The sequence below is a fragment of the Salarias fasciatus genome, chromosome 12 (assembly GCF_902148845.1).
Source record: "Salarias fasciatus chromosome 12, fSalaFa1.1, whole genome shotgun sequence".
Lineage (NCBI taxonomy): Eukaryota > Metazoa > Chordata > Actinopteri > Blenniiformes > Blenniidae > Salarias > Salarias fasciatus.
Genome location: NC_043756.1, coordinates 27,981,288 through 28,041,449, shown reverse-complemented (window position 1 = coordinate 28,041,449; position 60,162 = coordinate 27,981,288). Strand labels below are relative to the sequence as shown.

The window sequence follows — 60,162 nt, the reverse complement described above, 5'->3', positions numbered from 1 at the left end:
TGATGCCTATGCTACAGAGAGTTAATGCTGTTGGTTATTTGTTAGGACTCCCTTTTCATTGCAAATGTAAGGTTTTCTTAAAAAACAACAACAACAAAATGTTGTATCATGCTGCATAATAGTAGAAGGTGTATTCAGTGTGACTGGACAGTCTGCCTTCTCTCATAAATTGTTGTGTGCTTTTATTGTCCGTTTTATATCTGTTGACCTTTGAGTCGTCATATCATGGATTTTTCAGATGTGGGACTAATACAGCTTGATGTTATGTTAAAATAAACAAGACTGCATGACGATTGTATGTATAGATCTATCTAATGTAGAACTGTAGAGTGTCTGGAGCTGATCCGAGAACAGGCACCGGTCCATCACGGAGGAGAACCAGAGATGAAAAACCACATACATTCACAGCCATGGTCACCGTCGAGCAGGTGTGTCAAACACACAGTTCAGGCGACACATTCAGCCCAAACTCATCTTTTAATTTAAAAGTTTTGAAAACATTTTTCATTTTGGTGAAATGTCAAAAAACACTGCTGCATTCCACATGTTTTTACAAACTCACCCTGAGTTGTGTTGTACGAAGAAAAAAAAAAATCAGTTTTCTTGGAAATTTCAACATCTCTATCTGTCAACATCTTTATTTTCTAATTGACTTTTTGTTAATCGTAGACAGAAGGTTTTGGTATTCAGCCATTAACTTGATTCTTCTTCAATTCACTGATCACTCAGCATGGTTCAACATTACCTGAAAAGCCCAGTCAAGCCAAAAACAAGAGTAAATACTGCTGTTATCTGCCACACATGGAAACCAGGAAACTCTGTCTCCTGCCTGGATGCCTTTAGAAAGGCAGCTCAATTATCATACTCTCGTATCACAAAAGCCACATTTTGGAGAGATCTAGATGATACTTAAAGTTTAAACTGATTAAAAAACATCTGACCAATATGTTTTCATTCATGCTTTTTGCTCAGCTTCCTCTTGAAGAGATAGATCTCTCCACACCCAGAAGTGGTGGATTACAGAAGAGGAAGGAAAACCGCGGTGGCGTGATTCATGCTGATGATGACACACTCACCGCAGGCGTTAAGTAACCGTACAATCAGGGCACCTCACTGTAAGTCTAACTGATGACTGTGATCCTGGAACAACAGGGCGCATCAGGTGACTAGAAACCCTCAGTGCAGGAAAGAGCGCTACCGCAGGTCCTTCATCCCCACCGCTGCTAGACTGTACAACTCCACTGTGTAGAGTATGTGCAGTGACCCTGGACATTATGATATCCTGCAATCTTTGTTACTTTATAACCTCCCATAAACAACCACGGACACTTTATTGCACCACTCATTCTGCTGCACTGAAAACATATTTGTATGTCTTATAGTTCTTGTTATATTTTAAGATTTATGTTGTACATAAAGTTAGATATTTTCTTTTTTAGATTTCTATTATTGTTCTTATTAAGATTTGCACTATTATTTATTCTTATTCTTTATTTGCACCTTTCTTCACTTTTTGCACCGCCCTGTGTTCCACCAGCCTCTGTGACTAAATTTCTCTGTGGTGAGATAAATAAAGTCTATTCCATTCTATTTTATGGTAAAGTAGTAAATATATTGTGTTTTTTGGATTTTACAAAATACTAAAGACTCCCTCTAATTGTGTAAACTCCAGTGACGGAGTGTGACGTACACTCATGTATTATTATATATCAGTGCTGGAGGACTGTTATTAAAAAGTGACAATGGAAAAAACCCAAACTCTGACGTGACTTTTTTCATTCACACCTTTTGAGCTTGGACTGAATGTCTTTGTTATTCTGGTGAAAAGTGGAACTAGTGCTATGAAGAAACTGAAAGATGACAACATGACCACTCGTCTGAGCTTTTCAATGACTGAGCTGGCTGGTGGCCTTTGGCCTTCACTGAACCTGTGTGTCACAGACACAGAGCTGCTGTCCTGCAGACTCAGATCGCTTGGTAATCTTATCTCATATAACATCACATCCCTCTGTCCATGTGAGGAAGAATTCAGCATCCACACCACTCAAATTAACGTCTTTTGAAAGAAAACCAAGTATATTTATGTGTGTATTAGCGTTGGATGGTATCTAACACTGGGATCTCCTTTCATTGTTGTCCTGACGACAGCTAAACATATGTAGTCAGATTCCTACTGTAACTTCTAACAACTGTGATTGTGACGTTGCTGCTCAAGAAAGAAGCCAAGGATCATTAGAGTGACTTTATTTTGGAAATCAAATTACATTTAAAACATAATATGAATTTTTTATGAATTTAAAACATAATGCCTGCGGCAGTAAATTAAAGAGAGAGAAGAAAAAAAAGATCCAGCAAGCAATTAATCAAATAATCTGGTCACATTTTTACGCTTGTTTAACAGCATATTGATACAGTACCATCATGCATGCAAATACAATAAAAAGAAATGATTCCATTAAACAATCCAAGCGAGGAGAAATCCTGAGTGTGCATGGTGTTTGTCTAAGTGCTTCTATTCCTCTTTTAAATCTTTTGCACTTACACTCTAATCAGGACATGTCCCAACATGTCCCAACATGTCCCAACATGGAAACCCTTTTGCATTCTGGACACAGATCCTGTGAGACTGAGCTGTCTTCATTACGATCATGGAAACAGGACTACAGCATCTTATCCGGTCACATGTCCATAATGAAGCTTCACTGCGAGGTGAAAGTAGCTCAACACTGTCAGGAGGACGCTAAGAAGCTTCACTGCAGTGGCAGTGTGTGAGTGTGGGAAGGCTTTAACTGTCCACACTGTCAGTAACTGCACACACACCCGTCTTATCGAACTCAGCGCTGGCTGAGACATTAGGTAAATACAAACCACTTATTCCTATTATAGACGTGATCTGGTGAAGGACAGATCTCCTGGTAGGTTTCAGATAATGTTTAAGTTGGATGAGAAAAATCTCGAAAGGGTGCCAAACCAAACCCTGATATTTAAATATTGTGAAGAATGAAACCCTAGTCATTTATAGGCAAGCTTCTGTGTCTTGAACTGGAAAATGAAGCTCAGAGCAGTGGCATGATCAGTGGAGCCGAGAGGCTGCTGTGGAGACGCAGAGAGATCAGACAGTCAGTCAGCATCGGTTCTCTGTTCAATCTACAACAGAATTTAAAGTCATTCTTTTAACCTATGAGGCCCTGAAAAAAACAGCCTCATACATTACTTAAAGGGTTGTTAGTTCCATATTATTCAGGACAACGCGTGGTTCTCAGAGTGCTGGTCTGCTGGAGGTTCCTAGGTTCTCTAAAAGCTGAACAGGAGGCAGAGCCTTCAGCTATCAGGCTCCTGTGGAACCAGCTCGGGAGGCTGACAGTCTCTGCTTTAAATACTTTTGTATTGAGTAAAGCTTTCATTTGTTATAGCTGCTAACTGCAGGAAACGACCCTGTTCTGCCAACAACTTTACATTTCTGTCCTTTTTGTTTGGAGGCAATCTGTAGAGCCTCCATAGAAAAGAGGCTGGAAGGGACTGATATCTGGAGCGTCTATTCATGGGCTTTATGAATGGAATTCACTTCACTCAAATTGCTTTCCCCCAATATTTAGCACTTCAAATCGTACTTATACAGACCACGTTTTCTTTAGAACACTGACCCTGCATGCTCTCGGAGGTCTCCACACTAACCCCGTCTGCTTTGGCTCTCACTGCACACGCACTGAAAACATGATGCCTTCTGTCCCAAACAGAAGCGAAGCTTGCTAACTGCACCACTGCTACGGCCTCGTTGGATTTCTCTGCCCCTTCGACCTTTTCTTTAGGAGTCTGAGATAAAGCTGGATGAAGCAGAGCAAACATGGCGGAGACCGGAGACCACTGATTCCATTAGTCAAGTCTCGTCTGACAGCTGAAGATTCAGCAGTGCGTGCGTCCTCTTCACGAGCGCTAACCGTGACAAGGAAACCCTAAAGAATCTAAAGTATCTTCATGGAGTTGATTCCACTCAGTTAGGTTGGGTTTCCCACCTGATTACTGAGGAGATTCATCGGTGAGCTCTGCCCCGAAGAACACCTCGTGCTCACTGCTGGTGATCAGACTTGGGAAGGTGGAGTTGACGTGAAGCCGGCTGTTCGGGGTCAGTTTCAAAAACTTGGATCCGAAGAGGGATTTGGTCAGGTAGGTCCTGCAGGTCACCGTGTCGAACATGGACAGGACCACTCTGTCTTGGCGGTAGGTGTCGCTGAACACGATCACCTCGACTTTGAAGAGCAGCTCGTTGCCAGCACACTCGGGCTGGCGCCAGGTGACCTGCAGGAAGACTCGGTAGATCCCCTTCTTGGGCACCACCAGCTCCCAATTGGAGCAGTTGAAACCTCCTCTGCAGAAGGCGTCGCCTTTTTCGTTCTCCCAGTTTAGACGATTCCCGTGAATACTCCTCTTGACAGGAGCTAGGAAGAAGCACAAGAGTGAGAGCAGGAACGCTCGTGGTGCGCCGTCATTCAGACATGTTCAAAACAGCAGACATAAAAAAACAAAAGGGTTTCATTATAGACAAGTCATTAAATGTACAGTGAAAGAATGGCAGGTGCCACCCTGTGTGTGTGTGTGTGTGTGTGTGTGTGTGTGTGTGTGTGTGTGTGTGTGTGTACCTGTCAACAAGGCACTGGGCTTCTTCCCCACATTGTCACCTTCAAGTTTGGACATTTCTGGTTTGCCGCCGATGTCTGCAACACAGACCGGAAAACATGAGTGTTTGCAGACTATCGACCGCTTTGAGGAAACATCACCGAGGAAGAAATTTACCCAGTGAAGTGCTGTCCAGCTGCTTCTTCACCTGCGAGGAAACACACGGAGCTGGTTATTCGTCTCCTCTCCGCATGGAGCAAGTACATTTACTGAAGGATTTGAACAGACTCTTCCTATTTATGAATAAGTGTTACGCCATGTACATTTTTTTCTGCGCCTTGTGTTGTTTGAGTGTGTATTTACATCTCATTCCATCAGTTGTACATTTCAGTTTTTTTTAATGAGCTTTGTTTTTACATTCTTTCTGACATGTTCCTCCTGCTCCTGGACGGGTTTTCTTCACACACTCTGTTCTCCGGCATTAATCATCCAGTGAATGTATAAACATCTGTGACTCTAACATGTCACTGACACACACACACACACACTCGGATATACAGTCTTTAACTCGAGGTCGAGCTTTACTTTTACTTTCAGATTCCACTTTTTTCCCTAAAACTGGATTAAAAAAAAACTTTTTATGTAATATTTTCAGATATATGTACACTCATTTCAGCATTGAGCTTTTGTTACAAATAACTTAAATAAGATATGAATTAATGTAGTTTTCTGAAAAAAAAAAAAGATTTCTTCGTGCTGAATTACAAGTAGTGTGACTAAAGATACTCAAGTAAAAGTATGACGCATTTTTCACTGAAGCTACTCAGGCATCAGTTACTTCTAACTGTAAATTACATAAACAAATAAAAGGATCATAACTTCTGTCACACCACCTGGGAGGGACTCAATTACAAGTAACAGTACAGCTAAAAATACTTCAGTTAAAGTACTTTTTGTTAAAATCACACAAAGTCATGGCTGCTTTTTGACTGTGTTGGAGTGGGGGTCTGTGACCTTCATGACCAAAGGGACCACTGATGAGATATTTCTACCAAATCAAATTTACCCAGAGCCACAAAACACGTCCAACCTTGAATACGAGGCTTCCCAAGTTTCACATGTACAGTGGTTTTGAAACAAGTACAAAAACTGTTTTTAAGAGGCTCTTATAACAACTCAGGATGGCAAACATTTCAATATGGTTCCTGTTTTTGCACATTTTTTTTTAAATCAGCTTCATCCTTCTTTTTCAGTATTTTTTTCACATTTAGAATAGGAAAACTTCATTATTTCTTCCAGCAGCGATCCAAACAGCATAGATACAAAGTTGAACATCAAATAAGGGAGGATAAAAATTAAATATCAAAGTGTACAGTACTGTGACAAATGCAGAACTGAAAAGATTAAATCAACAAAAACCCAGCAAACGCTGTTAACAGGGAGATTCGGAAGTCTTATGGCCACAGGAAGGAAGGACGTTTAGCCACTTTAATTATTTCATTTCTTTTCCAAAATATTTTTAAGCTTTTCAGTTTAATAAATTCTAGTCATTTTAGCATATGTTCCCATTGTTGTGTAGTTGAAATTAAAACTAATAAAATGTTTCTATGGTATCATTTACTGAAAGCTTCAGGGAGACACAAAAGAAGAGTCTCTGAGCCTCACGGGCCCCAGAGCCCATTGTATAATCGAATATATTGAATATAATCGATTCCAAGTACTTTAAGAAAAAAAAAAATAATTGCAAAAAATACAAAGATATGGAGTACTTTTTTAAAAGTTACTTTTTGACACTTTCATTGCAATTCTTTTCATCAATTAATGATCAACTGTGGATTTTCTCTGGTCAGTCAAGAAAGTTAATAGTTACAAAAGTACAGTTACGTTTTAATTGCGTGGAAAAAAACCAGATAACAGTGCACTGAGTAAAAAGCAGTTAAATGCCAGCACGGCTGTAAAAACATGGAACGTGAAAAGACTAGTTTAGTGGCGGCAGCGGAGGATCACGGGTGCAGCCGGAGAGGATAGAGAAGAAAGTGAAAAAGGGAGTTTGGATGCAGTGATTGCGCCTTGCTGGCGGCATACTTCAAAGGCCCCGCGGTGACGCAGCGCGCGCTGGAATCCCGCAGCGAAACTTTGACCTGCGGTCACGCGCGCGTTGCTGTGCAGAATCGCGAAGCCGCTCGGGAAGCGGGAGAAAGTGGCAGATTAATGTGGAGGGACCGAAAGCGTTGACCCGCTTTGACAAGGCGTTGATGTCTTTTGGGGAATTTTCAATTCGAGCCGAATTCCTCGCGAGGCGCGCGTCGGAGGACCGAGCCGAGCCGGTGTCATGGCACCCACCTGCTGATCCTCTGTCCGCGCGCATCGTCCCTGCAGTCCCACCATGAAGAGTAAAGCCAGGGACCCGGCCGTCAGCAGCAGCAGGCCGACCACGAGCAGCTGAGCCATCCGCAGCAGGCGCGTCTCTCTCCGCCGGGGAGCCACCGCGTGCTCCCGGTGGCGCCCCGCCGCCGCTCCCCCTCCATTCCAGCTGCAGCTGGAGTCGCAGCAGTCGTAGCGGTAGTCTGCTTCCATGCCAGCTCCTTCCTCTCGGATCAGTCGCTTTTGGCTCCAGTCGGACATCTCCTGTCATTTATAGGCTCGACTCGCCCACGTGAAGTGTCCTGCTGTCTCTTCGGACAGTTTCGAGGTTTGACACAGCCCGGGACTTCCCCTCCTCTCCGGAGGTGTGCTCCTGCTGCTCCTGCCGCTGCTCCCCGCCTCTAACCGCAGCAGGATGAAACTGACATTTATTGATTGATTTACTTATTCATTCATGGCAGGCGCCTTCACCGACAAAGGAATTTCACTTCTAGTTCAGTCTCACTTACACAAACATAGTGCCCGCGGGCCCAAAACTGGCCTACAGGAGGCTCAAATATGAGCCACCAAAACACCAAGGGAATTGAAAAACGAACGAGCAAAAGTAATTAAAGAAAACATTGATTTTCAACTAATTTCTTGTGTGTTTACAAGTGAAAAAAAGAAAACTTTTTTCATTTTGCATTTCTATTTCAAATCACATGGTGCTCAGAGTCAAGGAAAATTCAAGTTTTGGAGACTGTTCCAACACTGGTGTTCTGCCTGTGCAGTAGATGAACAATAATATTAATAATGCGAACATTTCATTACATCCTCTTTGAGCCTCAACAAGAAAAAAAAACCCTTTAAAATTAAAGGTTATTGTGGCTCTATTTTACCACTCCAGATGAAACTGAACTGTGTGATCCCTGAAATATTAACCAAGTAAATGACTTCATGAGAGTAAATCCAAAGTTTGAGCAGATGTTGAAACTGTTGACCAGCATGTATAAAGTGAGGCCGGCAGCTGGAGAGACAGCAGCTCTTCAAACTCAGACAGATGTGACACACAGACAACAGTTAAACCCATTTTTATTTGAGAGTTGCACTCTGACGTCCTTATTTACATCGCATTTATTCTCCCGTGGTGAGTTCTGGGTGCACTTCGAGTCCTGCAAGTTGCGTATTATGGCAAAAGTGCAGTGAGAGTAAGAAATGAAAATAGAAAAAGAAAAAGAAAAAGAAAAGGAAAGGACGTCCCACCCTGGAGAGCGAGAGGGAGCGTTGCTGAGTGACAGTGTACACACAGTATTCTACCTGTACAATTATAGTGCTACTATTCACATTCATCTGTACAATAATAACAATAATAATCATATTTACAGTGATCACATTAGGGAAAGAGCCAGTACCTGAGGAGTTAGTTCCAATATTTAGCTTTTACTCATTCGCCGTGGTAAAAAGAAGCGTGCCTAAATCAGACAGGAAACAGTATCAGATGTGAAGTGTTTCTGTTTTACAGTCGCTGGAGCTGATGCAACTCTACTGTAAGAGATAAAAGCATGACTGTGCGTGCATGTATCCCTCCGAAGCCTGGTTTTCTTCCCTGACAACATGAGGACACTGTTTATGTTGAGGACCTCTGGGAACTAGCGTGAGTCACAGAACCAAGCCCTGTCTCCAGGTTTGTTTGTTTTTTTTGCTGAGGTAGGCAGCAATGAGTAGATCTGATTGTGAGATAAGCGTTTAACACCACCTGGGTCGGGCGTCACTGCCCTGCAGCGGAGCCAAGAACCGTGAGTGTTCGCGAGTGGCCGTCACAGTTCCTCAAACAGGAACACTCCTCTTAGATACTTCAGGTGAGCTGGCACGCGTTTACAAACAGAAAAGAGAAAGCAGGAAGCTGAAACAAAAGATGACAACAACAAAAAAAAAAGGAAACTGAGGTCATAAAGTCTGTACCAGCAGCAGCAGCAGCAGCCTTCCCCTTGACGACTCTCTCCAAACACAGAAACTATACATGAAAACACATCTGTGGGGCTTTTACAGCAGACGACTGACACGTGTGCGAGTGTGTGAGTAATGAGTGTATAATCTTACACTTGTGTACACACTGATTTGTGTAATATGTTTGGTATGTGTCTACAAGGACCTGTAAATATCTGAACTCACAGCCTTTTCCCAGTAAGTTCTTTTGTTTTTTGAGCCCTCAGTTTGGACTTGCAGTTTTTTTTTTTTCATTTTGTTTTGTCCTAAATAGACCTGGTGATATATGTAATCACCGAATTCTACCACTGTGTAATTAGTGTTACGAAGAGAAAACACACAGAAAAAGAATGAACCTGCGAGTCTACACAGAGGGCAAAGAGATGCCAGGAATCATCAAATTTGTGTGTGCGCTTAGATGTGTGTGTGTATATGCAATAAAAAATGTGTATGTGCCTACAAGGATCCGTGAATGTGTCTTTACAAGTCGATATGTATATGAACACTGTTTTTGAGTTTCAGCTTAAGGGCAAAGACAATTACAGCGTATGGAAATGTATTTCCCTCTAGTTTAGATGGACATTTCAATCTTCTGACATGAATTTGGCTTTTCTGTTACATAACTAATTTGTACATAACCATGGGCAGAGAAAATATGTAGAGAATAACAATAAAAAAATAATAATAACAACATATATGTGTATATTTATGGGTTACGAGCTGCAGGGAGCAACTCCAGTCCCAGGATGAAGACCCATGGATGAGGCCCCATCCAGGCCCTGCTATAAAAATGATCACTGAGCATCACTTCAGAACCACCTGGTGACAAGAAAGATAAATCACACACATCCCAAAGCGTGTGAGCCTGGCAGTCAAAACTGAGGGTGACAAAGCCCATATTTATAACCATAAAGAAGAAGAAAATTAACCTGTAAAAACATTTACAGATCCTTGTAGAGAGTCACAAATCTCACAAAACGCACACACACACACTCACCCACCCACACACACACACACACACACACACACACACACACACACACACACACACACGTGTCATTCTGCACCATTATCCCCATACGTATTCGTTCAAATTTCAAAAGTCACCATTCGACAGCACGTAGAGATAAAACACCATGAATCACCACGTCATACATGTGCAGCATTTCTCCCGAGGATGAACCAATAAATAAGAACAGAATAAAAACTCATTAAATAACAATCATTGTCTCCGTTGGAAGGTCACCGTAGGAGTGACCCACTTTTAACTTAAACAGTCACAAGTCCAGTTCGTTTGTCTTAAATATCTGAAATGCTCGGCTCCGGTGAGTCCCAGGACCTCTGTGCACGGACCTGCACAGCCACGGTCCCGCCCCCGGTCCCGGCTCCGCCCAGGCACGATTCCACCTCGACTCTTTGGATCCCTCGTCGAGCTCCACCACACAGAACGACCGGCTCTTCGGCCCACTGCCGCAGAGCACAGCCTGTCTGTGGAGACGGAACTTGCGGGCGTTGCACCGACACCTGTGGTGTAATTAACAACTAGAATTAGGCCCCTTTTACACGACGTTTTTCCAAGTGAAAACTCAAAACTTCTGCGTCGTTTTATGGGTCCGTTTACACGACAACGGTGCTTGAAGCCACAGGAAATGGAACTCCGTCCGCGGCCGGAGGAAACAGTTCGTCGTCTGTGCGTGCGTCCCACTGGTAATGCTGACAGCACTGCTCTCTGCGTGGCCCAACATGAAAACTGCATCGTGACTGCAGCCGCGTAAACGTGAAACTTCTCTGAAACGAAGAACGAGTTTTCACCGAACGTTGTGGTGTAAGCGAGGCCTGACTGGTGGAAGGACGCCTGCGCCGGCGCTCGCTGTGAGTGTGTTTTGCGGGTCGCGGCAGCGTACTGGACAGACCGGGTTCTGAGGTGACTCTGCGTGTGCGGACGCTCGGGGACGCTGGCGGCAGCGATCGTGCGGCGGAGCTTTGGATTTGGTACTTTCCAGCAGCTTTTGACTGGTCTGTAAATGGGCGGCGGTCGGGTTCAGGATGGGGGCGGGGGCGGGGCGGCGGCGGCGGCGGGGGGTCAGGCCTTGTAGCAGTTCCCCTGCGTGGTGAGCGCAAGCTGGCCGTTGGGCGCCACCTCGTTGGCCTCGTCCTCCAGCAGGCCCGACACATCGGCGTTGGGGATGCTGTCGTGGTAGCTGCTGAAGCTGATGTTGTCCTCCTTCAGCTCGATGGTCCAGAACGGGGCGTTGAGCTTGCGGTTCTGGTACTCGCGGTAGGTGTAGACTCCGCCCACGAAGCCCAGCAGCAGCAGCACCACCAGGATGATGACGGCCAGGATGATGATGTTGAACTGCGTCCAGGAGACCTCGGTGAGCGCCGCCGTGGTGTTGTCGGTGGGGCTGCTCAGGCTGGTCAGCAGCGCCTGCGTGGTGGCGGCGGCCGTGGTCAGGGCGGCGCTGCCGTTGCCGCCAGATGTGGAGGCCGGGACGGCTCGCGCCGTGCTGGAGGTCATGGTGGTGGTGGAGGAGGGGAGGGCTTTGGGGGTCTGGGTGGTGGTGGCGGAGGATGCTGGTGTTGGAAGGAGCCGCGAAGCTGAGGACAGAGAGGCGTCGACAACAGAGGCATCAGATCTTTATCGACATGAAACACTGCAGATCATCACATTTCTAGAGGAATCTATTGAATAACAGCTGCGGCGGAAGATGTAGCGTCAGCTGTCACTGTTCTCCACTGGTCAGGAGCTCCACGCTGTTCCTCATGAGTTGGGAGCAGAAAACATGAGTTGAAAGTAAACTTTACAGCTTCAAACGGCTGGAGAGAAAAATGAAGGGAAAAGTGTTACTATCCTATAAATCTATCCTGAAAGCAATGCGCACGTTCATCAGATGAGGCTGGTCTCGCCTCAGGAAGTTTGTTAATTATATAATCAGCTAGTGACACCTAGTGGACAAAACATGGAATGACAATTCCTGAAATCAAGTTTTCTTGCACCCAATAAAAATTATCATCATGGTAACAACTGACTGCTTTGAAATAAATCTGGATACTTTGCATAATAAATCATAAGAAAAAAGAGGAAAATGCAGTTCCACTTCTGTGGAAACTCTAAACCAGAGGTGTTAAACACATTTAGCCCAGTTGCAACTCCAGTGCTTATTTCAACTTTAAAGTTTTTTTTTTTTTTTTTGCTGTGCTGTGGCATGTACGTGATGAAAATGTCAATATTTTTGCAAAAATCAAACAATTACAAAGAAAAATAGCCAAAATCTCAACATGAAGTCTTAGTTTGCTGGCTTCATGGCGATGTGATGATATCTCTGCTCTGGTCTCAAATGTAGCGAATCCAGAGTGGGGGCAAGGGGGTGGTGGCCCCAGGGCCCATAAGGTATAGGGCCCCGTTTCATGTGATGTGTTCACATTTACTCTTAAATAAATTCTTATAATAAAATGTGCAGTGTGTGCGTGAAGGTATACGCATATTGTGGGCTCCAATTTGCCAATTCTTACATTACGACTGTCCATGAATGCATCAGAGCTGTAAGCCAGCGCTGATTGGCTGTGCGGCATGAACGAGGCTTTTCTTTGCACTTGATCTGAACTCTTTGGAGGGAAGTTAAACAGTAAGCTAAACACTATGCTAGCCGCTAGCGGTACTACCCAAAACCTAACATCGGAGCCACTGGTGAGTCAGTGAAACCTTCAAAAATATTATCTTTATCAGGATGCTGTGGTCTTAAACCTCTGCCTATTTGAATGTGCCTTGTGTTGCTCTCAACTATAAGAGACCGCTGAGTCTATTCATTTTTCTAATATACGTGAATTCCAAAATATATAGATAGCTGTGTCTATATCTATCTGAATAGATTGTGTAGTTGAAGACCAGCTGTGTTCATTTTATATTTAAGCTGTATCAAAGATGGTACGGATTTAGCCAGTGAGTTTTTAATCTAAGTTTTCAGCACCATGGACAGCGGACGCTCCGAGACCGACAGCTGTCAGGCTGCATTTGTGCGTGTGTGCGTGCGTTTGTGTATTTGCTCTTCAGAACAAGTTTGTAAACTGGTTTGTGACTTTATTCTGCTTTCTGAGGCATAGAGGTTTGCTTGGCTCAATTAAAGTGAGCATTAGTGTGTTGTTTGACGGTAGGATGAGGTATTATTTGAATGGTAAAATTACTATCATAAGGGCCCATCGAGAATGCTCCGCCCCCTCTGGACTGAGACCCGCTCCGCCTCTGGGTCTCAGTGTTGTGTCTTTAGAAAATTAGATAAAACCTACATTTTCACACTTCGCTTTGTGCTTTGAGGGCCAGAATCCTGGTCTTCAGACAGGATCAAACGGTCCAGGAACTCATGGAGTCACTGTCTCCTGCTCCTGCTCTTTTTATTCTTATATTTCTCCTGTGACTTACTGGGCCGGGTGCAGTTGTGTGCCCGGGCGTCTCCGGTGAACCCGGGCGCACAGCGCTGGCAGCGCGGCCCCGCCGTGCCCTCCACGCAGCGCAGGCAGTCTCCGGTGTCGGGGTGGCACAGCTCGGGGGGCCCCCGGGGGTCCGCGTTCCCGCTGCAGTCGCACGGGACGCAGGCGCCGGACGATCTGAAGAAGGAGGCGCTGCAGCGGTCACAGTGAGGACCCGAGTACCCGGGCAGGCAGCGGTCGCACCGCGGGGGGCCGGAGGGGTCTGCAGGGGGGAGGAGAGGGACTGCAGGTTATTATAACAATTCACCAATAATATCATAACACTACATTAATTAGCAGCATCAAAACATTATTATGCATTTCTTGGAAATACAGTTTTTTTTTGTTTTCAGAAAGAAACTGAACTGACACTGAAGTCGTGTGTTGACCACCAGGCGGCGCCACGTGACAGTGAAATCTGTGAGTCTCACCCTCATCCTTTTTTTTTTTTTTTTTTGTTTTGTAACATATTATTCGTCATTACAATCATTATTGATTATCGTCAGCCTGCAGGTTTTCACTCAGGAAGGATTTGACCCCAGAACCCAACCTGGCCAAACACTAACCCGCCACGCCGCCACCAAACCATCCTCCAGTAATAACCACGGTTCAAGGCAGTTATCAGGAAGTCATTGAACATTCGCAAAAAGAGAATTTCAACACTCAGATATATTCAATACTATGAGAAAATATGAGACTGTTTCAAGTGAAAACATATTGTTTTGTGGTTTTGTTTCAGAACAGTTTGGTGAAGTTAGCACGCCACGTCTAGCGATGTTCTCCAGTGGCTACGATAACCGATGACTGACGCTGGGAATTACAGCTAAACACCACAAAAATGTTACAAAATGTCACAAAACTCTGTTGGAATGTATAAAACTAACCAGAAATCATCACATGATACAATTTATCACCGAAAAAAACATCTAAAAGGTGTTTTTTTATGAGGAAACTATCAGAAGGGGTCACATATGACCACATTGTGTACAATCACATTCTGTATTTGCTCAAAATCCCTTTAAACATTCCAACATGTGTTTAGGTTTTAGCACTAAATATTTCTAGCACTGCACTAAAATTGTAATTTCCATGTTTATCAAAATATACATAATTAGGAACGCAGAAAACACACACTCACACACACCTCCTCCCATATACAGACACACCCACTTCAAAGTACATGCCGTAGACTGTTTATTATACACACACACACACACACACACACACACACACACACACACACACACACACACACACACACAGCAGTAACTTTGGTCAAATAAAAAAAAAAACCCATTCAACATTCCCTTACAAATTCCCTCCGTGTGTGAAAATGAATACATTTCTATTGTATTTCACAATCGTTTTTATTTCCATTCATCTTTTACTATTTCAAGGTTTCCCTCTTTTTCCAATCTGTTCTTCGTGTAATCTGTGGAGTGGGATTTTTTTTTCCTTGGCAGAAGCCCCTGTACAGTCTTGAAATGGTACCTTCAGTACCTTCACATGCACATGCCCTCAGGATTTCTTTTAGTACTGGTTCTTCCAGATCTATTGGATGCTCCTTATTGCATTTGTCATCGTAATTACATAACTTTAAAAACCCATAAAAGTCCTGTAGTTAGAGGGTAAATTTTTTTTCTGAGAGTTTGATAGTGAGTAGAACATCGTGATCCCTCTGGTTTATGCATGTTCTCAATCTAAATCTGATTAGATTCAAAATCTGAGTCCATCTAATTAGCCATAATTTTTTGAGCAATTTACTTGTGTTCCAAATGTTACCTTGAAATTTCAGCCCTTCCATCTTTTTTTGGGCGGAGCTGCATATCATAATTTAGTTTTACAATTTGTATTTTGTGGGGTATTTTTCCTGCATATTTCCCAAGTCTTCATGTGGTTTTTTGGGGTTTGCTGCCCCTGTGAAGGAGCTGTGCAGAAATAACCTCCTTTCCCTGGTTTCTGAGCGACGTGCAGGCATCGTGCTGCAGAGCGGTTTCACCCCGCCCCGATCCTCATTGTTCTCATCGGCAACAAGTGCGCCTCGTTTCCAAGTGTGGGTTTCCTCTTGCGACCTCTGGAAACCCGACACCGTGACACCTTGGGGCCTGTGAGGCAGGAGCTGCAGTACAGCCCCCCCCACCCCTGGGAAAACATCTCCATAAAGCTGCCTTATTTACAGTGGAGGAGCACTGAGGACCTCGGTCCGGCCCGGATCCCTGACGTCCGTAATGTGAGCTGCAGGCTGACAGGGCGGTTGTGACACAGCAGGAAAAATGCACATGAAGCGGAAGCAGCGCCGATGGAGGTAACCGGAGCGCCACGTGGAGCGAGGCTGCACTGACAATTAGGAGCTTCCAAAACGACGTCTTCCTTTAGACAGGGCCCAAATTCCAAACAACACACACAAAGCACAAGTCAGAGAGTCGCTTTATGACTGACGGACAATATTTCAACACAATGAAGGGATTCAAATGTGACATTAGCCTATAATTAGCGAAGGCTTTCATCATTTCGGGAGTTTGTTGTTAGAAATAATTTACTTTAATGATATAATGACACAAACTGCATGAATGACTTCTGTCTTCTCCGAGCAGAAAAGCCACATCCATTACCTGAAGCTGTAATTATGAGCACTTAAGAGAATTTGTTCCTGTCAGGTGGATTTATCATCGGCTTCTGAAGGAACAAGACATTTCGGGACATGATCTGTGGATTTACACCACTGTGAAAGTGGGAATCTTAGTATGAGATACATCAAACTTTTTTTTTATTGTTTTTGGCCCATTTTTATCTGAAACACTGGATTTCCCCGTGATGTGTTCAGGTACAGTAGTAGAAAAGCTGAGGACGCATCCAGAGCAGAGCAGATGTCTCAGTGTTTGAAGGTGTCCTCAGGCCAGATGGGATTCATATTCCCTGCAGCATGTTTGTCCTGCGCTGACGTCCCCCTGGGGGTTGGAGGGGGGCACAGATCATCTCCACCGGGAAACCGTGCTGATGAACAGTTCGTCTTCTGAATAGTAATGTAAACATGATGCACACGCAGTGCACAAACTGTTAAGTATTGTTTATGAAAAACGGCATCACACGGAAGCAAAACATATCGTAGTTTAGAAAAGTGCCGGAGGCCCCGTTTACACCACGTTTTCAGTGAAAATACAAAACTTTCATTGCGTTCTGGGCATCCGTTTCCAGGACAACGCTGCTAAGAGCCACTGAAATACAACGTTTTAAATTGTTACGACTCCATCGCTATGGAAACTCATCTTTTTGGACGTGGAAACGCCATGATAAAGTAAAGAACGTATGGTTTCTTCATCCACGTTTATGCGGCAAAGTTACACTGAACTGGAGGAAAGACTGAAAACCATGTAATTAGCATGTTGAGCCACTTATCAGTGCTGCTGTTTTTGTTTTTTAGCAGTGAAGACATCAATGCACTATAAACCTGTGCCGTGTCACTGGACCGCCAAAATGCTTTGAAAAATGTGTGTTTTCCCTTAAAAAGTCTGATAATGGCAGACAAAAGCCTGGTGGTGGTGGTGTTGGGGGGGTCCCGGACCCCAGGCTGTGAATCCCTGACACACATGTGGCTGAGCGGCTGCCTTCATCCTCCTGCTGAATGATTTAGACTCGGATGGCTGCGGTGCGATGGCCTAGATGTCGGCCTCCGTGGAGCGGAGTCATGTGGCCGAGCGCGGAGGCGCCGCGGCCGGCTGCTCCCGATGATCAGCTGGATTTAACCTCTATCGAGGGGGGGGGGGGGGGGGGGGGGGGGATTCAGAGGCAGTCGGCCCGCCGGGTTATATAACCCCGAGGAAACAGGAGTTGCACAGCTCAGCAGGAGGCCGGAGGACGAGGCGGGCCGCTCCGTTTACCCATCATCCTCCCCTCTGATGGACGCAGCTCTGCTACCTGTCACACAGGTACGATCGACACGATGGCAAAACGACTCAGAGAGGAATGAAACAGAGACGAGGAGGAGGAAGAGGAGGAAGAGCAGATCTGTGCTCCGCCGCCGCCGAGCACAGACACGATCATACATGGATGGCTTCAGATGTGTGACCCACATTCTGAACTGGTGCAACGCTCCACTTCACCTCCACGTGCGTCAGTGGGGAGGCACATTCATTCACTGTAACATACACACACACACACACACACACGTGCACACACGTGCACATGCACACACGCTTTCCACCCCCTCCCTCCCGATGTGGAGCTGTGATTCTGCACCGTGCAGCTTCCTCTCATGCTTCTCGGGTGTCGACTGCTCAGCATCCTCCACGCCGGCGTCCGTCTTTCCTCGCGCACGCCGCTCTTCCTGCAGCGACCCCGCCCCCTCCTGGCTGTGTGCACGCCGTCCCAGCTCGGCTCAGCCTGCTCCACGTCCCCTTTCCTCCCTACACCCTCCGACGTGACGTCCCCCCGACCCCCCCCACCCACCTCCACCACCACCACCACCCCCGGCCGAGCGGGGCAAACGTAACCTGACAGCCTAAGTGCATCCATACGTGGCTGTTGCCATGTGAGCCCGCCGCCAATGGCGTCCGGACGGCGCCGAGGCCGCACGCCATTGGTCTGAGGAGGGGCGAGGCGAGGTGAGAGGACACGGCGCGCGGCCCAGTGAAACTCTCACAGCAGGACGGGTTCGAACAATGTGACGAGGATCAGCTGTCGTGCAAGCTGTGCGCACACACACACACACACACACACACACACACACACACACACACACACACACACACACTGTAAGGCCTCGGGAATGAAGCTAATCTGTCTAACTGTTACCACACATGAAGCAGGTGACACAGCGCTGCACCGGATCATCTGATGTTGGGAAAGTTTGAGTCTCCAGCTGAAAACCACGAGTCTGGTAATCAGCCGATCAGCCAGTATTTAAAGCTCATTTTTAATACCGCTGGAAAGCAGCAAGGAAATCTAAATTACAGCAGCAAATAGCCACGGATCCCATTTCCTTCAAGAAAAAAATCTCAAATACAATTCATCCCTGGTAATCTGTAGAACAACTGGCAGAAGGCTTTCGTGAATGAGCAGAATAAAAGTTGATTTGAAATATAAAATGACTGAAAGCAGAGCAGTTCAAGCTCTACTAGTAATACTCGATTACAGTCACTGGCTCCTTTGTTTGGTTTAGATGTCTCATCACCAGTTACAGATGATGTTAAAGTAGCTAAATGTAACTAATTACATTAGCTGAGCTGCCAGTCCGATGAGTGTTTCACTCAAGGATGCGCTATAATCTGGACGTGAGCGGAGATTACATCACTGACTGGAAGGAAGATATGTCAGAATCTAGAAGTCAGCGGGCAGAAGATGCTCTGTAATCTGGATGTTAGAGGAGGAAGATGCTCTATAATCATCAGTTATTCACAATGCTGCTGCTGGGTAATACAAATTCTATAATTCCATTTTAGTTCTTTATATAACTATAACTTTTATTCAAACTGTGTCTGTCACCATTGGAAACTATAACCTATGATCAGAAGTCAGACTTAAGTCTGTTGCACTTCAATACAATGTGATCATTCATTAGTGAAAGAAAGTTAGACAGGTGGGAGTTCTGAAGCTTCTCAAAGGAGATTTTATGCATGTTTCTTTAATAATGATAAAATCCATAAAGCATAAGATTTAGGTGCAATTTTCTTCTTCTAAAGAATGTCTGCAGATTTCTGTTCGTTAGAGATGAGCCTAACTGTTTTTTGCAGGTTCAGTGCTCGCTGGGTGAGGACGTCACACTCATGGAGTGGTTTTGGTGGCCGTCGATGTGTCAGGTCTTGGTGTCTGTGAGCCTGGCGGCTCGGCCCCGCTCAGACCTGTGGGTGTGGCGTGGAAGTGGGGCAGCAGCAGCCTGGAGCTGGGAGAGGTGGGGTCACTGGGGAAAGTCCACATCAAACCCAGATCGTCTGGGAAGAGATGGATCCAAAAGCTCTCCGGGCTACAGGTTTGGGTTTTTGTTACAACTGCTCGCTATTTCCAGACTTTTCCAGCTCTCAGATTGTTTGTTGTACCGAGAAATGAAGCAAAACGTCAAACATGTCCTGGTTAAAGTGATGGAAATGTCACTTTGAGTCCATTTGTTCATATCAGAGGACGGCGAGCGGAATTGATCGGCTCCGAATCGATGTTGGGAATAATGGAAATGACCTCGATTGGGAGCATTTCGGGATTACCTTCCACATACAGACAGTTTGAGAAGGAGGACCAAACCCACGACTCGGTGACGGGACGGCGATCCACTTCACCAACCGAGCTGCAGTGACAGGAGTCCTCCAGTGACTGCTTAAACCAACCTCCTGCCTATAGAGCTCTACTGGTGCCAGGTCAGGGTCAAAGGTCATCGTCGGGTGAACCAGATGTTGAATGTGTGTGTGTGTGTGTGTGACTGACCGGTGTGGCAGGTGCCGGTGGAGCTGGAGTTGGAGCAGGGGCAGGGGGCACAGGGTTCGGTCGGGGCGGCCCCGGGGCCGCGGTAGAATCCGGGCTTGCACTCCTCGCAGTTGGATCCCTGGGTGTTGCCCTCGCAGTTCAGACACACGCCTGCGGGAAGAGGGCAAAGGTCACGTGATTAGCCGCTCCACCTCATCGCTTACATCAGAGGGCAGATCAGGCGCTTACGTAACGCACAAACAACCCCGTCCTTTCATCCAAAACTCAGCTCCGCTCCCTCCGGATGACCTGAGAGGGAGAGGAGGAGGAGGAGGAGGAGGAGGAGGAGGAGGAGGAGGAGGGCAGTAAAGAGAGGAGGGGAAGACAGAAGAACTCCAGGAGGAGAAACAAACCGGCAGGAGCTGAAAAACGATGTGGAAAAAGTCCAAGTGATTCCAAAAGAAAGCTCAAGTAGGAGGAAGTTGGGATTACAGTTAAAGAAACCAGGAGGGGAAAAACAAAAATGAAGAATATAGAAAATTAATATATAAAACAGAAGAAGAAGAAACTGGAGGAAAAGAAAGATGAAAACATACAAAAGAAGAAATCAACGTCCAAAAAGCAAAAGATGTTGAAAAGTTATCTGAAGTAAAAGAAGAAATAAAGGAACAAAGAGGACAGCATTTAACTGGACGTCCTCATCAGCGACACTGAAAAAAACAACCCACAGGCTGTTATTGGTGTAAATATTGATCGTGTGATCGGAGCTGTTTGTAGTGGAGCTTCAGTGTTTGGGAGCAGTTTTGCCTCCGTCAGGTGACGTAGCTCCACCGGTTCCCCGTTAAACGGCGAGAGGAGGAGAGAAGCAACCCAGCCTGGAGAGGAACTCATCGTATCAATGCAAATGTTTGCTTCCTCTGCGCAGGAACTGGCCTTCCCACTTGATTTCCTCCTCAGACTCGTGTCTCCCCTCAGACATTTTCAAACTCTGATCGCAGTTTCACTTTTCCAAAGAGCAAGCAAAGTGTTTCAGATATCTATGGTGTGTTTAGAGGAAACCAAAATGTTATATAAATATATTTCTTAGTTTGATGCCAACTTTTTCCACATACTGAAGGAGCTTTGTGTTTCCATGGTAACAGAGGAGAACGGCATAAGGATGGACATGCTCACTTGGCGACCATCAGTCCAGAGCTTCCTGTTTTAGTTTTCTGCATTTGCTGAATGGTTTACACATTCATTTTGATATGTTTTGGTTTTTTATACAGCTCTGTGGGATTAAAACCTTTTCTGAAGCGTTGATAGCTTAATAATGTCAACTGTAAAAAGGATTCTCCATCTCATGAAGAATTTAAATATTTCACAACACTGTCATTTCAGTTTTCATGGCCTGTTAGCGTCACTGATTTGCCACTACAAACATCACACAGCGCCTCAAACAGTGATCAATCACTGGCCCCTCTTGAGTGAAACGACCAAATTAAAGGCTATAAATCAGTTCAGTGGCGAGTCTGTGAGAAAACAAAGGTTCAGTGTGGCGTGAATCCTAATCTGTGCTGTGAGAAGTGGGGAGTCGGCGCAGTGTTTATCTGGTGTTTGGGATACTGTATAATCTGCGTTTGCACAGAGTGTTCTTGTGTAATCGGTCCGGAGGAGAGCGGAGGCCGGCCTCAGTCTTTAAAGGGCTGCTGCTGTCAGACCGGAGCTATGCTAATCCTGAGCAGCGCTCCATCTGCCCGCCATTATAATGCAAAGACATATGGTTTCTAACCCCCCACCCCCCCCACTATCCTCTCCTTCATGTTTTTCCTCAACTCACCACAGAAAACAGTGAAAGCCTTTGGTCTACTTCCTGTTTATGGGCTTTCAAGTGAAAACACAAAAGTTTTGTAAAGTTTTGGAGTTCAGAGGCACTGAAAATGCAATTTTTTGACAACGGCTGGAAAGGTGGAACTTCCTGAACTCCCTCTCGCTCTGTCGCTGAAGCGCTCTGACTGTGCATGCATGTGTGTGTGAGTGTGGTTTCATTACACAAACAACCAACTGCACCAGGTCGTGGTCTGAGCACGCTAGCGACCTGAATTGTGAGCGTTTCCACTGTGTCCGTGTGAACGGACGTCGTTTTCAAAAGGGTGCCGTGAAAACGCCAAACTTTTGGTCATGTAGACGGGAGCTGAGTGGCTGATGAGTCAGACTACAGGCTAAACGCCGTTTCTCTGACCGAGACCCAAATCTCACCGAGAGTCACTCGGTGTCTTTAATTAAACCCTTTTGTCGTTTTATGGCCGTACCCTTTCAGTCAGTCTAGATGTGCACTAATGTAAAAAAGGCTGTCCTTCCTCTTTTAAAAGCCCAACAATGGAAACTCTGATCTATGGTTCCTGTTATGAAAGAGCCAGCTGTATCTGCTCCTTTCAGCTGGCACGGACATCAGAAATCTGGGGATTAACGGCCCGGCTTTACCAAAAGAAATGCTCCTTAAGTCCTCCATAAACGTGAGTCTGTGTTTCTCTTGTGCAGGTTAGAACCCTGGTACGACACACTGAGAATAATCCGCAGTGTTTAATCAGACACAAACCCTCCGGTAGTGGCGAAAGTAAATATTGACCGTGGAAGCGGAGCAGAAAATAAAATTCAGAAGGAGGGAAGCAGCTGCAGCAGGAGCAGAATGGAGTGAAAAAGTGTAAATCAGTTTTAAGTGCTCCTCTGTGAGCTGGATCACATGTAAAGGAGGATTTCTGCTCGTCTGCCAGCGGTCTCAGGCGCTGAAAAGGTCTGATGTGTGTATTGAAAATGTGTTTCACTGAATGAGGGGGAATCGAAGGCCATGGCGCCGCAACACGCTTCCTGTATGTCATCTATGCACGCCACTGATGCCTTCAGTACACAAACAAAACTCCCACAGAATGGAGCCGTTGTTCTGGTTCAGGAAAAAGCTCAGAGCAGATTTACCTCTTTGGTAAATCTCCGAACACACTAGTCTGCTAGCTGCTGACGTTAAACATTAAAGTTTTTCTTGGTTGTGGAGCAGATGATAAAAATGTTCATTTTCACAAAACCAAACAATTACTACAGAAAACTGATTTAATTTCAGTGTTGTCTGTGCTGATCTTAAGAAATTTGTTTACAAAAAAAAAAATTTCCGTTGTGGTTTATTGAAGCCTCTTGTGGGCCACTTTTGGCCAATGGGCCTCATGTTTGACAACCCTAGTATACTCTACAACCCATGCTATTTCTGGGAGGATGACAAACACAGAGCTGCTGGGGGCCAAAGGTCGAGCTCAGGGACCCACCGCCGTGATCTATCTGTAGCAACATGAGCTCTGTGGAAACATTTCACAGCAGAAAGTGAAAAATTTCCGATTCAATGGCTTCAAAAGCTTCACATTGGTTCAAAACAACTCATTTGATTCGACTTCTGAAAAGTAAACATGCAACAGAACACACATGATTTCAAGGTTTCAAGAAAAAAGTCACAGTTGTGGCTCTTGTTTTGGGTTGAACCAAAGTCAGTAACCAAGGTCAGTTTTATAGATTTTCAGAAAAAGACTGAAGAAATCCTATTATATATCGAACATGGTGAAGAGTAATCAAGTGTGGAACCCGTCTAAATATGTTTTTATGGTGAGTCCCTCTCCATTTAGACTGAGGTTTCCTGTTGACAAGGAAAACTCTTCCGGTAAACCGGGCCTCTGCGGCTCCTTCATGATCAGAAATCCTCAATAATACTTCGACGGTCAAACCCGGTGATTAGGCAGCCTCGCGACTCACCGGACTGTGGGTGGCAGTAGTTGGTGTGGTTGTGGCACTGGCAGGGCCGGCAGCCAGTGTTGCTGAAGTGGAAGAAACCCGGGTGGCACTCGTCACATTTGGGCCCGTCAACGCCAGTCTTGCACACGCATATCCCTGAGCTGGAGCGAGAGAGCAGAGCAGAGGACACGCCTGTCATGTGTGCACAGCAGCAATTACTCTGAACCACAGCAAAAATAAGACAATAAATAAGAATGACAATCAGCGCTGTAGCCTGTGTGTGAGTGTTTTGGACGGCAGTCATGCCAGACTGTTCAGACTCCTGCGGCTTCGCCCGTCCGTCCATCTGCTCTGTGAAAGTCTGCTGCAGGTAGGAGGCCTGAGGGGAAACACGCCGAGTCCGTCACAGGTCCAGCCATCCAGACGGAACACGCCGGCCTCCACTGCTCAGGCTCAGATACAAATCTTTGTTCTTGATAATAATTGTAGGTATCTGGGTTGTGAATCATGATCCTTTAATATGGAACACACATCCCACCTCTTTCACCCCAACGCACACGCTAAAAAATGTCTGCATATGCTAAAAAGTGAATGCACAAGTTGCAACATGAATACACACAATTCAATGTGAATGCACACGATGCAATATGTAATTACTTTCTAACGTGCTAATGCAAGACCTGCAACAAGAATACCCACTCCACAGCATAGTCTACAACAATCTCTGCAACATCTGTGCAAAATCCACAACAAGACAGAAAAGCTTCGACATCAGAACAAAAGACACAACGTGAAGGCCAGATCAGAGGAGCGATGCCCCGTTCTTCACCAGTTCAACCAGCTCTGCTGCGTTTTGAAGAAATCTGAGGAATTTAGGAAGTCGTGAGCCGGCAGGGGAACTTTCACTTTCCGTCTGGAGCAGCTGTGAATGATTTACAGCCGAGTAAACTGAGACAGACAGAAGAGCCTCAGAGTGACAAGTGTACACAGAGTCGCGGTGCTTTCACGATGAATTTATTTATACTGTACTTCACACAGAGCGGTGTTTATTCGATCCGCAGAGGAGAGCAGAAAACAGGTGACAGCACGCAGTTAAACAGGAGCAGCAGATGAACAGCAGAGAACGTTGTGTGAAACGGCTCCTCACACATCGTCCAATGGAATTGCACCGTATCAGAAAGTCCCAGACCTCAGGCTGAGAACCACTGATCTAAAATATGTAGGTTGATCTACAAAGACAACTAAACACAGGAGATGGGAGCACTCAGCATCGATGCTTCATAATGGCTCCGTGAGTTTTACATAACAGAGAATAATGGCTCTCAGCTGAGAGCACGTCTGTGAATAATGCGCCTGCAGAGTGAAATCCAATTACACTCCAGCTCCTCGGCAATAATCCACTCTTCAATCAGTTATTCCATTTGTAATAATGTGGCTGTGGCAGGCTGGATGTGCACTCTCGACCTTCCTGCCTGTTAAATATAGCAGGTGCTGGTTTATACATGAGGTGACTGGCGGGGGGGGGGGGGGGGGGGGGGGGGGGTGTCACTGCGACCCCACCCACTCTCGAGGTGATTTCCTCTGAGGAGTTTAGCCTGGGACAATGGATTGGGGAATATAATCTGAGGTTTGGGTGGTGGTGGTGGGGGGTATGACTTCAAAAACAATTGAAGTAAATGAGGAGTGACTGGGAGCACTTTCTATGAGCGTGTGCGTGGGTTTCCATACAAACAGGGCTTTGTTAAAACAACTGCACTTAATGCAAATGAGGAGGCCCACGGCGATGCTCAGCGGGGCGTGGGCACTGCTGCCGAGGACAAGGCTGGGAGATCAACAGTCCTCATTCTTCCAGCTAAAAGCACACACACGCACGCACGCACACACACACACACACACACACACAGCAACACAAAATATCCACATGCTGCATCATGACCCCAATACAGTGCAGTCAGGGAGATAATGTCCAACTGTCACAGGGAAAGTGAGCAAAGACGGCCCCCACTTTACACCAAAGTGCTCCCATAAAGCACCACTGTACCAATTGAATTATAAATACACTCAGCCTAGATTAGGGAGACTGTGGTTCTCCAACAAGAGGCAGAAGAGCAGAATAAATCTGCTTCATTTTTCATTTCGACCTCAAAAGAGCAGGAGAGCATAAAGTCATGTTTGATCCAAAACACATCGTCTGAACATGTGTCTTGAATACAATTTCCAAATTGAATGTGAACATTTGAAAATATTCTGAAAATTAGTGTCACAACATCTTTCAGCATCCAAAGTGAAATCATGCATATCCATCTCTATTACGAACAGTATATAAAATACCTAAACACACACACGGCCTCTCTGACCTTTGGAGCACCTCAGGGGTCTATTTTAGGTCACTTATATTATTGGTTCTCTGGTCTTTTGACAACCGATCACCCCTTAATCACAGACCCTTCTCAAAATAATAAAATTCAGGTGTGAAATCTGAGTCCTACCTGTCTGCTCTATTAGTCTTCCACAGTGAGAAATACTGACTGTTAACTCAAATTACAAAGTAGCTCCAACATCTGCCAACAGTAAATTGATCTGTTTTTTCTTTTTAATGGAAATGGTGCACCGTCAGCCGCCAGTTATTGCATTTCAAATATCCCAATCATAAAAAATACGATACGGTAAGTGGCTCCACCTAAAGTCAAACTTAAATATTGCCAAGTGGAGATAACTATACACTGCTTGAAGTATTTTAACAAAAACAGAAGATCTTCAGTTTTATCTATCAATTTAAGTTGACTGAAGCAGTCTGTCCCAGTCTGTGGTGGGATCTGAACCAGAGAAACACCCAGAAAGGCAGAGCTGGTCGGACCCCCTGTTTGACAGCCCTTGTAAAAATTAAAATTCATGTTCCTCTTCAGCGCTCCATGTATTTACCAATTCTTTACCAATGTCAATCAGGAATAGACAAGTAAACAGGAAGTGGCCTGAAGCAAATAAACACCCAAAAAACAAGCTTTTAATGGGAAGCAAGGATTAAAAAAGTTAATTTCCATATTTTATCGAGGTCTCATTAGAGAGGGAGCGCTGAGGTGATGAGAGAGGCTCCCTCTGGGACGGCTCCTTGCCCTTGTTGTCCTTGCTGTGACATGAATCTGAACCGAAGGTTTGAGGCTGATTTACTGCTCTGCGTAACGGAAAACCTTCGTCTGATTAAATAGATGCACATAAAACAGGAACTGGACGACGATGAGACACGAGGGAGAAAGCAGAACAATGGACTGAACAATTAAGAATCCCTAATATTGGGCCAGGTGTGATATCCACTGATGTGATCGGGACATCCCTCAGATAAACAGCTATTTCTAACAAGACAGCAGCAGCAGCTGTACAGAAACAAGTTCACCGGTTTGTAGTTCCTGTCACAGATGAAGCAATAACACGCGGTTCACAGCAGCGGCGTGGAGCCGAGCGGACACCGTGGTGCAGCTGCAGCCTCTCTCACAGATAACAGCCCTCTCCCTCAGTGCTCTGTAATCCTGGTGAACATTGCTGCCCTCTTGGCTGGGAGGAGGAGGAGGAGGAGGAGGAGGAGGAAGGGGGCGTTGTTATTGTTTTGGTGTGATTTCGCTGCACTGTGCATGTTAAGTGGGTCAGTATTACACGGACGACATGGCTTAACCCCATTCTGCTGCTGCTGCCGCCGCTGTACCGCCGCCGCCACTGCTGCCCATCGGCAGCTCCGTGCGCTGGATCAGGACTGACGGCGACAAACATCCCCTCCACCGGCCAAGTGGTTTCCGGCTTAATCACAGAGAGGTGCACGGCTGGCAAGAGAGCGCAGCCAGATACACTAAGCAGGTTTAGATGCATCAGTGAACTGCGGCCAAATCCTGGAAGGGTGTGTGAAGCAGATCCTCCCCTCCTCCCCCTCCTCCCCCTCCTCACAGCGCTGGCCTCAACACGTCCGTATCTTTATGAGAAGAAATGAAACGACATTACGACGTGCGTAGTCAAAGGTGGAAACTGTGGTGTTTGGGCTTGTTGGGAGTCGTTACATAATAAGGTTACGGAGCAGGGTGTGGTCACACAGTCAGTACTTTACACTCCATCAGTTATAAACATTTCACAGCTCATCAAAATGTTCACTCGGAACAACATCACCAGGTCGGATGTAGAAGTCAGGAAACTGAGTGCTGTTGTAGCAAATCAAACTTTATCAGGAATGATGTTAAAGTCTGGCATTTTTTTTATTATTAGGAGTTGAAAGAGAGTCGAGAAACTACGTGAGAAACACTGAATCTTTCCCATGCCGATACAGTAGAACAGAACAGAGTCACACAGAATATATTGAAAAGGAAAGAGTAAGAGAGCAGAGTGGAACAGACTAAAGTAGAACAGCAACAAACACAAATGTGGTTTTCTCTTTCTAAGAAAAGCGACAGTCTCCCAGCAGTTCCCACAGCCGGTCCTCTTCAGGTAGCAGCCCGTCGGCTCGGGAGCGATTCGCCCCGTCCGTCCAGCCGCTTTCTGTTGACAGTCGAGCAGACTCGTGCCTAGCAACCTCTCTGAAAACACCAACTCTGCCACGCTTCGTGTTGTTACGGAGCAGAGCCTGCGCCAACAGCAGATTCCACCGGCATAAAGCCTCACTCTCACATGTGTTTGTACACGTTCGATAGGTGGATGCACTCAAAACCAAACAGACGGCGCACAGCGTGCCAAAAGGGAGCCGTTAACTAAGCATTAAAACAGGTTTGATATCAGATCCAGTTATGGATGTAACGTGAGACAGTTAAAAACCCATACAAGCTTCTAACAAATTAAATCAGTGGAACAGCAAAAATAAATAAATAAATAAATCAATAAAAGAAAGCACCGTGAAGCAAACAGCACCGTCACTGCCGGGCTCCAGGCAGCCACAGATGGGGCAGTGCACCGACTGCAGCCCTCCCGAGTCGGTCTGGACTCGCTGTGAGCCTCCAGCTCCGCAGTCCTGCAGACTGCCGCGGCAGAAACGCCGCAGGACGCCGACCATCAGCCCGCCGACCGCGACACCTACTCCAACACATGGCCTTTTTCTGTGCCAGTAATCAGAGTACTACTCGATAAAGTGCTATAAAGTAATGTCACCAGCGCAGCATACAGATCGTCGGCGGAAACATCTGCAGCCGTGATCAATATTTCATTACAGACCGTTTCCATCCAGCGTAGTAAAACGAAATGCCTTGCAGACAAAGCCCGCAGGAGCTGACCCACATGCTGACAGATACCACTGTTATGACAGATACAAGTGGTTGGAGCAGCTCTTTTTGTCAGATATCGGCTTGACCCCGCTCGGCGGATCGAGTCGCGGCGTCTGTTCTCTTCACGTCACATGATTTGTGAGCCCGCCGGAGACGGATCGCCACGCCATGACCAGGCGAGAGAGGGAAACCTCATCAGGGCTGCCGGGAGCATCCAACAAGGACGTTATGAGCTGCCTTTATGGAGCCCCTGACCCTGAAGGGACTTCATTAGTCTGGCTTTCTGAGCTCATTTTGACAGACAACAGTAGGATGAGTACATGTAGCAGACCCTGGACCCGCTCCGCTCTGACTGGCAAACACGTTGAAGGAACACACTCGTATCACAGTCTGAATGATCTGTCCATGGGGACTGCAGTTTCATATCTCAGTACGAGAACATGCTTTAAGCACATTGAAATACTGAAAGTGATGTAGTTTTCATGGAGGGAGCTGTTTGTTTGTGTTACCACACTCATGCACAAGCAACGATATGTTGTAAACAATGGGAGAACACGGACATTGGAATAGACAGACGACCAAGCTGGATTGTTGTTACAGTGACTGTCAACTCCACCGAGGCCGATATCGGACATTTTTTAACACATCGGTATCGGTTTGATAAGTAAAACTAGTTTCATATTAATAATTAAGCACTTGATTGATCCTCTTGAAGAAATGATTAAAACCATCCACAAATGCGAGCAGCAGCGGACTGCTGCAGTGGCGGTCTGTGTGGTCTGATCCAACAGACGAACTCATACTGTTTGGAATAAAAACTCAAGAAGTGTTTGAATTTCTCTCCAGAGCTAAATTTGTTCATTTCCTTCCCCAAACTTCCAGTGAAACTGAACAAAGCACCTCTAAACACCTGAGTTTCCCTCTTGAGATCCAGACCACACATTACATGAACTTGGTGTATCACAGCATTTTGCTTTATGAATCTCATCCATTCATTCATTCGTCATCATTTACTTTCCCAAAGTATTCATTTGTGGCTTCGCACCACACATCCATCACACTCAACACCCCTGCGGTTCCACCATGGCGCACACACATCCAGACGGCCTGCTGCCGGCAGAGGGAAAAACCAAGAGCGCGGGTCGTGACATTATCAGCCGCTCTGCTGAAAGGCGAGTTAATCAACAACCTGAGGTGCTAAAAACAGCTCGGGGCTTGTTTGTGCTGATGGATGTCGGCTTCCCCTTTCATGCCCCCGCTGGGGCAGTTAAAAAGCACAGCTGGTGGCGTGCTTCCAGAAAAATTTATGTTCCCATCCCGAGAACAACTGCAGTAATCTGAAGTTCAGGAAGACCTCCTCACCTGTGGAAATGAAAAATCACAGCTCAGTGTTTACATCTGGCCGAGCGCTTCTGCTCCAGCCGGATCAGACAACGTTAGCATTAGCATGAATCCATAGCTGCTGTGATTAGCATTAATGCTTCGAAGCGGTTAGCTTCTCTTCCTGAAAGCTGTCTGCGGGTTGTTCGTTTATCTCAGTTGTTTCTTTTCATTGTCTTTAGTACACAAACCTGTTTGTCAATCAGCTGCATCCACATCCAGATTATACTCCATCTTCCGACTGCGTAATGACTTCCCGCGACTGCTAGCACGTGTTTCTGGAATGCAGCTCTCACTCTTTGGATCTGAGGAACTAATGAGGGTTTCTGACGTTCAAACTGATGTTTTAGATGTTCAAAAATAAGCCGCCTTCATCAGTCGGTCCTGCTCGCTGCAAATATCTCCTCGTGATGTCACGTCGTCTATATTTGGCCGGCGATCCAGACAACAAACGACCACCGCGGTGACTCAGGAATTCAGGGGACGCGCTTAAAAGCACTCAGCGTACGTGTGAAGCAGACATCCACGTCATAACCAACACAAATGTCAGATTTCCAAACTATTAAATGCTCAAAAAGAGCCTGAGAGAGGGGACAGTGCTGTCTGAGCTACATATTGTTGTGTGGTTACGTAACGCCGCCTCAGACGAGCACGCAGCTCCAGCTCTGTCGCACATGTGTGACTGTTTGTTTTTACTGAGTGTGAAGAGAGAGAGAGCACACCTCTCAGGGTTTTCATAGCTGCTGAGGAGTCTGCACTCAGCAGGTGTCTGAAACGGATCTCGGAGGGGCTCCTCACGTCGTAAAGGGCCTCAAAACATCTCGTCTCAGGAGAAATTAGAGGGCCTGTCATGAAGCCCTGAAACATTAGGAAGCACATCTGAGGACAAACTCCGAGCAGGAGATCGCTGAAGGCTGTCGACGATCGTACCGGCTCCACATTTATTTAAATTACCCTACTTCAAAGCAGAGCAGAAAGAGACAGCAGCTCTTCAACCATGACTCCCGTACTTCCAAAACGCCCCACTAGATGACCTTTTCATGTTATAAAGCTCACAGATATCCAGATTTATCTCTGCCTCTGTCTGAATCTGTCCTCTCCCTTTTTTAAAACAGGACTGAGCCCGTTGACATGCGGAAGAAATGCTTGTCATTTCATTTGACACCAGCCTCTTTAGTTTAGCTAAGATTCTCCAGAAGGAGAGGCGGATTCGAATAGAATGTTTCCAGCAGCCTGAAGCTTGAACTTTGAATTATCTAATCATGTGGTTAAACTCAGGATTTCAGACTTAGACATGAACACCCAATATTGCAATAAGATCCATTTAACAATACAGAAAAAAAAAACAGGACAGTTCCCCTGAGAAAGAGCACAAAGTCAGCCATCTAACATTTACAACCTGTTGACAACACGTAGTAATGATCAAGTCTTTTCTAGAAACGTTCTTCCTGATTGGGGTTCTGGGGATCTCTTGAAGGAATTCTCTGAGATCAAAGAAAACCACAATAAGACCACGTCCACACGGAGATGAAAACGTTTCAGCTTAAAAAAGGTTTCCCAGACATTGAAAATGTTTAAAACAGGCTTGAAATGCACCGAAAACAGAGAACAATACACAGGAAAGTCAAAGGCAGGATCTAACAGTATGCAGTACACTTGTTCTGAGATTCCTCTTGATGCTCACATTGCAAGAAGCCATCACAAGCTGTTGCGTCAACATCTCTGGCTGTGGAAACAGATAAACTACACACATTTTTGCATCAAAAGTTTGTGGTTTCAACCCCTCAAAACACTGTCTTCCTGTACAGAAAGCTACACAATCAAAACCCCGTGGTTACAACTGAACCTGTCTCTGTGCGGTCGAGGCCTCAGACACTTCCTATAATGCAAATGAATTCCTTTGGATCTCGTCTGTGTTTTAGAATGGGTGTATCCACGAGCATTTGGCTTGGCTGAGGTGTTTCGGTAAATCCAAAATTGGAGACGGGGTCCACAGCCCTTCTTTAGACACAAAAAGGCTTACTGGAGACCAACCGTGTAGAGAAAACCCACCAGCCTCCCTCTCTGAGCAGCGCCTGGCAACACTATGAAGGAAAAACTCCCTTTTTAACAGGATGAAACCTCAGAGCCAGACTCAGGGTGGGCGGCTGCCTCCGTCGACCAGCTGGGGTGAGGTGGTGTTAGATCTCAACTCACTGGTTTGATATGTACGAAACAGAAAAAAAAAAAAAAAAAAACACGACACACCAGCCCTCTTAACCCTAGATAGATGTGTGTGTTGAATGAGATTTAAAAAGATCTAAGTACAACAAACTGTCTGAGACCAGTGAAATGTCAGTAGAGAAATTACATCAATCAACAATTAAAGTTATGTTCAGCTTGTTACTTTTATTTGGCAGAGAAACGGTTGGACGTTGCTCTATCACACCTGAACTAAATGGGTGAGTCAGTAATCAGACTGACCCACACGGCACTGACAGCTCAGTTTATGTGTCACAGTATTACGTAGCTTTTATGACAGAACACATCAAGGGAGACGAAGATGTCACTCCCCAGAAAATGTTGTTACTTTTACATTTTCAGTACCGAGCAATGGAACACTAATGAACAACGCTAATATACATTAAATGAAAATTACATTAAATCTGGAGAAATCCCATGCAGCCCCGCAGGGAAACACACAAATGCTTCCTCTGGGCTTAAAGGGTTAAAACAGAGTTTAGTGCTTGACTTTTTATTGACCTGGTCTGATTCTCTGGCAACCAGTGTAATCTTCTTTTACAAAGGAGCCAGCCTGGATCCTTCTCCACCATTTCAAACCACTTCATGAAGGTAGATAAAGCCTTTTATAGGCCTTTTTTCCAGAAGAGCAATGACCTTCTGAACGCTGATCATAAAAAGAAGAAATTACAGGAGTCAGAAGCTGTGATATGACGTCTGAAAGCAGTAAAGCCATTCAACAATGTGTCTTCAGCTTAAACACACACATGAATGTATGAGAAACATGTAGTTTATCCTCTTAGAGCCGTACTCCCTTCATCTGGGCTCATTACCTAATGGGAGAGATACCTAAAGCAGCAGGCCGGGGGGTCGGAAAGCTGCCTAATCTGTGCAAGTTACAGCTCAAAGCTGCTGAGGGGGGGCCTGGTGAGGTTAGCCAGACTCAGACGGTCTACAAGAGGCTGTAAAAGAACAGAGCGCTGAAATACACCCTTCACCTGATCCCAAACCAATACATTTTCACAAACATGAAACACACATTTCCATCGCCGGCCTGTCAGGAATGAGCTTATGTAAGCAGGCGCGGTGACGTGCTGCCATAACATGACGGTACAGATCCTCCGCACGGCGGCGGACGCGACTGGAGCTTCTGAAAAGCGGCAGCAGCATTCCTGCTCATGGTTAGAGGCAGAAAGCGGAGGCTCTATTTTTACCGCCTTGCTAACCCACACGAGCAGCTTCTCTTCCTCAGCTCTCAGTCTGCGACTGCTACAGACGCTGCGTTCAAGGTCCGCAGTGTGTGTGTGCGTGTGTGTGTGTGTGTGTGTTTTGGCTCTGGATTTGAGGAGTGAGCGGGGTCGGAAACATTTCGCTGCCTTCTGGGAGGTCTGCAAGATGACAGCTTGGAGCAACGTGCAGGAGAGTTTTTATCTCTGTGAACATGAAATGTGGAAAGTGGAGCTTCACAAACATCCAGACTCAGCCTTCAGGAGGACAAGAAAACACACCAGGTCTTTACAGAGTCTGTGTTTTGGTTCAACAGGCCTCCGTTAATTTACTGCTGACGGTAACCTTCTCTACAAAGATTGTGATTCGGACGTTCAGACGTTGCTCAGGGCCCCCCGAAACTCAAGATCAAACCTCAACGAGGTGAGAAAAGAAAACCGAGGAGTAAAGGCACCAAATCCAGAGCTTTTCCAGTTCCAGAACCTTCCCATGTCGTGGGTTCAACCCCACCCGATAATAAATAACCTGCTCCGTCTCCACGAGTCAGCGTCTGCTGCTCAGGCCCTGACCTTTGACCCCATCACCAATAACTCTCAGAGGACTGACTGACTGACTGACTGACGGTCGAACGTTTCCACACTGCTCCTCAGTGATCATTAGCCTGGCAATGTTAGCATAATTTAGCCAGTTGTATTGAGTTTAGATTGTCAGTATATTTACCGATGCTTAAAGAAAAGGCAGCGGAGAAAGCAGCCAGCGAGAACACCTGCTGTCGTCCTGCTGGATGATCCGCAGGTAAACACCACACACGCTACTGTCGTACCAACGATTCGAAACAAGTCCCAGCAACCCTTCACGTACAAATTTCCTCAAATCTGAAGCAGTCCTTCTCTTAGGATTAGTTGTCAAGTTAAAGAGCAGTCCGTTCGCTGCAGAGTAAAGTTCGTCCTATCGTGCGCTTCCATGTAAATAAGTCAGGAATCTTGGTTTCTACATGCAAATTGTGGTGAAATTCAGGCTGAACCAGTGTGTGAGCCACGATGTGAACAGACACATTAATGGATTGAACCAATGGCTGCTTCAGACAGTCAGATAGCTACTAGAGATAAAGGGAACAACTGAGAGGGAGATAAGATGGATAGAAAGGATTAGCATAGCATCAGGGCCTGCTGGAGGTATTGCTCTTTAAATGAAGGCTGACCAGTTCCTGTCCACTCCACCTGATGATGCAGAATACAACACTGCAGCATAAAAACTGTTCTGACTCCTCGCTGACTTGTACAAGGCTGTACAGTGAATCGATTGGCAGTATTGGGGGAAAAAACATGACCTTTAAAGTGGCATTAATTGATTTCTGGGCCATCGGAGGGAAGAGGAAGTTAGAAACGGCATAATTAGCATTCGCAAGTTGCGTCCTCTTCACACATCACCTTTCAGTCCAGCCCAGAAGTCAAACGAGAAACACAAATGACTCCACTGAAATGAAAAGGACACGTCTCCACTGTCAAACCTTCCGTCTCTGGGAAAGGGATTCATGAATCACTAAAGCTGTGACAAATCACTGTGGAAAAAGCATCATTAAGAATTTTCCCATCGTATCTCGTCCTCCGGTCTGTGTAAAGCCGTGTCACCGTCACAGAGCGGATCGGGAGGCGTGCCTCCACACTGTGTGGACAGAACAAACATGGCCGACCTGTCGCAGAGGTGGCTGACTGCGCCGAAGGAGTCGCAGGCGCAGGGCAGGCAGCCGCTGGTGCCGTTGGTGAAGTATCCGTCCTCGCAGTCCTCGCACTGCAGGCCGCCGTAGCCCGGCATGCAGGAGCACTGGCCCGTGGTCCGGTCGCACTCGTCCGGGTCCAGAATGCCCTCGGCGCCGCTGCTGCAGTTACACAGGCCCTCTGAAAGGGAAGGCCCAGAGAAACAAGGCGTCTGTCACACAAGACCGTTCCACTTCACTCTTCATCATGACATCTTTTAAGTCTGTGTTGATGCACTTGAATCAGATCTCTTTCTGAATTCATTCTATATACATTTTGAAAGTTTACTATATTGTAAAGATATTTTAATTATTGTGTCTCTTAATTTAGTGTAATTTCTGATCATTCAGGCAGATTATTTTTTAAACTTCCTTTTAATCTAATTAATGTCTTATTTAATCTGATTTTCTAATTAATTTTGATTTAGACTATTGTATTTTTATTTTCACTTAATACAATTTAATCAGATTTAACATTTCAATGTGATCTTTCATATTATCATTTATTCTACTTTTAATAATTGTAGTCGCATTTATAACAATTTAGTTTATTTAATTGATTTGAATTGAATCGATCATATTTCTATTGTAATTTTATAAATTGCAGTTTCATTCATTGTATTTTTCATGAATCTAACTATTTCACTGATTCAATAAAAAAAAATTATGAAAATAAAAAAAATGTCTGGCAGAACTAATATGTTTTCAAATAATTTCACAATATTAAAGAAGTGAACATAATTTAAAAAAATGCTTCATTTGTTCAAACAGTGCTGTACAAATACAAAAATTCTGTGTCAGCATCAGTTTAAGGGTTCAAACTTTGAATTTAAAATACTTTAAATTAAAATTAAATTAAAATTAAATTAAAATACTTTGCAGAGATGGAGGAGGATACACATTCAGGCAGACACATTCAAAGAAAATCAAGTGAAAAACTAAATAAGAGAATATAAATTGTATTTCTGATGCAGCGATATGTTCACAACGGTGTTTTTGTTATCAGTAGGCATTGTGTTTCTGAGCCGTGAGACGGCTGAGCATTGAGGCCTTTTTTTTCCTTTTGTGTGATATAAATACAGAAGAGCTGCTTTAAAGCTACGATGACTCACGATATCTGTTACCTCCTTCACGTCGCATTGTGATGTGGGAATACTTGAAAAACTGCCAGGTATTCTAAAGTGCCCTGCACTATATTTAGGATTCCTGTGTGCGTGAGTGTGTGTGTGTGAATGTGTGTGTATAGGATATTAAGAGAAGTCAATGTAATGTCCCAGTAAGACAGAAAAACGTGCATCCATACAGAGAATCGCAAAGATTTTAAAGTTTCCAGCTGAAACGTCCCTGTGACGGACAAGAGTGTGTTTGTGTGTGTTCTTGTGTCACTGTGTGGACACACATAGAATTCACCATGAAGAATTTCCACATTTATAAAGATTAAGGTATAAGAAAATGAACAAAAATCAACGCAATGGATCAAGACAAATGTAAAACTGTGTACAGTATATCGATACAGACGATGTGTCAAATAAACGTCCCTGTGAGGCAAAAGAATCTGTTTGTGTGTGTTAAAGTGTAAATGTCAGTGATCCGTACTGTCAATAGAGGAACTTGTTATTCTTGTGGAGCCAAGAGGAGTCTGGTGTTGTATAAAATCAGCAGTTTAATTAACAGGTGAGGACGCTTTAAGCTGTAGCTGCAGCTGTTTAAGAGCAGGCGAAAATAGGAGACTGCTGAGTGTTTCATTAATGATGTGATTTGTGATCAATACAAGCATTTATGCTGATGATGTTAGTTTCTTTATCTGTGTGTGTGTGTGTGTGTGTGTGTGTGTGTGTGTATGTGTGTGTGTGTGTGTGTGTGTGTGTGTGTGTGTGTGTGTGTGTGGTTTCCCCACCACACTTCTAGACTTTGTCACTCTTCCTCCGTGCTTCTGCTCTGTCAATCAATTAATTAAAATATTTTCAATTTCAAATTTCAGGGGAAATGTCATATTTTAAACCGTAATTTTGGATTTGCAGGATATGAAAACAAAGTTTGTTGCAGTTCTGTGGTTGTGATTTATAAGTAAAGATAGACTGGATTCTATCTGATGGTATCGAGACACCCATCAGTTCACAGTCCGGCCTGAGTTTCCATGAGGTTACAGCAGGTTCCAGCTGAGTCTGGAGTACATACACAAGGCAAACAGAGTGTGTGTGTGTGTGTGTGTGTGTGTGTGTGCTTGAGTGCGTGCTAGCATGAGTTAAGTGTGTGCATTTCAGACTCACGGGTTATTAAATGCCTTGAAACACTTAGAATCTGGAGTTTTATCATCCTTATGAGGACAAGACTCAAGTCACCTTAAGGAGATTCATTAAACATTTAAGAGAAATATTGAGGTCACACTAAGGTTAGTGTTAGTCGTGTGTGTGTGTGTGTGTGTGTGTGTGTGTGTGTAGCAGTGGTGCATACATTTTTTATCCGGATAAAACAGGAATTAAAAACATGTAGAAACCAACATCTGAAACGATGTGTAGATGAATAAAGTAAATACATTATTCATTTAAATCCCCCCCGGTCATCAATATGCCCCCCTACCCCCGCCATCATTTGCCCATGGTTATCAACAAGCCACGCCCCCCCGCCTGTGTTACAGCCAATAGAAGCAGTGGTGTGTTTTGTACAGACTGGAAGTCATTTTCCGGCGAGGTGAAACCATTCGGTCGACTCCATCTTCTGTTAAAGCCTCTGTGCTTTGAACTCCATCGTTTTCTGTCCTTAGTTTTATGTATTTGTGTTTTGATGTCTGTCCCGTGTTGAAACCACATGAAATAATTCCAGCTGTCGATCAGCTGACATTGTTTCATTCAACACAAATATTTAGGATCAATAACACTTTTCTTTCATATTAAAAATTCGGTCATTTTAAGCTTATCAACATCCAGCCTTATGTGATGTACACATTCCTCTTAAAATTCTTCACATTTTGGGTTTCTCGTCAATACTTCCCCTCAACTTTCTCGGTTTTCCTTTAATTCAGCATATTAGAACAATCTGACAGCGTGTTGTTCCCCGTGTTTCCCATTGAGATGCCTGCATCATGGTGGTGATTCAAGTGAAAAAAAAAATCACCCTTACCCTCCATATTTTGCACCTTCTACTTGCAAGATTTCAACTTTATTTTTGGAATTCAAAGCATCTTTGTGGTATTTCTGCCTCGTTCGGTGCGTCACCGTCATATTTTCTCTGAAGATTTTAATCTGGGGCAGGTTCAAGCCCGTGGAGGAGAAAGATGGTCGGCCTGATAAGGTAAGTCCTGTGAGTGAAGTGCAGAAACACCCCTGGCCGGTGGTCTTCCCCGAGCGGGGCAGATGTAATGACAGACGTGCTGAGCGCCATCTATTATTCATCCGGGCTCAGGTTAGGTGTGGCTGAACGTCTCCAGGCAGTCGCACAAAGAAAGCAGACAGATAACCGGGGCCTGTTTTCTTAAAATGTGATGTGCGGACAAAGCCGGGGCTTGTGGTTGGATGGAGAGGAAAGGACAGCCGAATCTGAACGCATTCCTCGCCCGGGCGTCCCACTCAGATTAAACTCCTCGTCCCGTGCCGCTCCGACTTTTATGTATCTGAGAAAAGGAGCGGCGGTTCTGCGAGTGTGCTGTCAGTCGTTTTTTCCTGGAGAGCCGTCCACCGGAGGAGCGGTGGCGTTTCATTCTTTGAGCTGGGATTCCTGCGAGGTGAGGGCCGGGTCGCCCCGGTGTGGCCCGCTGCCGTGAAGCCTGGCAGCAGGGTTGATGAAGATTGGACTGGATCTGGTGCGTGGTTGAGTGGGGGGGAATGAAAGCAGAGTTCAGCGCTCTGCTGTCTCACGGCGTGACAGCAAGGCCGGTGTTCCAAAGCCTGTTTTTTTTTTTTTTTTATGTAGAACTGCAGCCACCCTCTCTTAAGGGAACAGCTCTGAATAAAGATAATTCATTAAAGGCCGAATAGCTACTATCACATTAAACTCCTCTTTACTCGTGGAGGAGCGCCTCAGTTTTCTAACAGCAACATGAAAGACGTCCCACTGTCAGCAGCATCAGTATGAATTCTATGATTAGGCTTTAGAGCATCTTCCTCTTCTGGCTGAAGTAAATTCAGATAACTCTCAGATTAGAGATCGACCGATCACCGATCATCGGCATCGGCCTTTTTTAATCCGACAGCAGATAACAGATCAATATAAAACGGGATTATTTTGACTCAGATGCAGCCGAGTCTCTCTGTATGGAGTCCACTCTGCCTCCAGCATTGTCCCGCCCACAGCACCATCTGATTGGTTATACTCAGAGCTGTCAGGACTGACAGCCAATCAGCAGTGGAAGCTACATGCACAGTGCAGAGCCATATAAATATACATGTGCGAAGAGCCATAGATATATGTGCATAGAGGAGAACAGAGAAGAAGCTTTGTCAGTGAAACGAGCTCTGGAGAGAAGGGATTATCATGTAAAGACTGAATCCTGCTTTCCACACAGACATGATGCTGTAAAACACAATAAATCACAACATGCATTATTAAAATAAAAGATCTGCTAGCTTAATGCTAACTTGTATTGATAAACCCATTAACATGCTAACAGTCAGGAAAAAATTAAACTGAGAAACATTTCAGTTACTAAATACAAAACACAAACGCTAATTATCTCAATACTAACGGGCAGGTATTTCCCTCACTCCTAAAAAAAGACAAACAACAATGAAAAACTCTGAAAACTCTGCCGTTAGCCTACAAAACACAAACAGGAAGTGGCTATGGAAGCTGGAGTGGCTTTGTAGTATTCAGAATCTTGACACCAATATTTTCACTTGGTCTATCTCGAGTCCAGATTACAGAGCATCTTCCTCCCTCGGTCCTCAGTGGCCCACTGGCAGCTCACCTAAATGTATCACAGACACACTCGTTACATTTCCCACGTCACTGGTAACTTCAACAGCCATGCAAGTCTGTAAAGAAGTAACTAGTAATCGAGTACTAACTTTCAGTGGCTGGAACAACACTGTGGAATACATTCATCTTATCTGCCTGAGGTCTCTGCCCTGTCAGTGTGTGTGTGTGTGTGTGTGTGTGTGTGTGTGTGTGTGTGTGTGTGTGTGTGTGTATGTGTGTGTGTGTGTGTGTGTGTGTGTCGCTGACACCAGGACAATGGAAAATGCTGATTGCTCTCTATGAGGGACGGAGACCTCGAGGCAGCAGGGCGGCTTTCAATTCGACTCAAACAAAGACGGAAGCAAGACGATTTCAAAGATGAGTTCTCAGCTCCCGGTTCAGTTCTGTCACCTACAACAATTACAGGCTCCTTCAGCTTGTAGATTATATGATTCAAAAATTAAAACAGTTCATATTTGGAGATTTTTCACACTATAAGAGTTAGTAAGAGCAATGAACTAATGAGCTGTTTTCTTCTATTTGTGCCATAAAATCTATTTCACTGCAAATATTGTGGAGTTTTGACTTCTAACTCGAAGGGTTTATTTTTTATATTATTTATCTTTTGCATTTTTTTTATTTTACCAGGAAGTGTCAAATGTCATTTTCTCTCTACTTGAAGAATTTTTATCAACTTTTTTTTATTACTTTCAATTTTATTCAATATAAGATTTTAAATCTGTTAATTTTCTACTTTTCCTTGTCTATTTTAATTCCTCAGTATAGATATTTTTTTGTTTTTCTTTTCCTTTTTAACTTTTTAGTTAAAGGTCATTTCAATTAATTTTTTCTGCGTTTCCTTTTTTCACCAATTCTCTGTATTTCTTGTCCCAAATTATTTTTTGCTATTATTATTGAATTATACTAAACGGTGTTGTATAGTGGCTGTTTAAATAAAGTTTAAGTGACTGATTTCATAATTACAGAGTCATTATATTTGATAAACTGTTTAAATCACTTGTAAAACCAAGATTTTAAACATCTTGGAAAAGAGATTGTGAGGCATGAAGGATGAACTGAAGCAGCACCTGGAGAGTAAATAACATTTTATTCCTTTTTCTGATAAATGAAGCTGCCCTCCACCTCCGACACCGGGCCTGCTGTTCAGATGACCCATGGAGTCAGGTCAGGATCACGTTCTTCGACTTCTCAGGTGCGTTTAACACCATCCAGCCTCTGCTGCTGCCAGAGAAGATTGGACTAATGGGAGTAGAACCCGCACCCACATCCTTTTGTCAATTTTACAGTTAAACACAACAAGAAATAGCAAAACGTTTGCAGGAAAAGACCAAACAGGTGCTCAAAATATTTCTTCACTGGGCGTCTGAAAACATCTCTGCTATGATTTAAAGTTAATTCAAACTGAAAAACACTGACATGACTTCTTTATTCCTCTAATGTCTGCAGGTGATCAATCACAGCATTTAAAAGGTTAAAATGTGGTTAAAATGAAAGTGAAACAGGTGATCTGAAAGCCACTTTTAGCTCATGCTGGATCTGCAATATGAGCGTTTCTGCAGGTTGAATAATCCAGTTCTCTAAAGAGACATTTGCAGAGTGAAATAGTGGGAAGAAAAGGTCTTGTCAAGGTCGAGAATCATATCTTGGGTTGGTTGTTTTGTTCCATTTACAAAACCAAGAAAAATGTGTGTTTTGTAACACTCAATCCTTTCTTTTTGTTTTTCTTTTTTTTATTAGTCATGAGCGAACGGATTGATAAAATGTGGCTAAACGTCGGGACTGTTAAACCAGGAGTCCATACAGAGATTTGAAGGCGATTCACAACTATTTATGAGTCATTTATTCCAAGCTTTCCCACTAAACGTCTTGAGGAAGAGTGATCGCAGCCTCGTTCCGGCTTCTTTCTGCTCTCATCCCGATTACTCATTTCCACACTGAACAAAGAAATGATCACCGAAAGGAGGGATGAGCAACAACGACGCAGAAATGTGCTCAACTGGCAGGCTGTGGGCAAACATTTCAACCACTTCCAGGGATTTATCAGCATATAGCTCACAAGCAGAGCTGCATGTGTCCACATCTTAACATTAAAAACAATAAGTCAGCATGCATTTGATATCTTTAACCTTCAAATAGATTGAGAGATACAATACTGTGATTGCATATATAATTCATTTGTTTCACCCAATAAAAGGCGCAAAAATAGAGCCATTTCTGCACTAATTATACATCATTAGTGTTCTATCCAATTCAAATAAATCATAGTTAAAAGTCTCTTCTGTTACAATGGGCTATACCAACAGAAAAGAACAGTTTTCACCTATTTATTCGATACTAGTCATCTGAATGTCCACATTGAGGTTTGTGTGGTTAAAGTGAATGGGACAGAATGTCATGTGGTGCTTGAGACAACCTTTGACCTAGAGGTGTGAGATACATAGAAATGTCTTCTACAATAGTATCATAAATGTTGTTTTGACGATGACCAATTTTCCATAATGTAGTATTTAAAGTCGTGTCAGTCTGCTGTCAGCACGTTACCATAACTTCAACAACTGTCTCTTATTTACTGCACATTTTCTCTCAGAGGAGAGAGAACCTGGAAGTTTTCCCATTTACTGTCTGCAATTTGAAGTTTAACTATGAGTCTTTTGATTAAGTTTAAAGAACTTAAACAAGAGCTGAAGCATTTTGTCCATCCATGGGTGTCCTGGTTAGAGAGAAGAATATTAACTGCATCTTTTTAGAAAGAAATCACATTTTAAGGGACATCGCGAGATTATCGTGATCGAATGTTTGTTTTTTTTGCCCATATCGTACACCCCTACTTTGACCAAATGAAATCTACAGAAAAGTTATATGTAGATTTACTAATTGACAAATAAGAATTTGAAATGTTTATTACTGAAAGCGTAGCTCCACTAAAGTCCAAAACTGTCTTTTGCTGCTTGTTTTGTCCTCACAGTGAGAAACAAAGTGGAAAAATGGGATTGTTCCGCTAAAAAAGAACAATTGACACATTTTTACAATAACTTTGAATTACAAACATTTCAACTCATTTATAATCTGATTCATCACAGTATTATAAAGGAAGAGAAGTGGTTTAATGTTACAATCTGAGTTCGACGGGGTCTTCCAGAAGCTGCCCACGCATTTTTTTAACATGTAAATAGTGTGCATCCATATTTTCAGCTTGTTGACTGATATTCTACTTTCATATTTTAGATTACATTGTCTGTGTTGTCCTTTTTACAGCCACAGCATGACTGCATTTTATGCAAAAACAACAATAAATGAATTATGATAATATATTTCCATGAAAAGCTGTGGTTAATCATCTCTACTGTCAAATCACTGAGATTTAAAGGCAATCTAATCAAAAAAACCAATGATTTATGACCTATTTATTCTAAATTATTCCAATAAATGCCTACAGGAGAACCATCACATCATTAGAGAAACTCAAAATGGTTCAAATGTGATTAAAATGAATGGAAATTGGAATTTTATGTGTTGTCTTTGAGCTCATTTCTGCCCATGTTCGATCAACAGAGGACAACTGAATGATTTACTACTTAGAAAACAAATTACTGAAGTAAAATAGTGAAAGAATAACAAGAGAATCTGTTTTCTCAAGGATGAAATAGCATATTTTGGTATTTTGTCCAGTTTTCAGTCAAAGACATTTTAAAGCGATTGCAACAAAATCATGATTTATAATCTATTTATTCCACATTATTTTGTAAAACACACAGAATTCAACAGTTAAAGGAGAAGTTTTTTGACATTTCACTGTATTTTTCACTTGAAGGTTTCATTAAAACAGGATTTATGTGGAAATCGTCGTAATTTTTGGTAGTTTTGTGAAAATATGGACATTTTCATCATCTGTGCCACAACAAAGACACACTTAAAAATTTTAATTTAAAGGGATCGTGGTACCGTTTTACCGGTATTGATGAAAACGAGCTTTTCGTGGCCCCTGAACTGAAAACAGTTTGACACTCCTGCTCTAAACAGACACTCAAGTCTGCTTCTTTTCACCTATTGTGGCCCCAAACATCCAGCCTGAGCCTCCATTTACACACAAAACAAACCCCTCTTCTCTAATCCTCCTCCTCCATCAGGTGTCAGAGTCAGAACAAAGGGGAAGTATGTCTATTAGAATATAAAACATGAGCCAGGAGCCCCTGATGCGAGAGGGGCCGATATCAGTCAGAATATGTAATACACTTTTCTTGATTTCACACATTCGGGCTTGAGGGTGAAACCAGAACACCTGCGGTCTGAGAGGGGGGGTAAACAACAGGGCCTTCACAGACAATAAGGGCAAATAAAAACCTGTCGAACAAGCGCGTCTTCTCCCTTTTCCTTCCACCTGCTCCGAAACCTCCATCAAACCACCAAAAGCACCATTTTGGTGTGAGATCCTTCAGAGAACAACACATCCACATGGATACTGGGATGAGAGTGAAGTATGAGGAGGAGGGGGGATCGAGAGAGGAGAGAGGAGGGGCACACACACTCCTGTCATTGCTCATTCATGGCTTGGCCTGCCTGACTTGCTTGGCCATTTTGCTTTGGTGTAGCCTCGATCTGAATATGCCAAAAAATAACAGCAACAGAGGGAATGTGGGCTGCCTGAGCGTTTCAAATCCCCCTGTCTGAGGGGAAACATGGCGCGGCGTTGCACTGCAGGCTCTGTGGGGGGATTTTGTGTGGATAGAGAGAAATTGACTGAACAACAACAGGATCAACCTTACACCCCCACATAGCCCCCTCCTCCTCCTCCTCCTCCTCCCAAATATGTGTCACGGGCATCCTAGAATTAAATAAATGATGGGTTTGGATGAAAATGGACGGAAATGAAAGTAAAACGAGCGACCGGGCTGCAGGGGAGCAGAGGATTAGTGATTTGTCGATCCTTTGAAGGGGTGCAGGATGTAATTTAGGGTCTGCCCATTGTTGCAGTCTGGTTTATTCGCTCGCTCTCTGCGTCAAAACGCACAGTGTGATTTCCCCATCAGGGCTCCGTTTAATCCACGGATGTCTGGTTTTTTTCTCAATGCATCAAATACACACATGTGTGCAGAAGCAGAAAGCAGGATTTGGACGTGCTCCTCTCACCTTGGCTGGTGTCCACCGGAGGAAAGGCTCTGGCAGTGTGATCCGCAGCCCAGGCATCGTTGGCCGTGCGCTGGGACACCATGGACACCATGGTCTGCAGCATTTTCTCCGGGGTGAAAAGTGATGTCTGTGCATCCGTGGATCGTCTGGAGAGTCTGGAAACGGGTGCGGTAATTTGCTCCGTGGTCGGTGACATTAATCCGGAGGAGGAAGAAGAGGAGCTTTTTGTCGGGTCCGCTGTCGGAGGCTGGAAGGCGGCTGGGGAGGCGGCGGGCGGCGGGGTGAGAGCCGCTAGAGGCCCCGGAGCCACCCCGCCGCCGGGTGGTACAGGCATGTCGGTGTGGAAGGAGCCGCGGCTGTCGGAGCCGGATCCGGAGCCGGAGCCGGGCGTCCTGGAGATCCGCGGCGCATCGTGGAGGCTGACGCGCGGCGCGGCGCCGGAAAAGCCAACATACACGCATAAAACGAATAGCGGAGTCGCAGATATGTACATCATTAAGGACGTGAGCCTCATGCTGGGCTTTCAGCTCTCCATGTAAGCCCCCGGTGACGGTCCCCGCTCAGACCTTTCCCTGAATGGACGCGTGCGCCACCATTGATGCTGTTTGTTGCCCTCTGAACCACCGTCAGCGCTTCACCTGCGCTGCAACCTAGCTCCACGCGGACTGACGCGCCGCTCGGCCAATCGGCGCGCAGGAGCGGCGCCCCGCTGCCCGCTGATTGGCCCGCCGCTTGCCGTGCGGGGAGACAATATGCTGTAAATGGTCTTTAAGATGATCAAAACACACCCGGGTCCATTCATAAAGTCAACATCTAAAAGCAAATATATTTCGCGACAGACTGCCGAGCGTCTTCAGAACATGTCCTCCGCTGAAAGCTGAGACGCGCCTCTTCTATCTGCTGTCACGCGCTCAGTGGGGTCTTGCCTATATTACCAATTAATTAGCTAGACCAGGGGTGTCAAACATAAGGAACGTGGGCCAAATCCGGCCTGAAAGAGGCTCCAATGTGCCCAAAACACCAAGCAAATATTAGTGACCAACCAGTGATTAAGATAGAGGAAATATGCTATTACACTGTGTTATAACTGTTGCTTTATAAATAAAGTTGAATTGAATCGTTTAACCCTTTAGAATCTCGCTGAGCCATTCAATACGTCATATTTTTGTAATGCAGAAGAATGTGTGTTTCTTGATGGATGGATGCTCAAAAGGAGGCACCATAATGTAAATGTTAAGAATTAAATTCACAACTAAAACATAAACGCACTAAAACAACCTCATTTGCCTGTTTGCATATGTTTACGTGTTTGAAAATCAAAAGGCTTTTTCAGATTTTGAGCTGACCTTAGGATGTTTTTTATATTTTCTTGCACTGAGTAAAACTCTTCCTGAGGACCTCAGGAGTCTGGATGTTTCATATTCTATTAGTAAATCTGAGATGCATTTAGGCCTGGGACCATTTAACGTTTTAGAAACCAAAGTTCAGATTTTGAAGAAGATCCTTGGGCACACAGGTAGCCAATGCCGAGAGCTCAGGTGTAATGTGCTTCACCTTCTTTCTGTTAGTAAGGACAAAAGTCAGGTAAAAAAATGGTCACAAGTTATTTGCATAGTTGTGCCTCATGACCACCAAGAATCAGAAAATACAGTCAAAGTGATAAATAAGATGAAACAAACAAACAAACAAACAAAACCTGATGGTTAAAATTAGCTTATGTCAAGCCTGTAGTCAGTGGTGTGCACAGACATTTTGGGGGGCAGGTGCTCAGTGGACAAAAAATGCTCCATGTGCAGCATGTAGAACCACCGGCTGCCTGAATATCACTGAGCGAGATTTGGAAAAAAAAAAATCAGGAACACATTTTATGAAATGGCATGTGCGTATTTTAACATATTATTAATAACACACAAAGGGTCAATAAAACGTTGTACCATAACATCGCAAATGGCTTCATAAATGACTCTTAGAAAAGAGAGCGAGTTGTGTGAGCATCAGCACTGTCCTGCTTTAAAGGAGCGTCCTCCTCGGTGCCACGTCTGTGACCATTCTGATGACCTCTGGACTCTGATATTCTCCTTCTCTGTTCTGTGTGTCTGCTGATTGATCTCCTCATCATAAACGCTGCTAGATGGCCTGTTACAGGACAGCAGAAAGAACCAAATATGCTGATTAGATAAAGACGAGAAGAGTCGATGCATCACCACAGACTGTTAAACGCTATGACCGGAGTTCAATTCCCTACTGACACAGCTGTGTTCTGAAGACACACTTATACTGTATCTGAGTACATTGTCAAAGTTTTACAAGTCAACATTATGCAAGTGTTGTTATGTAGAAGTAAGAAAATGAATTTTGCTAAAACAGCCTATACTGCCTGATTGATTTATATCAAATTAGTTTGTGTCGACAAAATAAATCAGGAACAGCTTTTCAGTTATTGCTGCAAAATGATAGGAAAAGGCCCTAAGCAGTGATCATAACCCCGATGTTGATTGTGACCTTTCTTCTTCATCGTCTGTCTCCTCATCCTCAAATGTTTTTGTTTGTTTGCTTGTTTGTTTGTTTTATCCAGGAGAGAGCTGCTTCCCTGGGCCTTCCTCCTTTCCTTTCCTCTCCTTCTCCTCTCCCCTCTCGACATGCTGTAGATGGTAAACTAAAAGAGATCAACAATATCACGACTGATTCCTGACACGAGGCTTCAACAAGGCAGAGAGCCACTTTTTCGTTTTGAAGTTAATAAAAAAAGTTGAGACGCGGAGGGCGCCTGCTTCATGCTGAGGACAAGACGCTGTGCTCGAGCGCCACCTGGTGTCTGTGCACGACACTGCCGTCAGGACGAGGGAGACTCACTCAGCATCCAGTGCCAGGCAGGTTCATCTTGTCTGAGTTCAGTACAGTTTGTGTTAATCAGCTGTTGAGCTGTTCTGCTCAGTGGTCCCTGAAGCTCTTCATAGCTGGAGCAGTTTTTTTTTCGTCATGTTGTGAATTTTATTGATCTGTCTGAGATGAGACAGTCTTACTGGCCACAGAAATTCACTTCAGTTCTATCCCGTCATGTAAAAACTCTGTTATTCAAGCATGTTTATTTCATGCTAAGAATTATTGCAATTTCATGTATTTTGTAATGTTTAAGCAGTTTTTTAATGAATGAATGCAATACAAGAATAACCAACTTGATTTTCTGAAATTATCATACAAAACTAAAATGTGTATATTACTTAATTTGATATACGAGTATTTAATGACAATAACACAGACATAATCACATCATGTAAATACAGCGTGACTATTTGTTGTATTATTATTGTGTTGTTTTTTACTGGTAGCTATTTTTGCATACATTCTAAAAACAAACTCTATTGAAATTATGGAGTTATATCAAATGGTGAAAATAGTTATATCTACTATTTTCCTATTACTGAAACGACGTGGGGGTTTCATTTTTAAAGTTGCAAGCAAGTATTCTTATAATATATTTGAATTATACCTAGTAATGACAGGTAAACTTGATAAGCCATAACCTTGATGTTTCTTTTTATGTGGATAGTTTAGCAAAGGCGTGATATTGAGTAACAAAGCTGTTCTCATGTCACAGCCACAACTTGCTTTATTTTTGAACATACAAACACTACACAAAAAAAGAAAAAAGAAGCTGCGCATTTACCCTGGACAGAACAAGGGTGCCTTTACAGAAGGCATTTTTAAATATAACGTCCTTATTTGTACATGTAAAAAAGAAAAACAATGAAAAATACACTGAATACTGTATAAACATTTGATCAACAAACAAACAAACAAACAAACAAACAAACAAACAAACAAACAAACAAACAAACAAACAAACTCAACAGAGACCCTTCCAAATAATGCATTAAAAAAATATCACAAAATAAACATATCTGGCTTAAACTTTGAGAAAACACTTCAAAATTAACATTTGAAATGTGAATGATGCATTTTTTTTTCCCAAAGAATCAGACTTCTTACTTGGAACCTAAATAATTAAATAACTAAGTAAGATCTAAAAAAAAAGAGTGTCCATTTAAGATGCAAAACAATAAAGTTCTCCATTTAAACAAAGTTCACTGTATATCTGCATCAAAAGTCCCACTTTAAAGTGCAGCATAAAACAAACAAAAAGGAGGGTCACTCAAACTCCTACCCTTCAATGAGGCGTCTCTGGCATGTAGGACTCAAGACTGACCTTTTAGATCATGTATTTTGGAGGACGTTCTTTTGCTCCCATCCTCTTGGTCAAGGAAGTTCTTCCGAATGCCTTGAGATGTCCTTCAGCTTCTTTGGGTAACATAGATCCAGATCATAGATGAGGCCCATAAGGTACACACAAGCCTGAGTGACACTGGAAATCCCAAAAAGTACCTCAGCTCCCTCTATAGCAATTCCAACTTGCATCTGGTCTTCACTTCCTCCTTTGCTCACGATAAAGATGCTGAGGACAAATGCTGTGATGGCATCCTGGACATCCACAGCGTCATCATCATCATATACTGTCCCTGTAAAATACATCAAAGAAAATTGAACCAACATTATCAATGAAAGGGATGCACACATTTCTTCATCAAATGTTTTATCAGCCAGGAGAAGCAGGTGACTTTTTTCACTGTGTTGACTAACAATAAAACACAATAAATAAAACAGTCCCTGTGAATCTACACCAATGTATTTCAGCTATTATGTGTGAATTTGGAAATGCGTGAAATTAATCAATTTAAAAAAAGTTAATATCAACAAAGCCAATATGGACAGATGTACATGAATGGACTAACAGATCTCATGACATGATGCTCTGTCACCAGCGCACTCCCACTGACTTTTTTCCATTTTTTGTTATATTTACAGAATGCTGCCACCCCGTATGGATTATGTGTACCTTCGTTGTTGAAAAAAAGAGATTTAAAAAAAAGAAAAAAAAATCAATGGCTCCATCCATCCTTCAAGTCTGTAATCAATAAGTTCACAGTTGAAAAACCAAAACAGTCCATTCATAAAAACTTTTCTTTTATTTAGTTGAAGCATGCAATAACCTGCAGTTCCCCCTATGTCCAGTAGGTGTCAGTGTGAAGCTTACCCTGTTTCTGATCTTCAAAAAAAAGTTTATTAATAGGCCATAAGGTGAACCATGAAAAAGTGGCTAGAAAATGATTTTCGTTCCCATGTCTAGGCACTACTTTTTAGATCATTTTTGTTTAGAACATACCCTTACAGACTTCAGGTTAAAAGTTCTCCACAATACATGCTGCAGTTCTTTTTTTTGTGTCAGAAGCCATATATCTAAATGAATATAAATAGAAAAAAAACAAAAAAACAACAACAAAAAAAACAACAACTTCTATAGTGCTAAATTCACTTGTTTTATTTATCAACATCCACTTCAGCAACACAAAATCTCTCATAAACTGACACTGATACATTCACACTTTGAGGAGCAGGATTTTTAGTCATCCAGGTCTCTGTTAATGCCCCATCTTCAATGTGCCATCCTCTACCAATGGGTAAGGGTACACACATAACACCTTTCAGACAATGTCTCATTATTGCTGCTTGGTAGTTTAGTTTGACCTTTTGCAGTGTTGGTGTAGAGCATCACGTGCTGGAGGCATTGATAGTTCTGATAAAGTTGATGATGCCATGCTGAATGCTCTGTATCTTGCATCGTTCACATTTTCAGCAGATGGCTGGCCATACAGGTGGCACACTATTGCAAAGTACTTCAAAGATGTGCTGGTCCAGGTTAAAACTTCTACCCAGATCTGAAAATGCAGTGAGGTATTCTGCTTTCTCACAAGCTACAGAATTTTTTTTTTTCCCTTGTCATGACAAGCACTAGTAGAGTCACAGCCTGAGAAGGTGATGAACTCAAACTCTGTCATGATCATTCCGCCCCCGGCCGGTCTTTCCTGGGATGAAGCTCTCTCCCCCCACGCTTCCCACAGGACCCTCCCCGGCGCTCCGGGAAGTTGCGCTCCTGCTGAGCGTCTTGGGAGCGCGCACGGTGAGCCACAGTCCACCCCTCACTTATGTTTCCTCCCACATCACCGACGCCGAATTGGCAGAAATAAAAACTAAATAAGGCTGGTAAAAGAAAGAAAACAAAAAGAAAACGCTAAATGAGAAAAAAAATGAAATAATCCTTAAATGCGTGTTTTTACGCGCGACGTTTCGACCGGGGTCGGTCTTCTTCAGGCATAAACACACACCAAAAAAAATAATATTTTCAGATGAATGAAGTGCACATTTCGGCCTCACAGAAAATAGAGGTTCTTATCTCTCCAAAGGATAAAGACAGAATCAAACAAAGCCATCCTTTGACGCAGTTTCTGAGTGTTTCCCATCATGTTGCCGAAAAATTCTGTATTTGTTCTTTTTTCTCAGACATCAGGAGCGTATAGTATATTTCAGAATCAGAATCAGAATCAGAATCAGTTTATTGTCATTGCACAAAGTGCAACGAAATTTCAAGCAGCATCCGTGTATATCTAATTTAAAAGAACAACCAACAATAGTGCAAATTTAAAAGGAAAACATAAATAGAAAAAAAAAAAAAAAAAAAAAAATCATATATAGAAAAGAACTTGCAGTATTTGCAGATTATTGCACATTTCCATGAGTGCCTGTCTGTCAGTGACCCTTCAGATTCAGTGCAGTGATGGCTTGTGGAAAGAAGCTGTTTCTTAGTCTGTTTGTCTTTGTTTTGATGGACCTGTAGCGCCTGCCAGAGGGTAACAGTTCAAACAGGTGGTGTGCTGGGTGGGTACTGTCTCTTTTGATTGCCTCAGCTCTGCTGAGGCAGCGGGATGTGAATAAGTCTCTGATGGAGGGAAGAGGGCATCCGATGATCTTTTCAGCTGTCCTCACCACTCTTTGTAGTCTCTGCCTGTCTGCCTCGGTGCAGTGGGAGAACCACACGGTGATGCAGTAGGTCAGGATGCTCTCGATGGTGGAGCGGTAGAAGGTCACCAGCAGCTTCTCACAGATGTTACTTTTCCTGAGAACTCTCAGGAAGTGCAGACGCTGCTGTGCCTTCTTAAAGACAGCTGAGGTGTTTGCAGACCAGGAGAGGTTGTCGGTGATCACAGTGCCCAGGAAGGTGAAGGTGTGGACCCTCTCCACTGGATCCCCGTGTATGAAAAGGGGAGGTGGATCAGACCTGCGTTTCCTGAAGTCCACGATGATAACTTCTTAAATGTTTTCGTTGTGTTTTCATCGTCTGAGCTGCTGGAAGATCGCAGCCTGGTCGCAGCCATCTTGAATATTTTGTGCCCTCCGATTGGACCAGCAGGTTCCACATGACTCAAACCGCAGCACGCATGACAACAATATAACTATGACAGTAAAGTAAATAGTACCGACTTCAAAAACACTGATTTAAAAAAAACTGCAGGATTACAAATGGAGAACTTTTAACGTGTTGCTCAGAACCAATGCATCTTCTTAAATACGTTGAAAGATTGCAGTGCCCCTATGTCGGAACGGGATGAAACGATACGGCCTAATGCCACACATGCTGCTTGCACTTGCTTGTTGTCCCGTCTGGGTTGATCATGTGTGACTTGATTATGCAGAATATTAAGACTGTAAGGCATCCATAATCCATCACTGAATGTCATTTACCTACCTTATTTCCTTAGTTTCCTACCCCGTTGGTTCAGTCCGCTTTACTATTTAACCTTCATCTGACCCAGGTTTCAGCACATTATTGGTGAAGTCTATGGCGCTGTCCATGGTGCTGACCTGTCAAAGTATTATATAAGTAGCTATTTTTGTGTTTTGTTTTTTTTTATCATGTGTGTCTGCCCGGTATGCCATCATCTTTCTCTATCCTGTTACCATTCTCTGGTGTAAGGCCTTATTAATCTCAATTTTTTCGTTGAGTAAAAGTGTATTTTGAATCACAGAATTTATTAAATTTTTTTTTTTTTTTAACTTTTGAACGCAGCATTTGTCGCTCGCTCTGCTTAGCGAAGGGAAGAGTGGGGACCTAGGATCTTGATATTTTCCTCTCTGCACAGACATGCATTTATTGAGAGGAACAGCATTTTATAGTGAGCAGCATACATAGTGTATGTCTTCTACAAATCCTGATCACGATAGCAAAGTTCGAATGAAAACGAATGCTGCTCTGCAATGTGCACTGCCGATATGAGTTTAATTTAAATGATCAAAAACAGCATTCTATGACCTGCATGTCACGGTTTCAAATGCATCAAATTCTCACTTCAAGTTCACGCTCTGGCTGGCAGCTGTCTAGGGTGATGAATCGCATGGCATATACAGTATAGTTACTTTGCCGTCCTCAGAGCGGAGCAGCAGCTTCTGCGTTCTTGTTCAAGTGACTTGTTCGTGCAAGCTGCTGTTCAGGGACTGATGGGCCACACATCTGTGTGTGTGTGTGTGTGTGTGTGTGTGTGTGTGTGTGTGTGTGTGTGTGTGTGTGTGTGTGTGTGTGTGTGTGTGTGTGTTGTGCGTGCGTGTGAAGGCAGCGCCAGTGAATTCATGGTGCTGTCCATGGTGCTGAAATAGCCAATCACACAAACTTCATATGCAGTGTTTACAGTATTTAGAATACACATGAGTTACTACATCCTCATAGTAACTACGTCACAAACTTTTCTTCTGTCAGCCTTCAGCTATGAATTGGCATCCAGCTCACAATAAGCATTTAACATCAAAAAATGCACATAGACATCTTCATACACCAGCAACCTCTTTTTAACAATACCAGCACAATCACATAACATAGGCGCTCACCTCGCAGGAAGACAGGAATGATTTCCAATATGAAATGCAAGACCCCTGTGTGTTCTCGCCACGCAGCGCTGAAGTCTAGATTCACAGGTTCACCTGCTCTAGGATCACCGCTCTTTGGCCGTAAAGCAAAGCTAATTGTCGTGACTCTTCAAGCGGCATGCTGGATAGATAAACACCAGTTTACAATCTCAGTTTTTTATTCTCCAAACTCAACCAACACGTAAGATCAAAAGACAGCCTCGGTCTTTCTAAGAGCACAATTTCAGGTATTAACGTATTTTGTGCCTTCTTCTTTTTCAAAAGCGAGTTGGGGGCGTGGCTACGACTGCATATTTACATAAGGCAGAGTGAACGCACAATAATTGCTCCTAAATTTAATAATACGCTGTTATAATTCATAAAACATTGAGGCCATTATGTGTATACAATATCACTGTGTGATCTCTGGATTAAATCAGCACTGCCTTAAAAAAAAGCATACCTTAATAGAAGAGGGCCTGACTGAGAATGGCTTCCGATGCTTCATTGAGAAGTTTGGTATTATATCCTTGAACTTTTATGAAATAGGCACAGTTAAAGCCTGTAGCAGCAGGCTATTAATTTAACGCTTATTCGATCTGTAGAGGTTCTGGATTTTCTTCTTCATTGATGTGTGGATGTTCTCGTTCCATGAACTCGAGACTACACTGTAAAACAAGGGTCGGAAATTAGATTTGGCTGCGGGCCACTTGTTTTGGGGGGGCACTTCAATCGCGGGCCAAGGGGTCTCCGGCTCGCGCGCGCGTCCATCCGCGGACTGGAGAGCGGGGGAGGGGGGGCACCGGACGCGTTTAACGCGACTGCATTCGCGCCACAAATGTCACTGTGCGGCGCTAGACGCACGAGTTTTATCACTGGGGTGTAAATTCATTCGCGGGATGCGTCACGCTGGTACAAATATGCAACACAGAACATCCTGCAGAAACATCACAGCTCCTCATCACCGTCTCGTGCACAGTGGGCAGGATTTTTCTGATGTTTGTCCCACAGTCCTGTGTGCACCCGGCTGTCTGTGTGTATGTGTGTGTGTGTGTGTGTGTGTGTGTGTGCGCGCGCGCGCATACTGATCGATGGTGCGGGTTTTGTTCTTTTTTTATGACTGTTTTTACTGTTCAGCACTTTTATGAATATGAGAAGTGCTTTTACAAATAAAGATTGAGATGCTCCGCCTGCCACCATCGCTGCTCTGTATTTGGCATGAGGAAGTCACCTCCGGCTGCGGCGAGGCGCCGGCATCGCTTCAGGCTGCATGCTGCCCTCCGGAGGCGGACTGAGCTCGGTGAGTTCCACCGTCTTCTGCAGGAGCTGCGCCCGGACGGCCGGTTCCAGCGCTGCTTCAGGCTGACGCCCGGTTTCCACCACAAGCGGTGAACAAGTGAGATCGCCCACGCCGCTCGCCTTGGCATCATGCCAGCTGTTCTGCGTGGTCGGACCCCTGCTGCCCTAAGGCAGCACGTCCGTGAAGAGCTCCACGCTGATAGGCTGTCCTGGCGCCAATTCGTTTGAAAGGTTCAATTATTTCAACTGGAGCAGCGAGCAATGGAGCGGCGGGTGGCGGGCGGCAGCGAGTGGCAGCGAAAGTCGACGGGCACGCGGATTTTTCCCTGGAAACGCTCACCGCCGGCCGCTCGCCGCGTCATCGCTGGCGTCCGTCGCCCGCCGCTCAAGATTGAGCGACAATCGCGTCATTACATTGACTTTAATCGCCCGAAAAATTCGCGTTGAAACACACGTTACACTCAAACTTACTGGAGAATAAACACACACGGTGAGCTCGGTGCAGCGCACTCACTTGCGCTCTATGTTCACCAGACGAGGTGCCACTCCTCTTTATTTTTCAGTGACAAACCGGAAACCACAACTAAACAACACATCCTTCGAAGATTGTCTATTGCAACACAATGACAGATATCGCACTCCAACAGGGGTGCGTGCGTCCGCTCAAGGGCCCGGGGTAATGCGTGCGTTTGTGCGAGCGCGTGTTGGAATCCTCTCGCGGGCCGATTGGACGGTTCGGCGGGCCACATTTGGCCCGCGGGCCGCTAATTGCTGACCCCTGCTGTAAAATGTAAATGATGTAGTGTGGAAAAGTTTGCGGTAGAAGGTTTTACATTAGGACAGATTCTCACAATCAAATAGAGGGGACAAGTAGCTTCAGGCGCTGAGAGCCAATGAGGACCGACGCGCAGCGGTCTTATCGAGAGGCTGCTGGCTCTCTGATGATATTGCTGACTGGAGCATGCGCTCTTTCATTAACGATAGCTTACTCAGTTTCCAACCGATTTTTAAACGGTTCATTATAAACGCGAAAGATGTAGTTATGTTATTGAATATTTACAGATAATTATAACCATGGACTTTCATATTAAATTAAAAAGTAGATAGTAGAGCCAGAGGCGGAGCGTGGGTCTCAGTCCAGAGGGGGCGGACCATTCTCGATGGGCCCTTATGATAGTAATTTTACCATTCAAACAATCCCTCATGCTACCGTCAAACAACACACTAATGCTCACTTTTATTGAACCAATAGCAAACCTATATGCCTCAGAAAGCAGAATAAAGTCACAAACCAGTTCACAAACTTGTTCTGAAGAAAAAATACACATACGCACGCACACACGCACAAATGCAGCCTGACAGCTGTCAGTCTCGGAGCGTCCGCTGTCCATGGTGCTGAAAACTTAGATTAAAAACTCACTGGCTAAATTCTTTGATACAGCTTAAATGTAAAATGAACACAGCTGGTCTAAAATTACACAATCTATTCAGATAGATATAGAGACAGCTATAGCTTTTGGAATTCACGTATATTAGAAAAAAATAGACTCGATCGGCGGTCTCTTATAGTTGAGAGCAACACAAGACACATTCAAATAGGCAGAGGTTTAAGACCACAGCATCCTGATAAAGATAATATTTTTGATGTTTCACTGACTCACCAGTGGCTCCGATGTTAGGTTTTGGGTAGTACCGCTAGCAGCTAGCATAGCTTACAGCTCTGATGCATTCATGGACAGTCGTAATGTAAGAATTGGCAAATTGGAGCCCACAGTCATATGCTTATACCTTCTCGCACACACTGCACATTTTACTATAATAATTTATTTACGAGTAAATGTGAACACATCACATGAAAAGGGGCCCTATGACCTTGTGGGCCCTGGGGCGACCGCCCCCTGCCCCCACTCTGGCTCCGCTACAGAGTAGAGCATTACCTGCCATAGCTGCACACATACAAATTAAATCGTTAATGTTTATGTTAAACACTTAATATTTTGATATTTCATATTTCTAATTAATACTTCTATTAAATATAAAGGGGTAAGTTGACCCACTTGACATTTTAAACTTAAACTGAACAAATTGTGATTCATATTGGTTCAATTTACCCCAAGGCTTCTGGTTCATCTTGCCCTATGGCCATCGTTTTGATAAAACCTAATTAATTTAATTATCGAGAATGATCTTTTGCCAGATGATTCACAGTTCTATCCATCAAATATCACGAGCATGCATAATTTGTAAGTTGAGACCTGGGTCCATTTGCTTTAGCATAAAACTAAAAAGTCAAAGAATTCCACAGCCAGTTGGAAATGTTTGTGTTCTTACTTTAGCGTGACAACTCCTGTATAGTTTTAAAGATCAAGGGGATGGTTGGTTCATCTTACCCGTTCTCCCCTACATATATTTTGTAATACATTAAAAAAACACATTCAGTGACATAACATCAAGGTTTCTTTTACTAACAGATGTGCACAATTACAAAACAATTCAAGATTCACTCTGAAGGCTGCAGAGGCTCATCCTGGTGCAGGTCCATGGGCCGGTTTTCTTCTGCTCTTCTACAGGCAGCAGTGCTTCTTCTTGCTACCGGCTAAAATATACAGTTAAATATTAAAATGTCCTTAAAGCACAACACTTTATGTATTCCTAAACTTGCAGTAATCATGGCAATATGTATGTCACATATTCTTGTTGGCCAATGATGCAGATATGTTGCTGTAATTTATGACAGAGGATGGTTGGCTATTTATTTCTTTATTTTTTACATATTTATTTAATCTCTTTTGATTCAGTGTTGTTTCTTATGTGTTAATGTTGACTTGATGCAATCCTACCTTGTTTAGATAAAGGATTGTTGTAAAGTCAGGTCTGTCTCTTTCTCTCTCTCTCTCTCTCTCTCTCTCTCTCTCTCTCTCTCTCTCTTTCTCTCGCTCTCTCAGGATCCCCAATGATCTCCATCTGAAGCCTCCTGTATTGATCCATCTGCTGCGAGCGGAGCAATGCTGAGTTGATTCAGAGAATCAATCTGTCTGTCCTATTCTTTTCTCTCTCTCTGTCCCCTCACACCTCTAAGATTGGTTCTGCAAAGGCTTCTTTGCACCTTCTAAAAGGGTGTTTTTCCTTTCCACAGTGGCTTATGCTTGCTCATGTGACTCTGTTGGGGTTTCTCTGTGAAAGCAGAGGATCTTAAGGTAGGAAACAAAGCCTTGAGGTCTTCAGGAACTGACAAATTCCCTAACCCACTTCGCCCCTCAGAGCTAACGGGATCAGGCCTCAGCAAGGTGGTGTATGGCCCTCTCCTCCAGGCTTTCTCCACAGGATTGCTCTGTCACAGGCTGCTGTTAGCTGGAGCACTACAGCTCAGTTGGCAGATAGCTTCAGTGTTGCTCCAAACTCTGGAAATAAATGGGTTTGTTGACAGAATTTATTTGAGAAAACCTGTTAGAGGGGCTAAAAAAAAGCAATTTTTCATAATTAGAATTTATTTGGGTTCCTTGTTTGGTGTCATAAGCACTTTCATTACTAAACATTTAATATTATCATTATTTCACATTATGCACTTTTATTTAAATTATTATGACATTTTAATATGCAGGAGAGTCACCATTCAATTCAACTAAGCTTTATTTATATAGTGCCAAATACAACACAATTGTAAAAGTTCCACAAAAGCAAGTATGACTGTGTGTGTGTGTGTGTGTGTGTGTGTGTGTGTGTGTGAGAGAGAGAGAGAGAGAGAGATAGCGAGAGCGAGAGAGAGATACATATCTAGCTGAAAAGAGGTAGGAAGAAGTAAATCCTTTTTAACCCGACCTGTTCTCATATATATATATATATATATATATATATATATATATATATATATATATATATATATATATATATATATATATATATATATATATATATATATAAATATACATACACTGTATATAGCAATTTGACATTAAGTTTAACTCTTTAAAAAGAGTGTAGTGATGGTTGTTAGACCCAAAGAGCAGCGTAAGTTAATATTTCCTGTGTTTTACTTGTCTGGAGAGGAGCTTTCTGTGGTGGAAAAAGTGAAATATCTCAGTCACATCATCAGAGATGATCTCAGTGACAATGATGATGTACAGAGGCAGTATTGTAAGTTGTATGCACAAGCTAACATGCTGGCACGAAAATTTGGAATGTGTTCAGAAAATGTGAAAATAGCTCTGTTTAAATCCTACTGCACCCCGCTCTATACTGCCCACCTGTGGTGCTGCTACACAAGTCTAAATTCAGGAAGTTGCAGGTCGCTTACAATGATGCTCTCCGGCTCCTGCTGAAGGCGCCTCGTTGGACAAGTGCTAGTTTGCTGTTTGTGCAGAACAATGTGACCAGATTAAATGCTGTCATAAGAAATTTTATGTGTAAATTTGAAATGAGACTGATGGACTCACAGAATGAGTTAATATGTTCTTTTATAAGACCAGAGCAGAGCAGTGTAAGGTAAACCTCTGTGCTCTGGAGGCATTGGAGAGAGTGCTTATGTGGACTGTAATTGCAGTATAACGTGTCTCTCTCTTGTTTGTCATTTTTATGTTACTTTTTATGGACCTATTTTTGAGTCTGAAATAAAGATTATTATTATTATTATTATTATTATTATTATTGTTATATATATATATATATATATAT

The 60,162-nt window shown here is 43.9% G+C and overlaps 2 protein-coding genes across 3 annotated transcripts; both read right to left on the bottom strand.

Annotated features, from left to right (window-relative positions):
- Positions 1-2,237: 2,237 nt before the first annotated feature.
- LOC115398289 (lymphotoxin-alpha-like) lies at positions 2,238-7,327 on the bottom strand. Of its 2 annotated transcripts, XM_030104975.1 has the most exons (5): positions 6,958-7,327; positions 4,792-4,822; positions 4,638-4,712; positions 4,014-4,436; positions 2,238-3,093 (listed from the first exon to the last, which is right to left on the bottom strand). In XM_030104975.1, the coding sequence occupies exons 1-4, from the start codon at positions 7,237-7,239 to the stop codon at positions 4,018-4,020; spliced, it is 807 nt and encodes a 268-aa protein (XP_029960835.1). In that variant the 5' UTR covers positions 7,240-7,327; the 3' UTR covers positions 2,238-3,093; positions 4,014-4,017. The 2 variants fall into 2 exon arrangements, with proteins under 2 accessions (XP_029960835.1, XP_029960834.1); XM_030104974.1 differs by having other exon boundaries at positions 2,238-4,436.
- A 706-nt stretch (positions 7,328-8,033) lies between these two features.
- LOC115398288 (multiple epidermal growth factor-like domains protein 9) lies at positions 8,034-46,073 on the bottom strand. Its single transcript, XM_030104973.1, has 6 exons — positions 45,403-46,073; positions 35,299-35,503; positions 23,569-23,708; positions 19,819-19,968; positions 13,361-13,630; positions 8,034-11,541 (listed from the first exon to the last, which is right to left on the bottom strand). The coding sequence occupies exons 1-6, from the start codon at positions 45,914-45,916 to the stop codon at positions 11,027-11,029; spliced, it is 1,794 nt and encodes a 597-aa protein (XP_029960833.1). The 5' UTR covers positions 45,917-46,073; the 3' UTR covers positions 8,034-11,026.
- Between the last annotated feature and the right edge of the window lie 14,089 nt (positions 46,074-60,162).

Bases quoted from the DNA above. Each gene is read 5' to 3' on its own strand.
- LOC115398288 (XM_030104973.1), bottom strand. From the start codon at position 45,916: ATGAGGCTCACGTCCTTAATGATGTACATATCTGCGACTCCGCTATTC. The intron at 19,969-23,568 runs GTGAGTCGCGAG...CTCTTCCCGCAG, and splicing joins CTACTGCCACCCACAGTCCG to GCGTGTGTCTGAACTGCGAG. The intron at 13,631-19,818 runs GTCAGTCACACA...TCCCCCCTGCAG, and splicing joins CACCGGCACCTGCCACACCG to ACCCCTCCGGCCCCCCGCGG.
- LOC115398289 (XM_030104974.1), bottom strand. From the start codon at position 7,239: ATGTCCGACTGGAGCCAAAAGCGACTGATCCGAGAGGAAGGAGCTGGC. The intron at 4,823-6,957 runs GTGGGTGCCATG...GTTTCCTCGCAG, and splicing joins CGCGGACAGAGGATCAGCAG to GTGAAGAAGCAGCTGGACAG. The intron at 4,713-4,791 runs GTAAATTTCTTC...TCTGTGTTGCAG, and splicing joins GCTGGACAGCACTTCACTGG to ACATCGGCGGCAAACCAGAA.